The sequence below is a fragment of the Euleptes europaea genome, chromosome 17 (genome assembly GCF_029931775.1).
Source record: "Euleptes europaea isolate rEulEur1 chromosome 17, rEulEur1.hap1, whole genome shotgun sequence".
NCBI lineage: Eukaryota > Metazoa > Chordata > Lepidosauria > Squamata > Sphaerodactylidae > Euleptes > Euleptes europaea.
In genome coordinates, this window is record NC_079328.1 from 42,304,966 (window position 1) to 42,376,159 (window position 71,194).

The following is a 71,194-nucleotide window of genomic DNA, read 5'->3' on the forward strand; positions in this document are numbered from 1 at the left end:
GTCTAGACATTAGGAAGAATTTTCTAGCAGTTAGAGCAGTTCCTCAGTGGAACAGGCTTCCTCGGGAGGTGGTAAGCTCTCCTTCCCTGGAGGTTTTTAAGAAGAGGTTAGATGACCATCTGTCAGCAATGCTGATTCTGTGACCTTAGGCAGATGATGAGAGGGAGGGCATCTTGGCCATCTTCTGGTCACTAGGGGTGTGGAGGGGGGAGGTGGTTGTGAATTTCCTGCATTGTGCAGGGGGTTGGACTTGATGGCCCTGGTGGTCCCTTCCAACTCTATGATTCTATGAACCTACCCAACCTTTATGGTTGGTCATCCTCAGGGGCCCTGCTCCGGGTGCCCCTGTCATCTGAGGCGAGATGGGTGGCAACCCGAGAAAGGGCCTTCTTGGACATGGCCTCAAAACTGTGCAGTTCCATCCCTGAGGAGACTTGTCTGCCCCCCCCCCATTATTGCCTTCCCCCAGTAGTTGAAGACTTTTCCGTTTCCCTTGTCGTTCCCTGATTGACCCTCCTTCCTGTTTGTTACGATTTTTTTTGTTTTACGTATATCTAAAGTTGTCTTTTTCACCTTTGCCTTGAGAGCCCTATTTGTGCAGAAAGGCAGGATGCAAATGAGAGAGCCAGTGTGGTATAGAGAACCCAGTTTGATTCCCCACTCCTACACATGAAGCCAGCTGGATGGCCTTGGGCTAGTCACAGCTCTCGTAGAGCTCTCTCAGCACCACCTACCTCATCCTGTAGTCTCCCTTAAGTGGTAGAGAAAGTCGGCATATAAAAACCAACTCTTCTTCTTCTTGAACATAAGAGAAGCCATGCTGGATCAGACCAAGGTCCACCAAGTCCACCTAACTCATCCTGTCTGTTGTGGGGAGGGGAAGGGAAGGTGATTGTAAGCCGGTTTGAGTCTCCCTTAAGTGGTAGAGAAAGTCGGCATATAAAAACTAACTCCTCCTTCTCCTTCTCCTTCATAAAATAAAAGGGCCCAGAGGGGGGAAAATGCATTGGTGTCCTGTGTGTAGCGCCTCTGCTTTCTTGATGGGATTTGGTCGACTGGCTGTTGAGTGGCCCATATATTTTGTGTGTGGGTTCAAGAGACGTGATCTACGACAATCGGGTGGGTTGCGAATTCTGCCTTGTGGTCAGGGGGTTTCTTTGGATGTCTTTCCTTCTGCTCTCCCCCCCCCTCCAATTTTTTTGGCCCTTTCTGTTAGCAGAAGCACTAAACTGATACCTCGATTCATTCCAGGTTGAACATGGTGCAATATCGGGCTCTGACCTGCCTCCACAGCATCTTGTTGGTGTCGGACGTGGACTGCCTCGGGGGAGCTTCGGTCCTCCAGTCGCTGGCGCAGCACCTGTCCCAGTTGATTTTCTCACAGCCAGGTGTGTGCGAGGCCTCAGTGCGTGCTAAATCCAGTTCGCCAAACCTCTCGATTCTTCCCTTTGTCTTCTGTTGCCGTTGGCCATGTTTCCCTCTGCTGCTCACAGCAGTTCACAAAACCTTAGTCTGTGTAGTCCTTAAGATATATTGAGCAAGGGCTCATGAGCACACTTTGGTATGGGGAATGTGATGGTCAGAACTGCGGTCATAAGAACAGAAAAAAAGGCCATGCTGGATCAGAACCAGACACATCAAGTCCAGCAGTCTTTTCACACAGTGGCCAACCAGGTGCCTCTAGGAAGCCCCCAAACAAGATGACTGCAGCAGCATCCTGCCTGTGTTCCACAGCACCTAATATAACAGACATGCTCCTCTGATCCTGGAGAGAATAGGTCTGCATCGTGACTAGTATCCATTTTAACTAGTAGCCATGAATACCCCTTTCCTCCATGAACATGTCCACTCCCCTCTTCAAGCCTTCCAAGTTGGCAGCCATCACCACATTTTGGGGCAGGGAGTTCCACAATTTAACTATGCGTTGTGTGAAAAAATAGCTTCAGCAGATGATCCCGCATTCTAGTATTATGGGAGAGGGAGAAAAACTACTCCCTGTCCACTCTCTCCAAACCATGCATAATTTTATATAAAACTATATATGTCTCCCCTATATGTCTCCCCTCCCCTCAAAACTATATGTCTCCCCTCAGCAGCCTTCTTTCCAAGCTAAACAGCCCTAAGTGTTTTAACTGCTCCTCATAGGGCAGTTGCTCTAGTCCCCTAATCATTTTGGTTGCTCTTTTCTGCACCTTCTCTGATCTTGAGCCAGCGTGGTGTAGTCGTTAAGATGGTGGTTTGGAGCGGTGGAGTCCTATCTGGAGAACCGGCTTTGATTCCCCACTCCTACACATGAATGGCAGAGGCTAATCTGGTGAACTGTATTTGTTTCCCCACTCCTACACATAAAGCAAGCTGGGTGACCTTGGGCAAGTTACAGCTCTGTTAAAGCTCTCTCAGTCCCACCTACCCCACAGGGTCTGTTGTGGGGAGGGGAAGGGAAGGTGATTGTAAGCCAGTTTGAGTCTCCCTTAAGTGGTAGTGAAAGTCAGCATATAAAAACCAACTCCTCTTCTTCTTGAACATAAGAGAAGCCATTCTGGATCAGACCAAAGTCCACCAAGTCCAGCAGTCTGTTCACACAGTGGCCAACCAGGTGCCCCTAGGAAGGCCACAAACAAGACGACTGCAAAAGGTTGAAACCTATGACTACCCTTCAATGGTTATGCAGGGCAGAATCTTGAACTTACCATATTCGGAAAGGACTTGTCCGTGCTCTTCTGGCTCCATTGACTCATTAGCTCATGTGCTCTTGGAATGCTGTTTCTATGAGGACCTTGGAGCACATTCTCTCCTCTTTTAATACATAAATTCAACGCTGATATAATGCCCTTTTTATTGATAGGGACCCAAGGCTACAATGATAGTGGCAAGATTTATCTCAGTCCTTATATTCCCCAAACATTAGATTCAAAACTATGCTGCTCAAGATCAGTGGATCAAAGAGCTTCTAAGGGATAAAGGAAAGTACGACTCTGGGTAGTGGGGTAGTGGTTTTGGGTGGACTGTGGTCAAAGGAAGAGAGCACATTGATGAATAGGCATTGAAATGTGCACCTTGGAAGTATGCCCTTCCATACACTTATGTATCGTGTACCTTTGGGTGTATATGTGTGTGTGTGTTCCTTTTGAGTTGCAGCTTATGTGTTTCGAGTCTTGTGTGGCTTTTTTTACTTTTTGGGCAGAGTTTTCTAAACAAACGGAATTCCTGGAAGCTGTCACCAGTGCGTTGCGGGCTCTTTTGCAAATGATGGTGTCTCATAACATACCTCAGGTAAGATGGTTCTCCCTATTTTGCTTTAAAATGCTCAGTTTAAAATGCTTTAAAATGTTCAATTAGGCATGCCTGAGCCAGCGTGGTGTAGTGGTTACGAGCGGTGGTTTGGAGCGGCGGACTCTGATCTGGAGAACCGGGTTTGATTCCCCACTCCTCCACATGAAGCCAGCTTGGTGAACTTGGGCTAGTCACAGCTCTCTTAGAGCTCCAAACCTCCGCTCTTAACCACTACACCACACTGGCTCTCTCACGCTGTTTCTCCCCCCCCCTTTCCTTCTGTGAAACAAAGTGGAGCACTTTAAGGAATTTCATTTGTTTCTGGTCTTGTGCGTTCATGTGTTTTTGGTTTTGTGTTTAAACAGTGCACCACTCCAGAACAACTGATGACTTTGTGCGAAGCTGGTATTCAAAGCGACAACATTGGCGTTCGGGTCAACGTCGTCAGCATTCTGGGAATCGCTGGCAGTGTGCTGTCCAAATTGGAAGACACTGTGGAAACACTAAAGGTACACATGAACACATGAAGCTGCCTTATACTGAATCAGACCCGCGGTCCATCAAAGTCAGTATTGTCTACTCTGACCGGCAGCGGCTGTCCAGGGTCTCAGGCAGAGGTCTTTCATATCACCTACTTGCCTAGTCCCTTAACTGGAGATGCCGGGGATTGATCCTGGGACCTTCTGCGTGCCAAGCAGATGCTCTACCACTGAGCCATGGCCCAGTAGAAACGTCAATACTACCAGGTCGGGTATTCTTCTTCCTTGATGCTGTTGCCCGGAAAAAAAAAAATATTTTGGAATATAAAGTTTCAATGTCCAGATTAGATTGATTACATTGAAGAATTTGACTCATGGTCTGTAAGACTGATTTCTTACTACTCCATCGGTTATAGTTTATTATTAAATCTCCAGTCAATAAAGCCAGTTGGTTTTTTGCAAACTGCGGGTATTTCTTTGATTCCCAGGATAAGGTTTCTCTGAGCTGACCTTCAATGGGTTGTTTACACATATCCCTACTAATTCCTTTCCTCCGTTGTCTGCATTTCTGTCCTTGCCTCGCAGTTTCTCATGTCTTCCTTCAGATAGTAATTTTATTGCTGTTTTTAGCCCGTCAACCTTCAAGCCTAATTGGTCAAGCTTTTCATAGGCTAATCATTGTCTCAGTTATAAGGAGGGCTTGCTTAGATAACAGTTCCATAATACATGCCTTTTCTGGCTCTCCTACCATCTCTGATGGCCCATGTTTCTCCGTGGTTGTTGTAACCATAGGTGGAATCTTTGTTGTTACACTTGCTTCCTCATTTAACGTAACCATCTCTTGTCCCAACACCGCATATCTATTTTTATGGGAAAATTACTTATAAGAGTGTTTGTAGAGGCTTCCAAATCTGTTTCTTTAAGAAACTGATCCAGTCTCAGTTGTTTCCCAGCCTTGTAATCAGCCTGCTCAGGTGTAGAACACTGCCGTTTCTTTGTTCCCATCTCAGAAGTTTGTATTCACATTTCTCTCCACTTCCCACAGCTGTAATCCTCTCTCAAGGACAAAAGTGCACTCTTAAATAGTTACTATCTTCAAATATATTTCTTAGAGTCCAATTTAGATAGAGGTACAGAAAAAATACCGATGTTTTCAGAGGCATCTCCGGCCAAGGCTGTTAACTCCGTTGCCATCTTGGAAGGTAATCCCTTTTTGGAATATATTTCCTTATCGTTTCAGATGATCGGGAAATTCCTCCTTGAGGTTGCGACGAAAGACCCTTCCCTGGTGGTAGCGGGCGAAGGCCTGGATGCCCTTTTTGACGTCTTCGCTGATGGAAAAGAAGCCGAGAAGGCGGCAGAGCAAATCGAACTGCGTCCTGCACTTAAGGCGTTCCAGCCAGTTTTCAAATTGCGAGTAAGCGTGTGGCATCATGCTGGGAGGGAGGAAGCAGGGCACTGCCAATCTGGTGTATGACCGCAGTAACACCGCAACAACCGTGTAATTTGACTTCCTGGCAATTGCATCCAGTTATTCCTATTTGGTTTCCATAAAAATTGTCAGGTTTTATTCTTTTCTTTTAGAAGAGTGGTTAGTGGTTAAGCGTGGTGTAGTGGTTTGGCGCGGTGGACTCTGATCTGGAGGACCGGGTTTGATTCCCAGCTCCTCTACATGAGCAGCAAACACTAATCTGGTGAACTGGATTTGTTTCCCCACTCTTACACACAAAGCCAGCTGGGTGACCTTGGGCAAGTTACAGCTCTGTTAGAGTTCTCTCAGCCCCACCTACCTCAGCCTCGCAGGGTGTCTGTTGTGGGGAAGGGAAGGGGATTGTAAGCCACTTTGAGTCTCCCTTAAGTGGTAGAGAAAGTCGGCATGTAAAAACCAACTCTTTTTCGTCTTCTGTTGGGATCGAACTCACGTCGTGAACAGAGCTTTGACTGCAGTACTGTAGCCTATCACTCTGCCCCATGGGGCTCCTACTGATTGGGGTTTTTCGATTGTGTTTGCAGAACATTTCTCTGTTTAAACTTATGATACTCTAAATTACCTGGTTGGGGATGGGGGAGAACCTTGATGCTTGGTGACCTCTGTGTCTGGATTTTTAAAGGACTGCTTCTAACATTTATCAGATAGTTTTCACTGTGTCTTGACAAACTGAAGAACGTCAGTAAAATGAACGTGTATAATTTCCTGTTCAATTGCAGATGCGAAAAGAAGGAAAAGGGCATTACAGCACAGATCAGTTGTGTGTGCTGGACAACGTGAAGCTGAATTTAAGAAGATTTATTGCCTATCTAGAGACGCTGGAGAGGAACAAATAACTTAGAATTCTATTTAGAGAAACCCTGTAAAGCTCTATTTTTATTATTGTTTGTTAAATATTGTAGTCTTAAATTGTAGCAACTTGTATTAACGGAGAGAAGAGGGTGGCGATTTTGCTTTTCGGGGTTGCATTCTCTAGAATTATTTGGGGAAGGAGGTTGAAACAATAATAAATTGAGATTCAGGGTATGCAATTGCCGCGTAATTTGATGAAACGTTAACATCTGCCAGAATGTGCCCTTAGAGTGAGGCTGGAAGAACTTCTGTATGCAGCCATTTGATTTCTTAAAGAGTCAGAATCAAGTTTTCTGGAACTGGTTTGCCTAGAACAAAATTAGTATTGGAGTTCCCTGGATGTCAGCATTATATTTTTAAGTGCCCAGATGCTTAGGATTTTTCCAGTTCTCCTTTTGAAGTCCTGGGGTAGATACAAAGTTCTCAGTCTACTAACTATGGTTAGTATAGTGGGATCATTTCACACACTTATATTCTCCTTCCTACCTTATCAGAGATAATCATGCTTCAGTTGAGGTCCGTCCTGATGTTAACATTAGCCATGGTTAACTCGAACCAGAGTTTGCAAAGACAATCAGAACTGAGTTTGCTGGCTGTGCTTTGCCCTAACCATGGTTGATGTTAATATTGGTTTAGACAGAACACTATACCATGACTAGCTTTGAAAAGGAAAGGCGCACATGACCTTCCTAGTTTCCCAACCGTGGTTAGAATCTATGGATGAAATCCACCGATTTCCAGCCGATGCAGGTCAGTATATCTGTATTAGCTGGAAATTGTTCTGTCTTGGTGCAGCAGTCTGTAAGGAAGAAATCTGAAATGCTTAGTTAAGTCTTACGGGATTCTCCGTTCTGTGACTTCTAGATACAAAAATCCACAGGACTGTATAGCGCAATCCTAAGGGTTGTTGTTGTTAAGGAGTACCTGGGGATGGCACAGCTGAGCCACCTCCAGAAGGGCTAATGTCAGCTCTGCCCCCAAGAGTGCCCCTTTCAACGCCGGCACAAGTACTTGTACCGGGAAAAATGCTGCCGGGAGCCTGTGGCGGCGTCCAAGCCTTGCACTGCCATGCTGCTACCTAGAGATGGCATAAGTTGCCCTGCGCCGGCATCCTTGCCTCTGTAGATGGCGCGAGTGATACTTACGCCGGTCCCTAAGCAGCTCCGCCCCCCCTTATTAGGATTGCTCTGCCCGTCTTTAAGATATCAATATATAGGAGTTTTTCTGTACAGAATGACCAAATAGTCCTTAATGCTTGCCTGTTTACCTTTTGTGATATGAACATTTTCCATATTTGCCTTCAAATTGGCATTTTAGAATAATTCACAAAAGTCAATCATACTTTGCCTACTTCGTTCTCAACTGGGATGGATTTTGGGGGGGGGGTGTAAAAAAAAGACCATTTTTGCCCTGCAGAATGTACAATCTGCCAGTGTCTGAAATGGGGAAGTCATCGAAGTCACATCAAATACGTAACTATTTTTGTACTAAAAAATGAAGGTATAAAGGTTTTTTTAATAGATATTTTTTTAAAATCAAAGTGGACATAATGGGGATTGCGAGGATGTTGGAAAGACCTTGTATAGTGTGAAAGCCACCTTTTAAAAAGTGCTTCTCCACATGGATGCAGGGCAGGGAAGATGGCTTCCTTATAAACAAAGATCCTTTTTACCGTCGTAATGCTTGATTTGGAAACTATTGGAATCATTTTAAAAACATGGCTTAAGGGAAATAAAATGACATGATGTGACATAGGAAAATAAAAGTATTTCGGAATGTTTAATAACTGATTTTTAAAAATCTGGTATTTCAGAGCTCATTTGAAGAGCCAGTGTCCATGTTACACATGTTCTGTGGATCAGTTCATTTTTGTATGCAAGGTTCTTGTCTGTATGTTTTCCCACATGTGATTTGTTAGTGGCTCAGTTATCTATGGATCTCTTAATGGGTACCTTCCCTGTGTGGTAGGTGTTTGATCCACGTATGTGTATATTTTCCTATATTTTCCACCCCTTGTGTTGCATCAGGCGTGTGTTGTATGCGATTTTTGGTCTTCCAGTCTAAAAGTCTGTCAAGATGCATTCTTCTACTCTATTAATACTGAGAGTAACAACACCAAATACTCCCCCCAAAATACGAGAGTCTGCATCTGAACTAATTACACTGCTGACATTTCATGCAGCATTCCAGATTTCGGTGTGTTCTGGTTACCATCTGGCCAGGGATGTAACAGGAGTTCCCATAAATTCATGGGGAAGTAACTGCACCACTTTGGATATGATAATTGCACCCTCTTGGCCATGTTCCTGATTTCACAAGTACATCCTCTTGGCAGTTCTCCATCAGAGGTGCTCTGCATATTTTGCATGGGCGGAAATCATATGGTTCTTGTCAAGATTAACGAGCGGTTGGCCGTTCAGAATTGCTGCCTTTGTTTTCTCATGTCCCTTGGTCCTTTTGTATTAAAATTTTAATTTTTTTGTCATGTGACGGAAAATGTGTAGAAGCTGTGCCCGTTACGAATATCACACAGAAATGTTTAAGAATTCCAGGTAGAACTTGTTCTTCTAAACATCTACCCATCTTTTAATTGTTTTGGAGGTTTATCAAGAGGAAATTTCACGGTATTTGAGTAGGCGTAGAGCTCCCTCCTCTTCATATTGCTTAAGCGAGTGTCACTTTTATGTTGCTAAATAGAAACAATAAATAAGTTAACAATATCTGCTGCTTCTAATTGTTTTCACTGTTATGGTAAGAGGTGCGGCACGGCTTTAAAGAAAACTCGAGCGACGACATGGTAAAAATGTTTTGTCGCAATCTGTTCAAAGCTATTTTGATCCTATGTGCAGAGATGGAAAATCTGTGTGAGGCTTTGGATGAAAAAAAGGAAACATTTGCTTTGTTTATCTGATTGGATTCGAGCAACTTTAATGAAACGTTCTTCCTCCTTCCAGTTAACTTGGTTCTCATATTTATTTCTCGAGAGCCTTTTACATTGTGTTGGCAAAGAGGGTTCCCCCCCCCCCCCACAGCAGTCTAAACCACGGGTCCCCAACCTTTTTGAGCCTGCAGGCACATTTGGAATTCCGACAGGGATGACATGGCAGGCACCGCTGCAAAGTGGCTGCCACAGGTTAGCCCATGTAGAAAATGGAACACTGAACTAGATGGGTGCTGAGGTTATAGTTTGCCTGCGGTGCCAAAAATCTTTGGGCCAACCGTGGCTGGGTCACCTTCCCAAGTAAATTTGGACTTGTGGACCACCATCCTGAAAAGTGGTAAGCTGCATACTGTAGTCAAAAGCTCTGCTCACGACCTGAGTTCGATCCAGACGGAAGTCAGTTTCAGGTAGCCGGCTTAAAGTTGACTTAGCCTTCCATCCTTCCGAGGTTGGTAAAATGAGTACCCGGCTTGCTGGGGGTAAAGCGTAGATGACTGGGGAAGGCACTGGCAAACCACCCCATAAACATAGTCTGCCTAGTAAATGTGGGGATGTGATGTCACCCCATGGGTCAGTAATGACCCAGTGCTCGCACAGGGGACTACCTTTACCTTTATACCGAAAAGGCTGGGAACCACTGCCATATAGCACCCTTCTCAAACCCATGAAACTGACTACAGTTCACCAGCCATATATTGTGTCTACCAGGGGCCAAATAAGCTTTGGTTTCGATGTTTGGCTGGAGCTGTTACACAGTTGTCCCCCCACCCAATTTAGCACAAGGTCCATTGGCCTCAGCAGCTTGAAGGCCCTTATGCTGAAGACTAGATTTATAAAACTTGTACTCTGCCCACTAATGGCTTGGAGAAACAAAGGAATATTACTCAGAGGACTTTATCCTCAACCAATACAAATAATCAAATGGAACACCAATTGGCCATGAGGTTACCTTTTATTGATACCTAAGGTTGCCAGCCTCCAGGTGGTGGCTGGAGATCTCCCGCCATTATGGCTGATCTCCAGCCAATAGAGAGCTGTTCCCCTGGAGAAAATGGCCGCTTTGGCAATTGGACTCTATGGCATTGAAGTCCCCTCCCCAAGCCTCCAGGTATTTCCCAACCCGGCGCTGGCATCCCTATTAATAACTGATAGGGTTACCAACCACCAGGTAGCAGCTGAAGACCTCCAGCTGATAGAGATCAGTTCCCCAGAAAATGGCCACTTTGACTATTGTTAGGGTTGCCAGCCTCCAGGTACTAGCTGGAGATCTCCCGCTATTACAACTGCTCTCCAGCCAATAGAGATCAGATCACCTGGAGAAAATGGCTGCTTCGGCCATTGGCCTCTGTGGCATTGAAGTCCCTCCCCAAACTTCCAGGTATTTCTCAACCCGGAGATGGCAACCCTATTGATAGCTGATACGGTTGCCAACCTCCAGGTTCTAGCTGGAGATCTCCCGCTATTACAACTGATCTCCAGCCAATACAGATCATTTCACCTGCAGAAAATGGCCACTTTGACCATTGGTAGGGTTGCCAACCTCCAGGTACTAGCTGGAGATCTCTTGCTATTACAACTGATCTCCAGCCTATAGAGTTCAGTTCCCCTGGAGAAAATGGCCACTTTGGCAACTGGACTCTATGGCATTGAAGTCCCTCCCCTCGCCAAACACCGCCCTCCTCAGGCTCCGCCCCAAAACCTCCAGGTATCAACCCATAATTACCTTTTTCTTGAGTGACAGGGATCCCAAGGCTACATTGTCAGTTGTTGTTGATTTGTTTCAGTCCTTGTATCCCTCAAACATTAGATTTACGCTGCTCAAGATCAATGAGCTTATAAGGGATAAAGGAAAGGTATTTCCCAACCCCACAATTGATACCTGAGCATCAAATAATAATAAAAAAAAACAACCCTAATGTAACCCAGCACAACCCACGGGTTATACTTAACATCTTTATGTGTGTGTATCCATAAAAGAACTATAGATTAATATTGGTTAATGCAGACAGAATATCGACGATAAATATAGATGATAAAACTCTGTGGATACAATGTTAACAAGAAGGGTTAGAATGACGGATACTAGATTGCGGTAGAATAATGAATTATGAATATAACGAAATGAGGGAAATGGTGTGGGCCCGTCCCGAATGTCAGCCATGGACTATATATCACTACTGTTCCTATACCCTTTTTCCTTTCCTACTTTGTATATTAAAAACCTAATAAAATATTTATACTAAAAAAAATCCATGGGTTATACTTAACATCTTTGTGTGTGTGTTTAACGTGAGGCCTCCACAGTTTGCCTCAGCATAGGAAGCCTAGTACAAATTTAAATATAAATATAGATCTCTCTCTCTCTCTCTTTCTATATATATATATATATATATATATATATATATATATATATATATATATATATATATATATATATATATATATATATATATATTAAATGAAATCGAGCTGAGGCCGGGCCTGGCGTCGCCTGCCTGCCCGTCGGCGGTGCTTGCGGGCCGTGGCGGCGGCACGCGGGGCCTTCCCCGCTCCGCCAGGCCGCCGCTGCTGCCGCCGCCGCTGCTGCCACCACCCCTGCTGCCACCACCCCGGCCTCCCTCCCACGCCTTTATTACGCGCGGCCCGTGCGGCGGCCGCCTCTTCGGCAGGGCCCCGCCTCGCTGGCAGGCAGGCAGGCAGGCGAGGGCGGGGGCTGCCGTGTGGTAGTGGCGGAGGAGGAGGCGGCGCAGCAGCGAGCGGGGAGGGGGAAGCAGCAGCAGCCGCCGCCGTCGTCGTAGGGCCGACGGACCGCCGCCAAATCGAGGGGTGGGGAAGGACCGGAGGAGGAGAAGAAGGGAGGCCGGCGAGGAGAAGGAGCCGCCGCCGCCGCCCGGGCAGCTCAGGAGTCGCCCTTCTCCGCCTCGCCTTCATCCCGCCCTGCTCCTCCCCGCCTTCTCCTTCTGCTCTCCCCGGCCGGCCATTAGCGCTGGGCTCCGGCGGGTGCCTGGGCCGGCCTCTGGGCCGCCTGGGCCGGGCCGGGCGGCGTCGTCGGCGTCGTGTGTCGGGCCGGGCCGGCCTTTGATGGATCCCCGGATCGCCTGGTTCCAGCCAGAGCAGCTCGGCCCCTCCAACCGCCTGTGGATGCAGATCTGGGAGACCACGCAAGGGGTCCGCAACCTCTACTTCCAGCAGCAGCAGCACCAGCAGCAAAGCGCCGCCGCCCCGCCGCCAGCAGCGCCGCCGCCGCCTCCTCCTCCTCCTCCTCCGCCCGCCAACCTGGGCTCGGCCTCCCCGCCCGGCGTGTCCCGTGGTGGTGGCAGCATGTCCCGCGGTGGTGGCAGCAGCATGCCCCGTGGTGGTGGCAGCAGCACCGACCTGCCGCCCGACTTCTTGCCGCTCGAGGGCAGCCACCACCACCACCCGCACCGCCACCACCACCACCACCGCAGGCAGGCCTCGCCGCACCCGCCGCCCGCCGGAGCCTCGGCCTCTTCCGCCCCCGCCGCCGCCGCTCCTCCTCCTTCCCCGGCCGCCGCTCCTCCGGCTCCGTCTCCCGCCGCCGCCGCCAGCAGCAGCAGCAACAAGCGGAAGCGCGACAACAAGGCCAGCACCTTCGGGCTCAATTACAGCCTCTTCCTGGGGCCCGCCGGGGAGGGCCGCGGGCCGGCGCCGGGGGACGGGCCCCTGGGCAGGCCGCAAGCCGGGCCCGAGCAGCCCGCCTACACCGGTACGCCGTGGAAGAAGAGAAATTACAGCCAAGGAGTGGTGGGGTGAGGAGATCTGGGGGGGCCGCGGGGCGGGGGGGGGAGAGGAGACACAGTCTCTGTATCTTATTTTATTATCTCCTTTTTTTGAGGGGGGGGGAGAGGTGAATGACGGTCAAGGAGTGGTGGGGTGAGGGGGGGCTGCGTTAATATTGTGTAATTTTATTTGTAAGTCTTTTTTGGGGGGGGGGGGAGAGATGAATTACGACCTTGGAGTGGTGGGGTGAGGAGATTGGGGGGGGGTTCCTGCATTTTTATTATTTTGTTCATCCTTTTCAGGGGGAGATAAATGACAGCCAAGGAGTGGTGGGATGAGGAGATGGGGGGGGTTCCTGCATTTTTATTATTTTATTCATCCTTTTCGGGGGGAGATAAATGACAGCCAAGGAGTGGTGGGGTGAGGAGATGGGGGGGGGGTTTCCTGCATTTTTATTATTTTATTTGTATGTCCTCTTTTGGGGGGGAGATAAATGTCAGTCAAGGAGTGGTGGGGTGAGGAGGGGCTGCATTAAAGTTTTATTATTTTATGTGTACATCCTTTTTGGGGGGAGATGAATTACAGCCAAGGAGTAGTGGGGTGAGGAGATGGGTTTTTTCCCCCTGCATTTGTATTATTTTATTTGTATGTCCTTTTGGGGGGGAGATAAATAATAGCCAAAGAGTGGTGGAGTGAGGGGGGGCTGCATTAAAGTTTTATTATTTTATTTGTACATCCTTTTTGGGGGGAGATGAATTACAGCCAAGGAGTGGTGGGGTGAGGAGATGGGGGGGTCCTGCATTTATTTTTATTGTAATTTGTGTGTCCCTTTCTGGAGATAAATTGCAGCCAAGGAGTGCTGGGGTGAGCGGGGGGGGGGGGCTCCATTAATTTTTTATTATTTTATTTGTACGACCTTTTTTGGGGGGGGAGATGAATTATAGCCAAGGAGTGGTGGGGTGAGGAGATTGGGGAGTACATTTATTTTATTTTTATTTGTACGTCCTTTATTTGGGAGATAAATTACAGCCAAGGAGTGGTGAGGTGGGGAGGGGCTGCATTGTTAAATTATTTTATTTGCATTTTTTTTAAAAAAAAGAAATGACAGCCAAGGAGTAGTGGGGTGAGGAGCTGTGGGGCTGCATTTATTTTTATTTATTTGTGTGTCCTTTTGGGGGGCGAGAAATTACAGCCAAGGTGAGGGGGCGGCTGCATTTTAAAAACTATTTTTATTTGCACATCCTTTTTTATAAAGAGAAATGACAGTCAAGGAGTGGTGGGATGGGGGGGCTGCATTTTAAAATTATTTTATTTGCACATCCTTTTTTTAACAAGAGAGAAATGACAGCCAAGGAGTAGTGGGGTGAGGAGGGCTGGGTTTTTTAATTTGTTGTTATTTTATTTGCACATCCTTTCTTGAAGAAAAATCACAGCTAGGGAGTGGTGGGGTGAGGAGATTGGGGGGGCTGTTTTTGTAAATTTTATTTCCACATCCTTTTTCACATCCAGATTGGAGGCCTAACCCAAACGCATATATGTGGAGGAGGAAGGGGGTGAGGGGAAGGAAGGGAAGGTATTGAAATACAGGCTGTGGTGGTAGGTGGGGAGCAAAGAGAAAAGGGCGGAATCCCAGAGGAATGACCCCCCCCCATTGCAATGGCCGCAGTGGAAGGGGGTGCTTCGGAGAATTTTTCAGAATAGGGATTGCAAGCAGTTTCTTTCATTTGTATTTTTTTCAATGGTGCCCATAAAAAGTCATTTTTTAATTTTTTAAAAAAGGACTTGTTTGCATGGGGCTCTTTATTGTGACCTAGAGGTCCCATGGCCAGTTTGAGCACTACTTCTTTAGGGGGTGGCTGAATAATGTTGGAAGGCAGCCAAAGTTCAGTTTCTCTTCTTGGCTACCAAAATTACATGGGTAGTGATTTTTCCCCTTTTTTTAAAAAGTCTTGTTTGCATGGGTGTTGTCCCTTTTGGCCTACAGGCCCCATTGCCTAGTTCCAGATATATGGGGCTTTTGGAGCAGCTTCATGGCCGGGCAGTTGCCTGTTGCATGTGTTTGTAGTTGTGTTCTCTCTCTTTCTCTTTTTTATACTTACTTTTTAGATTTCAGGGCACTGCTCCCTTGGTTTTCCAAATACATTTCCAGGGCTGAACTCTGACTCTGTTTGAGTCCTCCTGCTAAGGGTGTTGCTGAGAAACATTCAAAGAGAGTAGTAAGTTGGCCAAAGCTCAGATTTGCTTCTAGGTTTCCAAAATTGCACAGGGGCTGTTAGTGAGTACCTAGACCCTGGCTTGTTTTAGTTGTAAATGTATTGCAGGGTAGACCCATTGAGGCATATGGCATTATAGGGGGGCGGGGGTTAAGTAGATTGCAGCTAAAGACAACAGTGTGTAGTGGGCAGGACTCTCGTGTTGCAAAGAGCTTGTGGGACTGAACATGTTCTTGGGGTTGGCCAGGTTTGTCAGCTGTTGAGGTTTGATTCTGGCTGAGTTAGGGATGTAAAGTTAGCTGTTGGGGGGTGAATATGTTGGCTGAAGGGGGAGGGCAGCATACTCACTGGGAAGAACCTCACATACTTTGGGTTGTTTTGTGATGGTTGAAACATGAAGGTGGCCCGGAGACTTGTGTTTTCATGCTGTGGCATTTCCCCTTATACTTGGCACTAGGGCTGAAGCCCCTTTAAAAAGCTCTGTAGTGATATGTAAGCCGGAAGTGCATAGCATGGAAAAGAAGAGCATGTTCTGTCAGAAAGACAGACTATCTGACATGTTGGGGGCATGCTGCACCCTTTTCTTTTGTTGCCAAACTGTGCATGGAAAGGATTTGTATCCCTATCAAAATCGGGGGGGGGCGGGGGGGGAAAGCATCCTTTGCTGCTGTCTCTGGAAATTGTAGGCCTGCAGGTCTTTATACTGTCATTGCTCATTTCCATATAGAAAAGGGTGGGGAGCTGACCAGGTGCATATCTTCTTCTCTTTTTGTGGAAAAATATGATTAAGCACGCACCTTGCCTGCTTTGTGTCCTCTCAAATACCACAGTGATAGATTTGCGTGCATCGCACAAAGGGAGAGGTTGACAGCCTAGGCTTCTGGCCCTGCAACAGCAGCCACCACCCTGAGCTGTCTGTCGCAGCACGTGTTCCAGCACATGGCAGCCGTATGGGCCCAGAGGCACATTACCCACAGTATGCTTGAGAAACAGCACAGGGAATATTCCATCTGGTGGAGCAAGCAAATCTTACCCAGGAATTGCGTCCTCCTTTGGCCCTTGCAAAGATTAGTTTGTGTGTGTGTGTGCGCGCGCACATGCACTTCTGCGTTCTCTAAAAAGAATCTTTGTCACTCATAATGTTATGCAAGGTCCCAGGTGCCTTTCTGCATACGAATGCGTGTGTGCAGAGCAGAGAGGGCGTGGAAGAGAGTCTGCTGCGCGGTTGATGCACAACTCCTCAGAGGCATGTTACGCTTAATTTAATGAATGTTTGTAAGATGTTTGAAGACGTCTTAAAACATTCCAGCCCACGCCTTGCTTTCCTTGCCCCATCTTCTCGCTCCTCCATCAAACCCTTTTCTGCTCTGTCTGCTTTTATCCTTTCTGTGCTACTTAAAATTCTAAGTACACAGAGAAGTGGTCATGTTAGGTGGGCTCTCTGATAAATAAATTCTTTAACTATAGCAACCTTCTAGAATGCTGATGTTCGTTTTCACACTCAGGGGTGTTGTTTTAACTGTATAGAACTATTTTGTGATCCCCCCCCACTACAGGCTTGACATGTAATAGAGCATTAATGGGCTGTAGTTATATTTTATTTACAGCATTTGCAGGCTGTCTCAAAAAAGACTCAAGACTGATCACAAAGATGTTTAAAAGCAGTAGAGGAAATAAAAGTATATCTTAATATAAATAAAATTTGAAATATTATAGTCATATGGGAGGAGAAATTCTATTTTCTGCCTATCTGATACTTATTTTGTCCTTGAACAAAGGCTTGGCATTAGTGTCATTTTTCTGACTATTGCATGGAACATGTAGAGATCATATGGTCAGCCCTATAAGGTGTGAGACCAGCAGAATTAAAGGACCACCTAATTCTATACGAACCTACCAGACCACTGCAATCATCTTCTGAGGCTGTGCTTTGGGTGCCTCCGCCTTCTGAGCTTAGTGAGGTGGCAACCCAAGGGAAGGTCCTTCTTGGTCGTGGCACCAAGGTTGTGGAACTCCCTCCCCATGGATACTTGTCTCTATCCCTTCTATCACTGTCTTCCACCATCAGGTAAAGCTTTTTTTTTTAATTGGGTATTCTCTCAACAATCCCCCCCTTCCCGCTCTATGTTTTTAGTTGATGTTTCTCTGTTTTTATATATTTGCATTTTAGTTTGGGGCTGAAATTCTCTATTACAAGTCAAGCCTGTAGTGAGGAAAATCTTGTAAATAATTACATAAAATAAAATGTGGCCCTACTAGTGTAAGTAGCTTCGTAGGACATGTCCTCGAGTTCAACGGAGAAGAAAGGGTATAATTAGTTAGCACTTACTAGGATTGTAACTGTCATTCATAGGATGTTCATGCTCACATCCCGCATAAGTTTGGACTACCTCCTGCAGCAAAGTACAGAAATTTGCTTTTCCATTCTGTAGAGCTTGTGTGCCATCTTATTTTGTGTATTGTTGACACGTGAAGTACTGCAGCAGTTTGAACTGTCTAATGGACAAAATTGAAGATTTTTTTTTATTTTCTGGAGAACCTTGTTCCAATTAAATAAACTGCTCTAGCTTAGGTCTGTAATGTGCAATTGGGAGTGACCAGGGGATGGATTCTTCAAGTGAGAGAATAGAATTTGTCCAGAACCATCCTGTGCTCTGAAGGGGAGGGGCTCTGCGGCTAAACACATTCTTTGAACAGAGGAAGGCCCCATGTTCAGTCCCTCACATCTCTAGTCAAAAGAGTCTTGTAGCTTGGTTGGGAAGGACCTTGGAAGGGCTTGTTGCCCATCACAGGTGGGCCTATGATATGACTTCGAGTAAAGCAGTGTTAAACATAGGACAGCTGAATATATATGAGACGTTGTCTTACCTTTTAAAAAATACAGTGACAGAAAGTGCCGTCAAGTCACAGCTGCCATATCACAGTCTTGGTAGGGTTTTCAAGGCAAGAGGAGAAAGAGAGGTGGTTTGCCATTGCCTGACTCTGCATAATGACCCAGGACTGCCTTGGTGGTCCCCCCACCCAAGCACTAACCAGAGCCGGCCCTGCTTTAGCATCCAAGATCTGACGAGATAGGGATAGCCGGGGCCATCTAGTTCAGATATATATAGCTGTAATTTAGTTGTAATTTGTGTGTGTACGAAGTACAGTCAAGTCACACCTGACTTATGGCAACCCTGTGTAATTTACCTGTAATTTAATAGTAGCGTGTCTTTTGTCCTGGTTAGAGAACTTTATTGGAATGTAGCTGTGGTTGAGAGGTACTGCACATGCTCTACGTGCAGAAGGTCCCAGGTTCAGTCCCAGAAGATGCCATTTAAAGTATCTCAGCATTGGGAATGCCTTTCTTCTACCTGAGATTCTGGAGAGCTGCTGCCAGTCAGAACTGAGAATATCCTAGACGGATGGACTGGCATTCTGAAATGTTATCAGGTGTACTGTCCCTTGTTTCTTGGTCACATTCATTGATTTTTGTGTCTGTCTGATTTGAAAACGAGCTTGGGAAATGGTGAAACTCTCGGCGTGTGGATTGTCAGTTAAACTAATCTTAAACGTTCAACCGCTCAACATTTTCAGTCAAAATCGGACTCCAAAGACTCAAAACCTATCAGTTGTTTAAAATCGCTAATTGCTGTTGAAAGTAGGTATCAGAATCTCTCCTTCTGGCATCACTTGTGTTGACTTAAAACATGGCCCCACACATGGGTATCTTGGTTCAGCAGTCACGTATCAATCCCTTCCTTAAAACTGTTCAATAGGGCTAGCACAACTATATGGGTTGGAGCTGGAAACTGACAGTATTGTGAGTTACTCCTGGTTTGGTATGTGCCACCTATTCTCCAGTCTTTGCAAGCTTAACGTTTGGACTTTGCTTTCATCATTTGGCACTTATTTACCAGAAAGCTGCTTCCCCAAAATGAATATTTGTGAGCAAAGCTTCCAATGTTGCTGTTTTAGCAAAGTGCTGATCGGGCGACAATATAATGGCGTGAAAATGGTTAAATGGGGCCTTCAGGGTAACACGGCATCAGAACAGAAAAATAATCTGTTTGTTCACCAGTAGATGAAGTGAATACAAGCATCCCAGTACAGTAGATTGGTTTTACACACAAAAAATGAAAAGGAAGCTCTCAACTAAAACACGGGCAGCCCATTCCTGAGGGGAGGGGCTGCGCTGGTGGCAGTGCAGCGGCACCACCCCCAAAGAAGGATTCAGCCCCCACCCCACCCACTGAGGCCAGAAAGCTGCCCTTACTTGCAAGCCCTGTAGAACTTCTCCATAGTGTTCCATGGGCTACTCCGCTTCAAAAGGTGGCGTAAATACAAGAGAGGGCAAAGGGGGCGTTCCCAGCCTGAAGGGGTGTTAGGAGCTGCCTAAAGGCGGCTCTGCCCCCGGAACACCCCCTGGAACAATGACGCATAAATGTGCACTGTCAGGACATCAGCAGAAGGCCGAACCAGTGTCCCAGGGCCATGCTGCCATGGTTGCACTGGGAGGCGGGCGTCTACGCCCCAACGCCAGTGTCCATGCTGGTCGTGGTGGCGCAGGTGGCCTGGGCACCAGCGCAAGTGGCACACACGCTGGCATGGACCCTTCTGCGCCTCCTAAGACCTTTCATTCTCTTAGGTCAGGAATGGGCTGTAACTGTATCATCTGGTATGGATGCTGGGTTTCTGTGAACAGGGAATGTGGAGGGATTTGGTTTACGTCTGACCCCTTTCATGGACCTGTTTGTATTTAATAGAGTTGCTGTCTCCTTTGTTCACCATCTGGTATAATTTGTGTGTGTGTGTTGAGATTTTTTTTCAATTGGTGTGTAAAAGATAGCAATAAGCCATAGTGACAGGAGAGATGACTGATTTAGTTTCATCTGTCTGAGAAGTTTTCTGCCTAGTCTACTTGACGTATTTTGGAAGCTGTATAATAACAATCACAGTTTGCTGTGTTTCCTTATCAAATTACTCTTTTAAAAAAACACTACTGAAGCTTCTTCTCTAGACACGTGCAATGAATACTTAATGATTTCTACAGTAAATTTGCAGTCCTGTCTGAGATATATGATACGCTAAATTCCTAAACTGGAGCTCATTTAGTAAGCATTTACTCTTGGACATTTAAGAATAATAGAATCATAGATTTGGAAGGGACCACCAGGGTCATCTAGTCCAACCCCCTGCACAATGCAAGAAATTCCAAACTACCCCCCACACCCCCAGTGACCCCTACTCCATGCCCAGAAGATGGCCAAGGTGCCCTTCCTCTCATGATCTGCCTAAGGTTATAGAATCAGCATTGCTGACAGATGGCCATCTAGCCTCCTCTTAAAAACCTCTGAGGAAGTAGAGCTTACCGCCTCCCGAGGAAGACTGTTCCACTGAGGAACCACTCTAACTGTTAGAAAATTCTTCCTAATGTCTAGACGGAAACTCTTTTAATTTAATTTCAACCCGTTTGCTTAAAGTATTTTTCTTCCACTGTCCTCTGTTTTGTAAACTAAATTGCTTGCATGCTCTAGATGTGTAGTTAGTGATTTGCTATTACCCTGACTGATACAAGCTCCCCTAAACCAGTGGGTGTCAAAGTTGTGGGTCAGATTTGAGACCCGAAGGTGGGTTCACAGCTTTCTTGCAGGTGGGTTGTGGGGGAACCGAAGGCAAATTAGGTGAATATGCAGGTTTGGTTTTCTCCTGCAAAAGATGCAAAGTAGCCAAGAAATACAGACTGTCTCTCAGTAATTGCTATATATTTATAAATAAGTGTGAATAATAAAATATAAGCAAGTTCAGTATTAACGTATGTGAGATTCTTGTGTTTTATGTTGGGAAGGAGGGACTGGTGCACAGTTACTTAGCAGGTGGGTGCGAAAAGTTTGAGTATATGTTTGATCTGTTACCTGTGTCCTGGCTGTGAAACATACATAATTCTGGCAGTGCTGTTCTCTTGGCTTTTAGCCTTCATCTGAGCATTATTTGTCTTGAGGAAAATGCCCTGATGCTCTAATGCAGCATTAGGTGTCATAGGTCAGAGGTGCTACCTAGCTGTCAAGGTTGATTGCTATTTTTTTTTTTTATGCAGAGGACGCTCATCTAGCTGTATACATTGGCTAAAGGGATATCAGACCATTGGTCCACCAAACCAAGTGGTTTGTTTTCTGACTTTTCCGTCAAAAATTGGTTCCCAGTATGCCTCACAATAACCAAGACAGCACAAATGACAAAATAAAATTAAAATATTCCTTGGGGGAAGGATTCTTGGCCTCCCATTGATCCATCAGTGTCAATTGGGAGCTATTTGGGAGTGGGGGCTCTCTGTTAGAGCTGAATCCCTTCATGTGGGGGAATGCCTGGATCCTTCTTGCCCCTCCCTCTGTTGGGCCTCATTGATGGCAGTTGGAAGCTGGAACGAGGGGGGGGGGCTCCTGGCTTGTGTCTGGCAGAATGGAAGGGCGCACTGCTGCTTTTTGCCCTCCCCTGTATACGTTCACTGATGGGCTGCAGGTCTCCAGATTTTCTAGGTTTCGTTGTGTTATTTCAGATTATTGTAACTGGAGGTGCCAGGGCTTGAATTTGTAACCGTCTTGGATAGGAGACCACCAGTGGCAACCCACCTCTGCTTCTCACTTGCCTTGTAAGCCCCTTGCTGGGGTCGCCTGTGACTTGACGACGCTTTACACGTGTGCACACACACACACACACACAGCGCAGCAGCCCTAGTAAGCCAGCCTAGACTAATTTCATCAGAGCTTGGAAGCTAAGCAGGGTCAGCCATGGTTTGTACTTGGATAGGAGACCACCAAGGAAGATGGGGGTTGCTGTGCAGAGGAAGACTGACAAACCACCTCTGCTCATCTCTTGCCTTGAAATCCCTATGAGGGGGAACTTCATGGGGTCGCAGTGAGTCAGAAGACTTTTCCTTACACACAGTGCATGAACACATGAAGCTGCCTTTTACTGAATCATATGACCATATTTTCTAATTATTGCTGCCACAAAAAATACTAGGCTGCGCACTGATATTTCTAGGCCCCACGATGACCTGGTGCCTGGGGTTTGCCAAGCTCTGTGTGCAGCCGAAAACTCCCAGTGTTGCAAAGCCACAGCTGAACTGGTGCCTTGTGTGGTCTCTCTTGTGAGAAGGCTCTAGCCACTCTTGTCGCTTATGCCCCATAGTGATGAAGTTGTGCTTCTTGAGGCACCATGTGTCTGACATGAGATAGCTACTGTAGCACTTGAATTTTGAGAGCGCTGTGTGAAATGGGAAGGGGCTGTGGCTCAGTGGTAGAGCATCTGCTTGGCATGCAGAAGGTCCCAGGTTCAGTCCCCGGCATCTCCAGTTAAAGGGACTAGGCAAGTAGGTGATGTGAAAGACCTCTGCCTGAGACTCTGGAGATCCACTGCCGGTCTGAGTAGACAATACTGACTTTGATGGACCAAGGGTCTGATTCAGTATAAGACACCTTTGTGTGTTCAAATAAAATGGTTTTGTGGCATTACAGCACTGTGGCAGAGGAAGCTAGTAGTTCAGGACTATGCCAGTCCTTGTTTAACTGTTTTGCTTTGCTGATAAAGGAATATTTATCATAACCTTGACACTGCTGTGTGTATACATGGGTAAGGAGAGTTAATGTTTGAATCCTGTCCTTTATAGCAACACAGGAGCCTTTGTTTTAAAATTTGCAACTTCAAACGCTTCAGAAGGCTGGATTTTTCCAGTGAATTCACGTCTTTTGAATGATGACTGTTAATACGGGTTGAGTATCCCTTGTCCAGACATCTGATATCCGGACTGATCCAAAAACTGGACTTTTTGAGCCAGCATGTAGGCATTACTCACAGGGCCTCAGCAGTGCCATTGATGGTTCAATGTACACAAAATTATTTAAAAAAAAATTTGAAATTGCATTCAGGCTATGTGTATTAAGTGTATATAAAACATCAATTAATTTCAGGTTTAGACTTGGGTCCCATCCCCAAGGTATCTCGTTATGTACATGCAAAAATTCCAAAATATGGAAAGATCGAGAATATGGACCACTTCTGGTCCCAAGCAGTCTGGATAAGGGATACTCAACCTGTAGTTTCTGTTGAGAATTTTAAATGAACGGATACTGAGTAGGTTCTTTTTAGACTTAAATGTACAGTTCTGCAGGAGCACAGTAGTTTGTTGCGGCATATTTGAAAGGTTTCCAAAAGTACTGTAGCTCTCCCTTTGTTTACTGATCACAGGGTTTCTCGTTGTAGATGGGGTGGTGACAAGAAACAGATTACCAGTGCAGAAGCACCAATAGAGGTTTGTATGCAGCTGGTCAGAGTGCTTTCACTTAGCCATGTGAATTGGCCTGGGGGGAAGCAATGGAGTTATTGGATAGGGATCTTGTAAAAATTGATCTTTTAAAGGTCTGATTAAAGTGATGATAAGCTATGGAAGCTAAAGTGCTCACAGACTAGAGCGCCTCAAGATACGTTTAGTGAAAGAGAGATACCGCAAGCATGGTGGTGCTTTCTCTACCTATTCTGGATCTGTTTTCTTTCTCTCCTTTCTTCTTTTTTTTGGCCTGCCTTCTCCATTCGCATCTCTTGTCTTCTGGATGTAGCAGAATGCAGGTATCAGGTGTGCAGTGGGATTATGGTGTATCTCTTTGGCTGCTGCAGTATGAGGGGTTGTAGCCTTTTAAAAGTTGTAAATCTACTAGTACTGGTGTTCTTGTATGAAACAGTTCTCTGCAAATTAGCGGCTGTATGTCCCTTCTTCCATGTCTTCAGAGGGGGAGATGAGCATGGATGGGCAGGAGCCCCCTATTTTGACAACACAGAGCTGGTAATTGGCATGGCATATCTAATTTTCAAAGTGATTTACAGTTCCTGTTTGCGCAGCTCACTTGTAGGACAACATTGTTCCCATTTAACAGATAGCCAATTGAGCCTGATAGTGGTTGAAGGTAAACTGCATCCTTGACAGCAGCAGGAGTAGGACTAAAGTCACAGGTTTTCCTGGATCCAGGTTATTTTTTTTTCCATACTGGCTAGCACTGTCTACACAATCTTTGCAGTTTTGTCTCATGTTAAACTTGAAATGTGTCTTATTGCCTAGATTCTATTTCTGCGTATCTTTGTAGATGGTAAATGTTTTGGGGCTTACATGTCTGTAATTTGTGCATGGAGTTACAGCCTGAATAGCACATTTATAGTCTTTTGGTATTTATTCTTGTAGATTTTAATGTGTTCTTATATTACCAAAAGGATTTTTAAAAAGTAGCAAGTGTGAGCGAGGTAAATAGGTCCTCAGTAAGATCGGCTGTAATTTGTGCTAAAAGAGAACTATTGTTAAGCAACAGGTACAATGTTATGGAAACTTTGCTTTCCTATATTTAACAGTGCTTGTTGGACAAGGATAGGTGATGCATGGCTTATAACAGCAATTATCTCATGAAGATATGCACTGCTGTCAAATATCAGTTTACACACACAAGTTAAGTTTCTTCCAGAAAAATAGTCTTGGCTAGTTGGCAGGGAGATCTGTGCACATTGCCTCTTCTTCACCTCCAAGGTTTGGCAGGACTCGTAATTTAATTTCTGATGGGATTTCCTCAAACTGAACACCCTTTTCCACATGAAACTGGACGTAGTGAGATTGCAGATTCAGCTGCCTCTTACCAGCCTGAAGGATCTTCTTGTGCCATGTAGCCTTCTAATTCTTAATTTCTCAGAGAGGGATAAAGACATTTCTAAATGACCTTGTCGGTACTTTGAAATGGAAATGGCGAGCAATACAAATCTTTGGTGTGGTATTACAAGGCTTACTGGCCAATTTTAATATCAAAGGAGTGTGCCAAATCATTTGAGAAATTGCTCACCCTCAAGCTAAGACTGCAAAAGCGTTGCTTTGAACAATCTCTCTCTCTAACACCAGTCTAACTTGCTCATAATAATGCATTACACATGTGTCATTTAGAAATGCTCTTAAAATAGACTTAAGGCTTGAGCTCACAACAAATTCCATGGGTTGGAAGGGTGATATTTTTTCTTCACAGGTTTTGTAAACATAAACTCACACTTTAGAAGTGCGTATCAAGATTATTGTCTCTCCTCAAACATGACGTAGTACAATTTCTTTTGATAGACCTCTGGCGGGAAATTAGAAGCAATAGTGTGGTCCCTTTCTGGAAGTTAAAATTGCTCTGTGGGGCTACAAGTGGTATTGCACTGATATCGAGAACATTTGAACTTTCAGGCTCCTTGCTCACATGAAGCTGCCTTATACTGAATCAGACCCTTGGTTAATCAAAGTCAGTATTGTCTACTCACTGGCAGCAGCTCTCCAGGGTCTCAGGCAGAGGTCTTTCACATCACCTACTTGCCTAGTCCCTTTAACTGGCAATGCCGGGATTGAACATGGGACCTTCTGCTTGCCAAGCAGATGCTCTACCACTGAGCCACAGCCCCTCCCCAAAAAGCTTGCAGGTCACACATGAACGCATGAAGCTGCCTTCTACTGAATCAGACCCTTGGTCCATCAAAGTCAGTACTGTCTACTCAGACCGGCAGTGGCTCTCCAAGGTCTCAGGTGGAGGTCTTTCATATCACCCACTTGCCTGGTCCCTTTAACTGGAGATGCCGGAGATTGAACCTGGGACCTTCTGCATTCCAAGCAGATGCTCTACCACTGAGCCACGGCCCCTCCCCTGCTCTGGTTGATCTATCTGGATGGCCTGCAAGAAAGTGGGTCTCTGCCAGTACTAATTCAGACTCACTCCTTAGCTCCTGTACAAGCATGCGAGGGGAAGGATGTCCTCTTGAGACTGCAAGGAGCCAGTTGGTGGAGGGTTTGAAGGTGAGCCTGTCTGTGTGTTTGCGTGAGTTGGTGGAGGCAGTCCTGGAGGCTCAACCATGGTAGCAGGTTAGTGCAAGGACGTCAAACTCATTTGTTACAAGGGCTGGATATAACATAAATGTCACTTGGTCTGGCCGAGCCATACCTTGCCAGCCCAGATCAGGGCTGGGGGTGGCTGCCTCAACTGGCTCGTGGGCTGGATAAGAGCTCTCAAGGGGCCGGATCCTGCCCCCAGGTTGTATGTTTGATACTCTGGGTTAGCGTGTTGGACTAGGATCCAGGAAAACCAGGTCAGAATCCCAGTCTGCCATGGAAGCTTGCTGGGTGACCTTGGGCCAGTCACACCCTCTCAGCCTAACCTGTTTCGTGGGGTTGTCTGTCTGTCTGTGTGTTTGCATGAGTTGTGGCAGCAGTCTTGGAGAGACAGCATTGCATAATGGCTAGCGTGCAGGACTAGGGTCTTGGAGAGCCAGGTTTGAGTCCCCATGCTGCCACAGAAGCTTGCTGGGTGACCTTGTGCCAGTCCCGGCCTGACCTACTTCACAGGGTTGTTACGAGGATAAAACAGAGAAGAGGGCCATGTTGTTAAGCCTCTTTGGATCCCCACTGGTGAGGAAAGTTGGGTAGAAATGAATGAAATAAATAGCAGGGATCCTGGCAGCAGCCGCAGCTTGCTTCAGTTGTGTCCCCTTCAGCAACCGTGGTTGCAGCACTCAATTTACCACTTGCCCCAACAAGCCTGCTTGCAAGAGAAGGGAGGACCCTCCTGGAAAGAGCTGGGCTGCAAAAGCAATGCAAGCCCTTTCCTGCTCTGTGGGTATGTGAAAGCTGGGGTTGCCAACCTCCTGGTGGGGCCTGGAAACCTCCTGGAATTACTGTTGATCTCCAGAGGACAGAGTCAAGTTCCCCTGGAGAAAATGGCTGCTTTGGAAGGTGGACTTCATGACATTCTTCCCTGCTAAGGTCCCTCCCCTCTCTAAACTCCATCACCCCCAAGCTCCGCCCCCAAATCTCTAGGAATTTCCCAACCTAGAGTTGGCTGCCCTAAGGGGCAGTAAGTACTTGGGTTCCCAGTGGTGGTGGTCGAGTCTGGGGCTGTGTTCTCTGAAGGACCAGCCCCTCCAATTTGGTCCTGACAGCCCCCTCAAATATATTAAGGACTGCCGCCTGGAGGTAATTAAATTCCTAGGCACCGGCATCAGATTCTTAGGTGCCTTTGATTCTTCTAGTCCTGCTGGTGTAACTCCAGTGATCGCTGTCAGTGCATGAAATTCTATTCCTCCACCGCTGATGTGACACCGAACCTTGTTTAATCAAATAAATGTTTGACAAGTTAGTTTTGGCTTTTGTAATTATTACAGTTCCACGTGCATAAATCACATTTGCCATGGTACAGAATATATGAGGAGATGGTGCTGTTTGTCCTCAATTCCCCCTCCCCAAGTAAATATCCATGAAGGCCAGCCATAGAGTATGGAAAAATACACAAAAGAGAATATCGGGAGGTGGGGGTGGCGAGTTGATTGTTATTGAGCTGGAGAGACTACTGGCACGATCTAATTAGATACGTGCAAAATCATCCCAAATGCTTGCAGTACGAATATTGTTAGCGGTTTTGTTTACTTTAAAGGTAGAACACCAAAGCGGAGATGGAAAGTAGTGTATTGGAATTGTCCACATGTGGTTTACTGTATTCTCTATGGCTGAAGGTATGTGTGGGTGACATTTAAAAGCCTGACTATGGGAGACAGTTTGACCCAGATCCAGCTAAATTTGTGACAAAGTCCCCTTGAAACCAATGGAAGAAATTACTCAAAACTGTCTAGGACTGGGGATTTACATGTAACCTTTCCATTTCCACTCCACCTTTACTTTGAGAATTGCACTTGAAAGATTAATGACAAAATTCACACCAAACCACTCTGCTTCAACTCTCTCTTCCCCATAAGAAGAATTCCCAGTATGGTTTCTCTTCACACATCTATGAAGTAGCATGGTGTAGTGGTCAAGAGTGGTGGTTTGGAGCGGTGGAGTCTGATCTGGAGAACCGGGTTTGATTCCCCACTCGTCCATATGAGCGGCAGAGGCTAATCTGGTGAACTGGATTTGTTTCCCCGCTCCTACACATGAAGCCAGCTGAGTGACCTTGGGCTAGTCACAGTTCTCTGAGAGCTCTCTCAGCCCCACCTGCCTCACATGGGAAGGTGATTGTAAGTTGGTTTGATTCTTCCTTAAGTGGTAGAGAAAACTGGCAGATAAAAACCAACTCTTTATGATCTGAAGAAGTGAGCAGAAACCCACAAAAGCCCATATTGAAATGAATGTTAGCCTTTAAGGTGTGCTAAGCTTTGGTTTTATTTTGCTGGGCCTGGGAAGGCCTGAGTTTAAATCCCAACTCTGTGATGAAGCTGTCAGTGCAGCCTTTTGTGGAGTTTGGTTTCAGTGGGCTTACTCTGGAGGATCTCCACATAGGATTGCATCACAAGTGACCTTGAGCCAGTTGTCATTTTAATTTACCTCCTGAGGTCTTTAGGACGAAATACTGGTGTCCGTGGAAGAAAGGTGTGTGGGTGGGGGGAGATCTTAATTAATATTGCTTTCAGTGGGGTTTAATTCAAACTAACTTTGCGGCCTATATATTCAGGCTGGACTTAAAAAGTACTCCTTGGAGAGATGACAGGCACGATATAGAAATAGAGCTCCCGGAAATTCTCAAGCTGCAGCTGCAGTGTAAGCTTGCCTTCCTTTTGGCTTCGCAGCCTGGAAAAAAAAAAAGACCAGCAGGTCAGATGCTGGCTCAACCTCTTGGCCCTCAGGAAGTCCTCCAGTGTCTGCCATATGAATGCAAGCTGGTCGTTTTATTGGAGTAATACCGGGCTTGCCTCTTTGGGTTGCCGTGATTGTAAAGAAAGCATTTGGCTCTTTTTAAGGGACTATATAATGATAGATAATAGCTGATTAAAGGCTTTGTAAGTAAACTCCCCTAGCCGCAGTGGAATTCATTTCCATTCAGGGTTATTTGTTCAACCAAATATCCGGCTTTAAAATGCCTTGCAGAGTTCCTTTCTCTACAGCCTGCCTTTTTTTTTTTTTTGCATTTGAATTCAAATGTGATGGTTAACGGGGTATGGTGAGAGTCTAGAGAGAGTCACTTAGCTCTTTAGCACTAGATTTTAAAAATTAATAGCAAAGTAATACTAAAAGTATTTAGAACGCAGATGTTACCGTGATTTTTTTTTAATGACAGGAAGTTATTAGAGATCGGTGGGGGGAAATCACACCTTCATTGCTGAAGAGGGTCAGTCTTGGCCGTTGCATGTCACCTGAATGTGGTTCAGTTAGATTCAAGTCCAGCAGCACCTTAGAGACCAGCGAGGTTCTCAGGGTATAAGCTTTCGAGAGTCAAAGGAGAATGGGGATCTGAATGTTTTTAACTCTGCAAACAAATAGTTATTGCCTGCCACCCAATCCATCCCTAGCAGCCAGAATCATATAGGGTTGCCTAAGCCCTGGCCTGGATGGCCCAGGCTAGCCTGATCTCATCAGCATCGTTTATTTATTTATTACAGCCAAAGGCCAGCATAAAATATAAAATATACATCCTATAATAAAATTATACAGCTCCCGCTTACAACATCTTGTCCATACTAATTAATTGAAGGTTTGCCCATAAGGACTTTGTTCTTCATAAATGCCTTCCGTTTCCAGCAAACATAAGAGCAAAACTTTGCTACGGAATATGAAATATAAGGCACCCTGTCTTCCAGTAAATATTCTACCAAGGATGCCTCAGAGGTGTAAAAGTGTGCAAATCAAGATAGGAGGGGAGGGTGAACTGGCTGCGACATCTGTCACCCCATTGATTGCCAGGGTTGATTCGGCCTGATCTCATCAAATCTCGAAAGCTAAGCAGGGTCAGCCCTGGTCACTATTTGGATGGAACATGACCAAGGAAGTTCAGGGTTGTCACACAGAGGCAGGCAATGGCAAAACCACCTCTGAATGTCTCTTGCCTTGAGAATCCTGTGGGGTCTCCATAAGTTAGCTGTGACTTGACTTAAAAAAAAAAAAGCTTTACCTTGGTTCCATGCCTTCAGGGAGCGGGGTCTCCAAGCTTGCTGAGTAGGTGGGGCTTGGCATGGAAAATGTAGGGGTGATCTAGAGCGGGGATCCTCAGCTAAGCAAACATTCTGGGGTGGAAAAGACAAATAAGCCGACCTGAAATGGCATTTAAGTAGTGTGTGTATTGGGGGTGTGTGTGGAATATTTCATGCGTTGGTCGCATTTTATTCATTTACTGCTTCCACGTGATGCCTTCCTGCCAGAACATTCAAGGAGATTTGTAATTTAAAATAATTCAATTCTGGTGGACTGATACCTAGGGCTGCCAGCTCTGGGTTGGCAAATACCTGGAGATTTTGGGGATGGAGCCTGGAAGGGCAGGGACCTTGGCTTGGTATACAGGTAGAGTATCCCTTATCCGGTCATCCCATATCCGAACTGATCCGAAAACCGGACCCTTGAAGCCAGCATGCAGGCAGATCCGTTCTGCCTGCTTTCAATGTTTCCTCCTAAAAAAATTAAATAGTGTACCCGGCATTGTAGGTGGGCACTGAAAGCCTGCCGTTGTTAGATTCTTGTTGCTCTTGTTTAACATCTGATACAGGTATTCTGGTGAGATAGTTACACCTTTGCTTTCTGATAGTCCAATGTACACGAAATTATTTTAAAAAATCATATGTAGTCTATGTTTATAAAGTGTATACATACATAAATTAAAGGAATTTGGCTCCCATCCCCAAGATATCTCATTATGTATATGCAAAAATTTCAAAATGTTCCAATATACGCAAAGATCTGGACCACTTCTGGTCCCAAGCAGTCCAGATCAGGGATACGCAACCTGTAATACCATAAAGTCCACCCTCCAAAGCAGCCACTTTCTCCAGGAGAACTGATCTCGGTCACCTGGAGATTAGCTGTAATAGTGGGAGATCTCCAGGTGCCACCTAAAGAATGGCAACCCTACTGATACCAAGAGGAAAAAGAGGTAGGAATGGAGTGGAAAGTTCAGTTCTGTTGCCACTTTTGCCTCAAGGCTGTTGAACTGAAATGGTCACTGCATCTGGCAGTTTAGGGAGCCTATTTGCAGTGGGTCCTAACCAAGCAGAAGGAAGGGGGTCTCGTCCTTTTGCTGTTTCCTCTGACTTGTGTGGTCCGTTCCGTCCGTGTCAGTCATCCACCAGTCCGTTCTGCTGGGTTGGCTAGCATAAATGAGCCACCTTGAGTTCCTCTCATATTGAAATAATATTGAACCTCTCATATTTTCTAACAGTTAGAGCGGTTTCTCAGTGGAACAGGCTTCCTCGGGAGGTGGTAAGTTCTCCTTCCCTGGACGTTTTTAAGCAGAGGCTAGATGGCCATCTGTCAGCAGTGCTGATTCTATGACCTTAGGCAGATCATGAGAGGGAGGGCATCTTGGCCATCTTCTGGGCATGGAGTAGGGCTCACTGGGTGTGTGTGGGGGAGGTAGTTGTGAATTTCCTGCAATTGTCCAGGGGGTTGGACTAGATGACCCTGGTGGTCCCAACTCTATGATTCTATGAACATGCTTAAAAGGTTGTGCTTGTGGGCCACGTCCCATATTTCAAGTGTTTGAATATTGGTGAATGGTCTGTTCGGCCTAGATACTAAAAACAACATATTTTACCCCCAAACAGAAATTCTGTTGAAAAAGCACTGTTCAGCCTAGATACTAAATATGACATACTGTATTCTACCAAAAAAATTACATTATGTTGAAAAAGTAAACAGTCATTAAAAAGCCAAAATATCCTGCCAAAGTATGCTAGTCTGGAGCTTGGAATTAATATTTCATTGCACATTTATGATTTATACGAATTCCTGGCTACGGTGGTTTTTTCCTGTGTAATAAGTAGCATTTCCATGTACATGAGTTTTTGGCTGTCCAGATGTTTTGAATGTCCCTCTAGGCCAGTTCAGACAGATTAGTTTTTGAATCTGTCTTTGATAAACATAGAGAGGGTAAGAGAGGAAAAAGAACTGCTTTCCTGGTATTTAGACTGAAAATATACACACACCACTGAAATACCTGTGTTTGAAAGATTATATGCTGTTCAAAACGACAATCGGCTCCCCATATTTCATTCTCCTCTTTTTAAGACATGCTGGTTGCTCATAAGAAACCAGGGCAAACATTATTAAGTTCAATTTTGGTTGCACAAATGTGTTTGAAAACAATCGCCCCCAAAAATCTTGGTTGGTTTGAGGGCCTGTTTGTCCCACTTTCTGACCTGCCTTTCCAGAAACCAGTGTAGCTTTCTTCTCCTCTGCCAAGTTACCTCCAGGAAGCTGACAGATGGTGATCTCGAGGAAGGTTTAGAAGGGCCTCCTCATCTTGGAGTGTATAGCCTGGTCCTGTTTGTGTGTACACGTTATGGGGCGAGAGAGACGGTGTTCATTTCTAGTGGCCTGCTCTGCGAATGTGCATGGACACTATGACTTCCTTAGCATGAGTCTGTAGCATTACCCCAGGGCACATAATTGAAGACTCGGCGCATTTTAAAGCATTGTTAAAACTAAGACTTGTTTCTTCTCTGAGATGATTGTGAAAAAAATGTAGAACTTTTCCAGCACAAATTTTGCATATTGTGAGCTTGTTGGGAGGTGAACTACAGCTTAGCTTTAATAACTTTCTGGGGCCAGTCTTCCCATTTTGAGAAGCTGGCTTTCAGCTTTGCTTGCCCCGAGAGTAAGCTCATTACTCAAGGTCTGCTGTGGAATTAAACGATTTAAAGACTGGAATCCACTTTTCTAAATTAGGAGCAAAATCAGAAGAGCCGGCTTGCATTTTCTGGATTGAATACGTTTAATGTTTAGCAAGTTGAACTTTAATCCCCTTGAAAAAAGTGAAACTGCAAACACTGATCCACAGTGGATAACGCTCTAACACTTTTTGCCTTCTGCTGTTATGAATGGCCACATCTGAAATCATGGTGAGCCTAAAGTAGTCCCAAATGGCTTAAAATTCCTTGAAGAACTCTGCCTCCAGATATTCTTGTGCTGATAGTTATGAAGAGAATTCCGAAAATTCAGATTTGTGGGTATCAGCATCATATTTTTAGAGACTTTCCCCCTTCCAGCCCTGTACGGAACGCCTGACTTGAATTTCGTAGCACTTGGATAGATTTTTGCAGGGAGGTCTTCTTTGACAGATAAATAGTTTAATCTCTGACTTGGGAGGAAAAATGTTTATATGGCTGACTAAGGCTAGTGTTGCGTGTTGATGGGAAGAGGAAAACAAGTTTCCCCATTTGTCTCTGGGGAGATGAGTGACTGAAAGAACATGATAAATATATCATTCCCTGCATTTCCCATGACATGTGGCTTGGCCATTTAGTATTAACTTTTGATGGCAGCTCTGTGTGTGGTCTTGAAGTAGTGGGTCTGAAAGACCGAGAGAAGTGGTGAGAAATTTGCAGCATTTTGGCATCCCTCGTGAACTTGTTGTAGTCCTGAGAATTTCTGCAGATGTCATACCTAGGCAAAAAATGCTTTTTTGGGGGGTGGGGTCAGGAAATGTCCTGGACTCTAAGATTAATACATTGGTCAACTGAGAAATCACACGTGGTTGCTGTTGTGTGTGCGTTAAGTGCCGTCAAGTTGCTTCCGACTCATGGCGACCCTATGAATAAGTGTCTTCCAAAACATCCTCTCTTTAACAGCATTGCTCAGATGTATGGACTCTATAAAGATTGCAGATTGAGGGCTGTGGCTTCCTTTATAGAGTCCATACATCTCTTGTTGGGTCTTCCTCTTTTCCTGCTGCCTTCAACTTTTCCTAGCATTATTGTCTTTTCCAGTGACTTTTGTCTTCTCATGACCAAAGTACAATAGCCTCAGTTTGGTCATTTTAGCTTCTAGGGTCAGTTCAGGCTTGATTTGGTCGCTGTTACAAATTGAGTATCCTTTATCCAGACTGCTTGGGACAAGAAGTGGTCCGTATTTCGGATCTTTCCATATTGTGGAATATTTTTGGAATTTTTGCATATACATAATGAGATATCTTGGGGATGGGACCCCAAATTCATTTATGTTTTATATATGTTTTATGTATGCATTATATGCATGGCCTGAATGTAATTTTAAACAATAGTTTTAATAATTTTGTGTACATTGATTCATTAATGGCACTGCACAGGGCCTGTGAGTCATGCCTGCATGCTGGTTCAAAAGGTCCAGTTTTCGGATCAGTCCAGATATCGGATGTCCGGATAAGGGATACTCTACCTGTATCAGCTGGCTGCCTGTTAATGGTTAAGTTTTCCATAAAGCCAAGAATGGCACTGTTTAGTAGGAGTGTGCTGTTATTGTTTCATTATGATGTCATTTGTTAGCTGTTAGAAGTGAGGGAGGGGCTGCTTCCCCTTACCCCTACGGTGATGGGGGCAAACTTAGTTGCACAGCAGAGCCATCTTTACTCTCCATAGGGAGCATGAGCAGTGATGTGTATCAAAGGGTCATTTCCAAAACCATTTTTGATTCATAGAATCATAGAGTTGGAAGGGACCACCAAGGTCATCTAGTCCAACCCCCTGCACAATCCAGGAAATTCACAACTACCTCCCCGAAACACCCCCAGTGACCCCTACTCCATGCCCAGAAGATGGTCAAGATGCCCTCCCTCTCATCAACTGCTTAAGGTCCTAGAATCAGCATTGCTGACAGATGGCCATCTAACCTCTTCTTAAAAACCTCCAGGGGAGGAGCGCTTACCACCTCCCGAGGAAGCCTGTTCCACTAAGGAACCGCTATAACTGTTAGAAAATTCTTCCTGATGTCTAGACGGAAACTCTTTTGATTTAATTTCAACCCGTTGGTTCTGGTCCGACCTTCTGGGGCAACAGAAAACAACTTGGCACCCTCCTCTATATGACAGCCCTTCAAGTACTTGAAGATGGTTATCATATCCCCTCTCAGTCTTCTCCTCTTCAGGCTAAACATACCCAGCTCCTTCAATTTTTCCTCACAGGACTTGGTCCTGTGTCATTGTTTCACAATCTGTTACGGTAAATGTTAAACCAGTTATTTTATTTACTTTCTTGCTGAGACTCAACAGGCAGACTACAGGATAAAGCAGTACAATCAGGTAGCATAAGGCAACCGTAGAACAATGCAATAAGACTAGGAATCGGAGAGAAACACAAACAACACATTGACAGGGGTGTCAAACATAAGGCCTGGGGGCCTGTTCAGGCCCCTTGAGAGCTCTTATCCGGCCAGCCGAGACAGCCATCCCCCCTTCTCGATCTGGTCTGGCGAGACGTGGCCCGGCCCGACCAAGTGACATTGCCTTGTAACAATTGAGTTCGACGCCCCTGGTCTAAGGCGAAGTATACTGTAAACCAGTGGCTCCCATCCTTTTCGAGTATGAGGGCCTCATCATCAAAATGTTTCATGGACCCCCCCCCCCCCATATGATAGTAATTGTACTATTAGTATCCGTTGATTGAGAAAATACATAATGAGGAAAATATCAGAAGGACAATGCTCCACGCATGTGCGGATTCCCAGACCCCTTGCAATAACCCTGCGCCCCCTCAGGGGTCCCAGACCCCCAGGTTGGAAAAAATTGGCTAAGATACTTGTGCGAAGGCAGCATCGGGTCCAGCAGATTGCAGGGCGTGTGTGTGCGTGCTGTTTCTCTTGTATTACCTTGGTTTGCAGTTTTGCTTGGGCTCGGGCTGGAGCGATTTGATCCATGCAACCGGAGAGGCCTGGGGCACTCGTCCTTAAAAGAACGGAAGTGGACTGTAGGGCTGCGTTCCCTGAGTACAATTCCCTCCTTACTTCCGCAAGGCAGTACTTCAGCGGGTTTCGGCTCCACCTGCCACCATCGCTTACGGGTTGGCTATCCTAAGTTCACCTTGAGAATGTTATTAAAGCCGAGGAGCGTATCTGGACTTGGAAGCCGCCGTGCAAATACTGAACGCAAACAGAGGGAAGGCGGGTTCACATAGGAAACTGAGAGGATGGTCTGTGCAGCCCCATAGCCAGTCTCCCCATCCATGACACCCTCGCGCTCCTCTCCTGCAATCCCCTTGTTCCTTTGGCTGTCATCGTTTCAGTCTTATCTCTGTTCAGCTTCAACTTGTTAACTCTTATGCCCACACTTAAGAGCCTCTAGGCACCAAATCAGTTATTTAATTTATTTTTAAAAAGTAATTATGCCTTCCCTTTCCACCCCTGGTCTTCTGCCTATGTGACTGACTTGCGAAAATGATACGAGAACGAAAGGACTAAAATCAGCAGCATCAAACATACAATAGATCCACTTTAAAAACCTCAGTGAATCTGTAGTTGCATATTGCTAAAAGCTTAGGAGAATAAAATGGCATCTACCTATGCCCAACAGTAATAAAGTGGGTGCCAAGGGAATCTGTTTGGGGAAGGCTTTCCAGAAATGGGGGAGGGGGCTGTTACAGAAAAGGATCTGCCCCCTGAGTAGCTGCCGGCCTACCCTCCAAACGTCGAGTAACAATGTCAGAATAGGGGCAGGTTTGTCCAGAAGAAGCCGCTCTTCAGCTACCTGGATCACAGGCCATTTAGCCCTTTTATTGTGCTATCGGGACACATGGTGTGCATTCTCAGCTTTTTATAAATGATTATACATTTTTTCATATAAAAGCCTTTACACAGTGCTTGTGTTTCTTAGCTGCTGGGTGTAGACTGCTGACTTTTTTGGAACAACCGAGTTTTTGTTTGCTACAATGGGGTGACTTTAGAAGTTCCGATGTTTGTTTTAAATTAGAATATGGCTTTGATTTAGTATTTACAATGTTGATTTTTGGTTCTCTGCCATACTCCAAGTTCATTCAAAGCGGGCAGTTAGTATCACAGGCGCTCGGGGTTTAAAAGATAGCAAGCCACACGGTGGTCAGCCCCCGTTTAATACTGGGCCATGCCAGCCTCCTTTTTGGGTATTGCCATTCCAATGCAACTGCCAAAGTATTTCTATTGCCTTACAATACCAAAACTCAGAAGAGCTTTTACTTCGGCAGGAATGAATGCCCTTCCTTCGGCAGTTTTGGAGGGCAGATATAAAAAAAAGTGCCATACTCATAGAATATGTAGATGCTCACATGATAAAGTTGAAACTATTGAACATATGATCATGGGGTGTCCTATATTTAATGAGCTGAGGGCCAGTTTAATTAATCCTTTATTCTTTCCAACGAGGCATCTTGCAGTATGAGGGTGCAGGTGACATGGTTGCTATCAGATACAAATGATTCTGATACTCTGTCTGTGGCAAAATTTATAGGGGCAATAATTAAATACCGAAAGAATAACACTAAGTAAGGCATTTTTTATTCCTTTATTTTCTGCTCAAAGCTATAGGTGTATGAGCAGAGATAGATAGATCGATAGATCGATCGAAGCAACAGTACGGAATTGCTAATTTATACGTGAGGATGTACTCTGTCATGTCTAGTTTGGCAGTAAGGTTAGGATGACTCTTGCTGGAGCCTACGGCTTCCTTCTACCAGGTTCATCACAGGGAGACCTAGTGGAAGAGAGTCATTGGTGGTAAGATCCAAACAGATCCTTGCTACAAAATACGGTGAACAGGATGGCGCGTGTTGTAATAGTAAGGACATGCAGATTCGCTTGGTATGCCTGGCAGGAAACTGCCAGCAGTGGATTGCCTATATTTAGGGTCTGGGTCCTGTGGCCATAGCATCATAAGGTCAAATGGATTTTTTGTTTTGGTAACATTAGCGTGTTTTTTAAACGATTCTTGAGACTTTTATAGAGCCAGCGTGGTGTAGCAGTTAAGAGCAGTGGTTTGGAGCGGTGGACTCTAATCTGGAGAGCTGGGTTTGATTCCCCACTCCTCCACATGAGCGGCAGACCGGGTTGGTTTCCTCACTCGTACACACGAAGCCAGCTGGGTGACCTTGGGCTAGTCACAGCTCTCTCAGCCCCACCTACCTCACAGGGTGTCTTTTTTGGGGAAGGGAAGGTGATTGTAAGCCGGGTTGATTCTCCCTTAAGAGGTAGAGAAAGTCGGCATATAAAAACCTATTATTCTTCTGTAGATGACTTTCATGTTTTTTACCCTCAATCTCAGGATGATTCTTAACACATATAGGCTAAACCAACAGTCTGACTTATTCAGGCTGGGTCAGTGTACCAGGGTAGAATGAGATATCCTGGAGATTCTGTTTAAGCCATCATCAGCTTCACTATTGAAGGAAGGCAAAATATAAATGCGACGCATAGGAGTTTGCAGATATTTCTGCCCTTATTGGCTTTGAAAAATAAAATCAGGGCCTTTCCCATGGTGGCTCCGGTTCTGTGGAATGGGCTCCCTGAAAAGGTGAGGGAGGACCTCCTCTTTGAAGATCTTCAGGAGATGCGGCAAGGCCTGCGTATTTGCCCGGGCTTTTGAGGGAGCTTGAGTTAGCAGGCATCTTGTAAGGGAGGAGGGATTTGGGATTTGCTGTTTTATTTTTGGTTTTTAAGCTGAAAATGTTTTTAAACTATTATTGTAACTATTATCGTATTATTGAACCACAAGGAAAGGCAGGATGTAAATATTTAAATAAATAAACAAAGCTTTATGCCTCCTTTTCAGTGCAATCTTGTGCAGAGTTACTGCAGGCCAAGTCAATTAAAGTTAGTGGGTTTAGACTGGACTAACTCGGCATACAATGTCACTGCTAGGCTGGCAACGCTATGCATGCTCGCTCCAGGAGTAATCCAGGACTGACTTCCGAGTAATCATATGTAGGGTCAGCCTGTTAACGTCTACACGTGTAGAGTCTTAGGCTGTGTCAGTACTGTTGCATAATTCGTTCAACGCCTCTCTTCCAGTCTTCATGAAGAGATTATCGACTTCTACAAGTACATGTCTCCCAGATCCGAAGAAGAGAGGATGCGGATGGAAGTGGTGAATAGGATAGAAAACGTTATAAAGGAACTCTGGCCCAATGCGGAGGTAAGGCTTGACAACCCTTTCTGCTATACTTGGCTTCTGTTTAAAATGCACCTTTTTTTCTGTGCTGCTGCTGTGTTTGTTTTCTTCTTTCACCATTGCTTCCTGCCAAGAATTGTGGATAAGCGTTCAGCATTGGCTCAAATCATAACTGAAGAGGTCTCTTTGTACTGTATAAACCCTTGAATTTGCAAACAGAAAACCTCTGAAGTCTGCAATAAAACTATGTAAATAAGATGCGTTTTCGTAACTTGAGTGGGTTCATTTTTTTTAGAGTGGGCTACGTGACTCCTTTTGGGGGTGGGGTTGTCCTGAATCATTCCACATGCACATTTTATACCTCCGCAAACTCCGAAAGGAAGGAGTGGGAGTCACACTATTGGGAGGAGGGCAACTGAGGCAAAGATATTAGCAGCTTGTTGTGAAGACCTTTCCTGTACTAGTGATGAATGAAAGCCCCCTCCCCCTCCCCAAGACAAAGGAGCCACAAATCTTCGGTTCAAAGCCCTATTCAGTACTACCGTCAACCTCCTTCCCTCATTTGCTGTGTTCCCTTTTAACATCTCCTTCCACTTCGCTGTTTGTGGGTCATTTTTACTTTCCTCTCTGAGCCTCTAAAAAAAAAAGTATGTGTGCATGTGTAGTTGAGTAGATTGCTGGAAAACCCCTTAAAGACCCACACACACACACACACACACACACAACGTACACACAGAATACAATGTTAAAGCAAATGTTTTGCTGAATTTTGGCTGTGGTGAGCTTTGGAATTTTTCTGCCACCCAGTGGCTGCAGTGGGCTTCAAAAGGGCACTGTGTAGGCCATTGCAAACAAAGGCCGCGACTGACTAGCCGTTCCTTTCAGAGTGACTACTGTCGCTGCAGATCCTGCAACCTGTTTGGGAAAAACCCCTCTGTAAGTCACTTAACTCGTCAAGGAACATCTGCGCAACTCCACTGCGTGTCCGCCACCCGCCACCCCTTGCCCTGGTCACCCTCCAATTCAGCATCTTCCCAATTAACTTGTGTCCCTTGAATCTGCTGCATGTATTTAATGAGCCGGGGGCCAGTTTAATTACTCTTTTATTTAAAAATATGGAAATGTCCCACGAGTACGAGGGGGCACAGGTGACGTGGCTATTATCAGATGCAAAGGATTCTATGGCCAAATTTTATAGGGGCAATAATTAAATACCAAAAGAATAACACTAAGGAATTTTTATTTTTATTTTCTGCTCAAGGCTATAGCTGTATGAACAGAGAGAGAGAGAGAGAATCTGCTGCATACTTTTAGACAGACAGATTGAATCTGCTGCATACAGACAGACATACAGGTTGAATCTGCTGCATACTTCTAGATTTGTCAGTGAAAACACTCCTGCCTTTTCCCCTTCCAGAAAGAGATTTCCAAATGGTTCCCCATGCCCACCCCCACTGTAGCACTGATTAAAGATTCTCATTGAGCATCAAGGTGGTTGTGGTGGAGAGTTACAGTTTTTTCAAACAGTAAATATTTGTACTTCTGGTGTGCTCGGAACAGGATTTAAAAAACTACGATGGCATTAAGCTAGTGTTTTAGAAAATATGGTTTTATTTATAGAAGCCAGCGATTGTGTCATTGGCTCTACGGCTCTAGGGAATGTTCTTAGACGGAAACATTCCTTGTAAGTGAGAGCCTTCTTGGCTTAAATCATGCTCCACCGTAAGAGCGGCTAAGAGAAGCTTTAATTAACCCTGGAGTAGGGATGAATGTGGCTGACATTAAGAGGCGGCAGGTTATAGTTGTTTGAAAGTGAACGGTTTGTTGTTGAAAGGAAAGTCTTTTTGTTAAAAGGAACAAACGCCACATTGTGAAAATGTAAGAATATGACCTGGAGTTTGTCTTTAACATGAAGGCCATCCTGTTGCTTGTGCAGGAGACCTGGTGTGTAAAGGGGGGTGTTGCAGGTAACTTTGGGAGCACTTTGCCGCAACCCCTCATCCCCCCTCCACTACCACAGTTCCCCCCCCCAAGGTCAAGGATTTTCAAATAAGTGTCACCATCAGACTTTACTGGGGTTTGCGATACAGTGTTCTTGTGTTTTAATTCTAGTTTCAGGACCAATGTGATTATATCGTTTTTTCCGTAGCCTGTTTTAGTGATTAAGGATTTTGCTGGGAAGGTCACCCAGGGCTTTAGTTGAGAGCTAGTTTAGATCTCCCAGGTACAGCAATCTATTATTTGGACCACTTACTCACAATTTATTCCAATAAGAGTGTGTGAGACCTTCAGTATTTATTAAAACTTGCTTGGGGGAGGGGGGGAAAATGGAATTTGACCTCTTCAGATTGATGGGTGGGGGCCGTAACCTAGTGGTAGGGTTAGCATGCACTTTGCATGCAGAAGGTTCCAGATTCAGTCCTGGTCATCTGAAACGTATCTGAGGCAGCAGTCACTGGAAAAGATTTGAAGAACAGAATAGGAGGTTCAGGGCAGGATCGGCCACCAGTCTGACAACGTAAGATGGCGTCACAGGTTTATATGTATTCAGGGTAGAGAGACTTTGCCTGTGTAACGCAGGGGAGCTGGAAACCATCGAGCACGTATTTTTTTAGATGTCCCCTCTATAAGTCACCCCTCTCCAGTATTACTGACTCTTTGATTAGGGAAATGGGTGCTTTTGATGAGGGTGAATGGACCAAAATGTTTCTGCTGGGCAATAGCTCACCAGTGGCGCCCAGGTCACAAAATGCTGTGCAGTAGCAATGAAGCTACATCTCCTTAATGTACTCCCTCGGTCTGTGGAAATGTAAAATTGGACGATTCTTAATTTTGTTGTCCTTGGTTGTAATCATATGCTTTGTATGGTCAGTTTGTTTTACCTGTTTTATCTGGCATACTAGCTGCAAATAAAATTTATTTATTTAGTTTATATGTATGTTTAATCTTGTGCTCAAAAACAAATTCTATCGAGAGAATTAGAATTTATCTCAGTAAATACAGATCTATAGATAGTCCGGGACTCTCAGATGGCTCTTTTAAATTATAGTGTTGCTGGGCTGAGAAGATATTGAAAGTCACTTCCGATTGTGGAAGCCCCCAGTTGATTGAATGGCATGCAGTTATTTATTTACTTACTTTACGTGCCTCTTTCCTCCCCAGCGGAGACCCAGAGAGGCTTCCAATCCCCCCCCAATTCGTTCCTCACAGCAACTCTGTGAGATGAGTCAGACTGGGTGTGCATGAATGGCCCCAAGGTCACCCAGCGAGCCTCCATGGCAGAGCGGGGATTCGAACCTGGGTCTCCCAGTCTGACACTCTAACCACTACACCACACTGGCTCTGCTGCTGTGATTGTTTCTGCTAGAGCTACTTCCGTACGTAGTAAATGAATGTGTCTAGAGCTGTTTCCGCATAGATCCCAGAATACTGCTGGCATTCACGCGAACCCTGTTTCTTTAAAAACAGCCGCTAAAACGTGGGAATTAATAGTAGCTGGAGGTGAAATTCAGATTTTGCTTGGGAGTAGATGACTGAAGGTGCATTACTCATCCGACGTGGGAAGGATGGATAAAGATATAATGGTCCCTCTTTTCCCAGTGTAATTGTGAGCGTGCGTCATGAAAGGCTTTTTGCTTATTGAAAGCCAGTCTTGAGATACAATGGAGCAGAGACAAGTAGCTTATTTTTCCTGACATCACCCCAAACTGTTTTGTTAAGGCTTTACTTTTCTCAATAATAAGTATCAGTTAGAAATATAAAAAAGGGGTCTAATTTTTTACTTTTGCGCAACTTGCAAGTAACTTTTTGATACTGTTGGCCAAAATAACAGGAAAATTAGGTTCAGGGTGAGCACTGTGGAGCAGTTAGGGCGCATCCAGAGGTTTGATCCACTCATGCTTTAGATCCTGGCAAATGCTTTCCCAAAGTGTACCAGTTGAGGGCAGTGGTCGTCAATGTTACTAATCCTGCCATATAGCTTTGATGACGGATTTTAACTTCCTGCTTGTTTTACAGGTGCAAATATTTGGAAGTTTTAAGACTGGCTTATATTTACCCACTAGGTAAGTAGTGGTTCATTGTCTTTCATTGTATTTTGAGCTGAAAAGCATCTCTTTTTTCCGCCTCTGTGTGCATGCGTGTGTGTGTTTGCCGGTTAAGTGCCATCAAATTGCTTCCGACTCCTGACGACCCTATGAATTAATGACCTCCAGAACGTCCTGTCGCTAACAGCCTCGCTCAGGACTTGCAAACTGAGGGCCGGGGTTTCCTTTTTAGAATCAATCTATCTCATGTTGGGTCTTCCTCTTTTCCTGCTCCCTTCGACTTTTCCTAGCATCATTGCCTTTTCCAGCGACTCTTGTCTTCTCATAATGTGACCAAAGGATGATAGCCTCAGGTTAGTCATTTTAGCTTCGAGGGAGAGTTCAGGCTTGATTGGATCTGGAACCCGCTGGTTTGTCTTTTTTTTTCTACTTGGATTTAACTGCAGAGAAAATTTGGGTGGTGCAGCAGCCAGCCCTGACCTAAGTGGCCCCGGGTAGCCTGATTTCATCCAATCTAGGATGAAGAAGAAGAGTTGGTTTTTATATGCTGACTTTCTCTACCATTTAAGGGAGACTCAAACCGGCTTACAGTCACCTTCCCTTCCCCTCCCCACAATACACACCCTGTGAGGTAGGTGGGGCTGAGAGAGTTCTAAGAGAGCTGACTTGCCCAAGGTCACCCAGGTGACTTCATATGTAGGAGTGGGGAAACAAATCCAGTTCACCAGATTAGCCCCTGCCGCTCATGTGGAGTGGGGAATCAAACCCGGTTCTCCAGATCAGACTCCACCGCTCCAACTAGGATGCTAATGCTAAGCAGGCTCAGCCCTGGTTAGTACTTGGATGGGAGAACACCAGGGAAGTCCAGGGTTGTGATGCGAGGCAGTGGCAAACCCACCTCCAAATGTCTCTTGCCTTGAAATCCCTACGGGGTCACACCAGTCGGCTGCACGACGACTGCACATTCCACCCACACACGGCCGGTTGTAGGAAGGTTGTAGATTTCTCCTGCTTTACATCTGAACTGGCAGAGTTGTGCTGAGATGTTGAAATGCCCTGCACATTTTCACGCAGTAAACCCTGACCGCACTGTGTCACATGAGGACATTAATCCCTTGTGTGCCGTTCTGGTTCATATGGTATGTCTCCTGCTCTCTTCTCGTGTGCAGATTTCTTCATCTTGTATTGATTTGGGACGTTTTCCTCTGGGCTGGTGGATTGGAGCGCCAGGCTATGTTCTACCAAGAATATACTTATTTTCACCTTAGGAAGCAGTTCAGACTTGAGAGAAGCTTCTAGGTCACACAGCAGGAGAGTGAAATTTACAAGTTTCCCAGCGTGGAAAATAGGTCTCGGATCTCCGCTCTAGGTTCTGTGCAAAAGAAAATCTGGTTGTCTTGTTTATGTTGTAAATACTTCCTGAAAAGTCTTCCTGAAGAGTCTTTAACCTGACGTTTGCCTTCTTTTGTTTCCAGTGATATTGATTTAGTTGTGTTTGGAAAATGGGAGAATTTGCCTCTCTGGACCCTTGAAGAGGCTCTCAGAAAGCACAACGTAGCTGATGAAAATTCAGTAAAGGTTTTAGACAAAGCAACTGTAAGTCATTATTCATCTTCGTGGCTTCTGTATTCTAGGGAGGGGGGGAAGATACTCCATTGTAGCCTTTGTACTGTGCAGCTGACCTTGGTCTGATGATCACTGCTCATTAAAATTAGCAAATGATTAAATGATTATCAGTCGCTGTTGCTTCTTCCATTCTCGTTTTTGTGAAGATTCCCCCTCCCCCTTGTATCAGTCGTGTTAGTAAAAGAGTCGATGTATGATTGAGCTTGGAGCCAGGGGGGCCACTGCCCTGCAGGAAAATGTGGCAAGGTAGAAATGACGCCGCCCTGACCAGGATAGCCCCAGGATAGCTTGATCTCATCAGATCTCAGAAGCTAAGCAAGATTGGCCCTGGCTAGTATTTGGATAGGAGACCTCCAGGGAATACCGGGGGGCATGATGTAGAAGCAGGCAATGGCAAACCACCTCTGAACATCTCTTGCCTTGAAAACCCTACGGGAAGTCTCCGAACTACTTCCCCCCCCCAACACCCCCAGTGACCCCTACTCCATGCCCAGAAGATGGCCAAGATGCCCTCCCTCTCATGATCTGCCTAAGGTCATAGAACGATCATTGCATCATAAAGTTGATAGACCTGAACCATACAGACCATGCGCGTTTCGGCCTACAGGCCTTCCTCAGTGGTCAAATAAAAACTCATATAATGCACACACAAGTATTAAACGTATGACCACATATAGATAGATAACTTTATACCAGCCCAGGCATGTGTATAGGTTGTAATAATCAATTTTGAATCAGAGATCCCTCTAGGTAGAATACCTATAAGTTGTTCTACCCTGGGCTGTATTGGTCTCTCATACAGAGTGTGCCTGCAAGTATCAACCTCGTAAAGCAGGTGTGCAATGTCCAGGTGTTTTTTGCACACGGCTGCTGCTGAGCATGCCCCCTTGTCATAGAATCATAGAGTTGGAAGGGACCACCAGGGTCATCTAGTCCAACCCCCTGTGCAATGCAGGAAATTCACAGCTACCTCCCCCCCACGCCCCCAGTGACCCCCCCCCCGCTCCATGCCCAGAAGACGGTCAAGGTGCCCTCCCTCTCATGATCTGCCTAAGGTCATAGAATCAGAATTGCTGACAGATGGCCATCTAGCCTTTGAGAAGTAAGTCAGGAAACCTCCCCCTCTTGCTTCCCCATCTTCCACTGTCCATGGGCAGGCTTTGCGTGAAGTGTAGTTTGATTCTGTTGGGTTCTATCTCCCCCTGCTGTCTGCTCAGAACTAAAAGCAATGACTTTGTATTTGGGAATATGGTTTTTTTATTCTTATTGTATAAATGATCTCATGTGTGCAGCAGAAGGCTCAGGTTTTGTATGCGTTCTCATTTTTATTTTTCTGGGTGTGCAGTTCCACCGTAGACTAAATATATAGCTCAACGAGCCCCCGCCCCACTCCCCACTGATAAATATATTTTGCTCTTTCCTCAGGTACCTATTATTAAACTGACTGATTCCTTTACCGAAGTAAAAGTCGACATCAGCTTTAACGTGCGGAACGGTGTAAAAGCTGCTCATCTCATCGCCGATTTTATCAAGGTCAGGCAGTGATTTTCAAGCCACGGGTAGAGAATACCTCACATTTTAGTTAGGGGTATGCTTTAGGCGGTGAGGGTTTCAAGGCCGTTTGCATGGCCTGGCACATTCCATTTCTAATACTGATAACTGCAGATTTTTATCCCCCACACACACCCAACTTTTAAAATAAATTAATCTGACCGTTGTAGAGAAGTGCTAACCTTGATGTCCAAGCTTATTTTAAAAATTGGAAGCAAAACGAGATCTAAATAATTCGTACAGATAACGTATTTGATAGATCCTGGGACTTTTCTCTATTGGTAGCCTAAGGGGTAGAAATGTACCTTTCTAAAAGAAAAAGAAAACTGAAAGGCACTGTGTGATCATATTAATACCAAGTCACTTGCCAAGTTAAATATTTGTTCCTTGGCAGTGCTGCTGCTTTTATGTCGTAAATCATAATTTAATAATGTTATTTCTAAAGCGCTTACAGTAAGAAGGGCATAAAACAAGGCACAGGCCCTGCCTACCCTCAGGCTTGAGGGGGGGAAAGAGGAGGAACGGTGATAAATCCTTCTGCTTGGCATGCAAATAGTGTTGCTTCAATCACTGGCATCTCCGGTTAAAAGAATAAGGTAGTGGGTGATGTGAAAGACCTCTGCCAGAGACCCTGGAGAGCTGTTGCCAGTCTGAGCAAACAATACTGGCCTCGACGGGGCCAATGGTTTGATTCAGTATTAGTTCCCGCTTCGATCCATAAGTAGGATTGGAAGGAACAGATAGTTAAGTCCTTGCTACTTTGGAATATCTCTGTTGTCTGTTCTCCCCTTAAGGGATGTCAGTAGGAAATTGGGAAAATAATGACAGAGAACACACATTTTTCATTGGTTTTAAGCAGCGTAATGCAAGGCTGATATGTGGAGCTCTTAGGTTTCTTGTGTCAACTGTGGTGTTTTAATTTTTTAAGCACACCGAATACATTGTGTTTTCCTTGTCTGGGCACAAGAAGTGACCAGTTTCCAATGCACATCCATTGGGTGCTGTGGCTCGGATTCTGAGAGCACCTTGGCTTTACCCATGTCCTTTGCCAGTCATATTTACAATGCAATCTTGTGCATGCTTACTTTGGGGGGCAGGGGTCCCATGGTGTTCATTGGGGCTCACTTCCCGTTAAGTGTGCCGATAAGCTTACACGCCTGTGAAAGTCAGCTTGGAAATGGTCCTGAGCAGATCCCCACCCCTCCCCTGAAAGGGTGGGGTGGGTACATAGCAAAGATGGAGTCTGGGAGGGGGACCCCTTTCCTGGGAAGTTAGTCAAGCTGTGTCTGACCAGAGTCGCCAGGGCTGTTCACAGAGAAATAGCTTTTGCCTGCAAGATGAAGCCTTAGTAGTCGATGCTAGAGAAGGTGCATGTTGGGAAGACCCAAGAGAATCTTCTTTCCAGGGGGTTCAGATCTTGGCTCTAACCGCCTGATGTGGAGCATTGCAAGTTTTTTGGCATTATTTCCGCCAGAGGGTGCCAGAGGGCAGTTTTCCCCCCTGCATCTAACAAGCTTGTTCTGAAAGCCTTACTTAATCTTCTGGAGTACATTCTTCAGATTTGAGATCTGTTTTCTGAAATAACACAAGCAAGGTCTTGTCTTCAGTATCCTGTATCGACTGGTTCCACCTTAGTACTGAATAGTATATTTCCTGGTGCCATACCTGTAGCTTCAGGTAACTTGCTAGGAGGGGGTCTCTTACTACTGCTGTGAGCCCCCTGATCCCAGCTAGCTCGGAAAGGCTAGGGTATAAACCAATTAAATAAATAAATAAATCTTTGTGGTTCTGCCTATGAATATGCACAGGCCAGAGCGACTCTACTCCAGACAGGCACATTTAGTAAGCACAGGTAGGAATTTTTGCTCTGTGGTTTCTTTACATTGCCTGGCTTCAAGATGACTTCTGAAGGCATGACTTCTGAATGCCTTGGTGCATTTCAGCACAGAATTGGCAGACTCCACAGAATTGGCAGGGAAAGGCAAAGCTGGATTGAAAAAAATAAGCAATCAATCAATCAGCCAACAGTCATAGACCAGCATGGCTCTTCACAATTTACCATTAAAACCCTTAGTATTACACTCTGCCCACAGGTTAATACAAATAGTAAAATAAGCGTTAAAATATTGCTGACTTATTGAGGGCCCTGTGCGGCTCCTGTAGTGCTGAGCTTGGGTGTGTTCATGCGGAAAGGCATCTCGAGGAAAGAAAGGCGCTGGATTGCACAGGGCTCTTGCACTGCAGTCGTGTTGGGGCAGAGCCTCGTGCTGTCCTTATTTTTCTGCGCTTTAAACTAGTCACGATCAGTGTAGAGATCAGAGTGGCCCGTACATAGCTTGCAGATGTTCGTTGCGGCAGCTCAGCGTGCATGGTGTTTAAACAAACACCACCCTTGGGAAGCGCCCCTGAAAGACGAGATGGAGACTAGCTGTGTTGGACTGCGGTAGAAGAACTAGGTTTGAGTTCAGGAGCATCCTAGAGATTAACTTGATTTGCGGGGTATAAGCTTTCGAGAGTCGATCCTCTTGTATCTGATGAAGGGAGCTTTGACTCTCAAATGCCCATTTTGTACAGATTGAATAGACTCCCTAGCCACATTGTTTTAACACGTCCACAAAATAACATTGCACGAAATAAATACATCACTCCCTGGATAAAACAGCTAAAGACACTTTTTGAGAAGCGGATACTGTGTTATCTGCTGTCAAATAGATTGGCCAGTTGCATGAGAGATGTGGCGACTTTTCTCTTTATAGCGTCAAGAAAAAAATTAAATTTCATTTCCCCTTTTAAAGCGTGAAGTGGTTGATGGATAGCCAGTGGCTGTTAAATCTAGGGAAAAGGAAGAAATGCTTATACTCCAAAAATCTGGGTGTACTCTAAGCTACTCCTGGACTTGAATCTAGCTTTGAAATATATCAGGTTGTTTTTACAGATAACCTTGATTCCTGCTTCGTTCCATTATCTCTCCCTGTCTTTCGAGTGTCACTGGTCTGCAGCAGATTTGGTGGTCTTAGTCGATTTCTGTAATGGATCGCAGCTGTCAGATTTAAGAATGTTGTTTTTTTTGTCCAAGTTGCTGTAATCACCACAGATCTGACTCCCCTTTCCCCCCTTCTCTTCCTCCTACAGAAATATCCTGTATTGCCATATCTAGTTTTAGTATTGAAACAGTTTTTGCTGCAGAGGGATCTCAATGAAGTATTCACCGGCGGAATTGGTTCTTATAGTCTTTTTTTAATGGCCGTCAGCTTCCTCCAGGTAAGTTGGACCAGCAGAGTTATTTCCTGATGGTACCTGGATATACGGTTCCAGCGTGGTGGTGTGGTTAAGAGTGGTGGTTTGGAGCGGTGGAGTCTGATCTGGGGAACCGGGCTTGATTCCCCTCCCCTCCACACGAGCGGCGGAGGCTAATCTAGTGAACTAGGTTGGTTTTCCCACTCCTACACATGAAGCCAGCTGGGTGACCTTGGGCTAGTCACACTCTCTCACCCCAACCTACCTCACAGGGTGTGTGTTATGGGGAGGGGAAGGGAAGGTGATTGTAAGCCGGTTTGATTCTTCCTTAAGTGGTAGAGAAAGTCAGCATGTAAAAATCAACAAAATATGTTGTGTTTTCCTTGTCCAGGCACAAGCAGTGACCAGTTTCCAATGCACATCTCCATTCTTTTCACATTGAAAGTAGTTCTTTGCTCAGTGGGCCTTAAGTGGGACAAACCGGTTTTGTGTGTCGTTCACCGTGTGTTAAACTGTAAAATTGCTTTTTTATCCTATGAGCTTTGTTTCTAAACCAATAGTGAAGAAACCAGGAGATTGCTGTGAGAAATCATTAAATAATTTTTCCCCCTCCCCCTAGCTGCATCCTAGGGAAGATGCCTGCACGCCCAATGCCAACTATGGTGTCCTTTTAATAGAGTTTTTTGAATTATACGGACGTCATTTCAACTACCTGAAAACGGGCATCCGAATAACGGATGGCGGTTCGTACGTGGCCAAGGATGACGTACAGAAGAATATGCTGGATGGGTATAGACCATCAATGCTCTATATCGAAGACCCGCTTCAACCAGGTATTGGGGCTGGCGTTGACTTCACTATGGTGCAACAGGACAATGCTGCTGCTGTCGTCTTGCTTGTGGGCTTCCTAGAGGCACCTGTTTGGCCGCAGTGTGAAGACTGCTGGACTTGATGGGCCTTGGTCTGATCCAGCATGGCCTTTCTTATATCCTTATGACCTTGATTGACCTATGGTCTGATCCAGTATAAAGCAGCTTCATGTGTGTGCAGTTGGGGTGGTGATCAGAGCAGATGTCCTTCCGTTTCTATCTGACCTTATCATTGTGGTGTGTTTGTTTTTCTCTAAGGCAATGATGTCGGGAGGAGCTCCTACGGTGCCATGCAAGTGAAGCAGGCCTTTGATTATGCCTATGTCGTTCTGAGTCACGCAGTGTCGCCAATAGCTAAATATTACCCCAACAATGAAAGCGAAAGGTATGAGTTTATCCTTTCGAGTCAAGCCCATTAACACCACGTATGGCTTCCCCCCCACTCACCTACACATCCCTTAAAAGCCTTTTCTTTTTTTCTCTAAAATACAGTATATTAGGAAGAATAATCCGAGTAACGCAAGAAGTGGCGACATACAGAGACTGGATATCGAAGCAGTGGGGGTTGCAGAATAGCTCTGAGTCTTCATGCAACGGTAAGCGTTCCTGATGAACCAGGGCTGGGGGATTGGATCCAAAGTTCTTCTGCATGCAGTTGGAACCAATCCTTTGGATCCACTCCAGTATTTATGCTTTGATATTCAGGTCTGTGCTTAGAATTCAGGTCTGTGCAGCACATGTCAAAGGTTGCATTTTTTAAAGGACATGCCGGGTTGGGGGATGTTTGCTTTCCACGTAACTGCTTTTTTCTTGAGCAGAAGGGGTAGGGGGAGCATTCCAGAGAATCCTCGGTTGTTCAGCTTGTGCCAATCACAGTTAGAATTGTTCATTTGTGCGACGAAACACTTACGGGGAACTTCATCTCTGATAACTAGAACAATGTGGTCGTTACACTACGAAACCCTAAAGGCTGAAAAATTGAGTCTGGCTCCAGAATTTGGGGGCTGGCTCCTCAAGCTGAAGGGATTTCGTCAAGGCCTGGCTTAAGACATCGAAAGCCCCTCGCAAGCAGGAGCGATTTGTGAACTGCCGCTTATTCTGTCCTCCGGCTGCCTTTGTTCCAGGGAATGGGGTGACGTTGATAGTTGACAACCAGCAGTTGGACGAGTGCAACAACAACCTTCCCGAGGAGTGCGAGTCATTAGGGAAACCCAGGAGTAAAACCTCCGAGACGCCGAGCAAGCATTCGTCCAACTCTTCCTCCGGGCCGCTGTCATCATCCTCGTCTACGCTTTCCAGCTCCAGCGATGTGGTACGTATTAAGAACTTCCCAGTAGTAAATGTGGTGGCTGGGACCCACACTGGTGCCGTCTGGTGCCCAAGATCTCTTTGGACCAGGGGTGTCAAACTCAATAGTTACGAGGGCCAGATATGACATTAACGTCAGTCTATGGTTATGCAGGGCAGAATTTTGAATATACCATACCCAGACAGGACCTGTCTTTGCTCTTCTGCTCTATTGATTCGTTAGCCCATGCCCTTTTGGAATGCCGCTTTTATGAGGAACTTCGATCATGTTATATCTCTCCCCTTTTAACATATAAATCTAATGCCTCTGTGTCTGACATAATGCATTTTTTATTAAGTGACAGGGATCCCAAGGCTACATTGTCAGTGGCAAGATTTATTTCAGTCCTTATATCCCTTGAACAGATTTAAACTATGCTGCTCAAGATCAATGGTTCAAGGAGCTTCTAAGGGATACAGGGAAGGAAAGTAGTAAATGTGGTGGCTGGGACCCTCGCAAAATGCTGTCTTGTGCCCAAGATCTCTTCGGACCAGGGGTGTCGAACTCAGTTGTTACAAGGGCAGGATTTGACATTAACGTCACTCGTTCCTTGCCAGCCCAGATCGACAGCGGGGTGGGGGGGCTGCCTCGCGTGGCTCGCGGGCTGGACAAGAGCTCTCAAGGGTCCGGCCTGTGGGCCTTATGTTTGACACCCCTGGTTTGGACCTTTCCCCGGTACCCTGAGGCCAGCAGTTACAGTGAGTCGCAAAGGCCATCGGGGGATGTAGCCTGCATGGGGCTCCCAGAAGAGGAAGCCTGTCCAGCAAATGTCTGCTTAGGGGAAAGGAAGCAAAGATTCGTTCAGCTTCTGCCCCAGAGATCCTAGAAGGGTACCAGTGTTATCAAAACGGCGTTTAGAACTGCTGCATTTGCTCAACTGCTTACTTCAGAGCAGCGCTTCTCGATGCGGTGGCCTGCAAGTCCAGATTTATTTGATACAGTGGCCTGTTTCAAAAAAACAACAGCAACCCACCATGAACAAGACCTGGGACTCCCTTTCATAGGCTTCGCAGCCCACTTTAGGGCCAGGACCCAGAGGCTGGGAAACACTGCTTTAGAGTGATCCTGTTGGTCCGGGCTCCAAAACAGGTGGAAGTGGCAGTGATTTAACATTAAACCAAACCCACACCAGCCTCCCGTTATGGTAGAAAACTAATTGGGATTGAAATTTTAGCTTACAAGCATTCTCAGAGTCACAGGAGAAGGGAAGCCCGCATGGGGCCTGTATCCCTTAAATTTTTTTTATAGAATCATAGAGTTGGAAGGGGCCAGACAGGCCATCCAGTCCAACCCCCTGCTTGATGCAGGATCAGCCTAGAGCATCCCTGACAAGTGTTTGTCCAGCCTCTGCTTAAAGACTGCCGGTGAGGGGGAGCTCACCACCTCTCTAGGTAGCTGGTTCCACTGTCGAACAGCTCTTACTGTTAAAAAAAAATCCTAAATGTCCAGCCGGTACCTTTCTGCCTGCAATTTAAACCCATCATTGCGAGTCCTATCCTCTGCTGCCAACAGGAACAGCTCCCTTCCCTCCTCAAAGCAAACGTTTCTCTTGTTTTTCTGGCATGGTATGAGCTTTCGTGAGCTACACCTCACCACAGCTCATACCCTGCCAGAAATGTTATTAGTTTTTAAGGTGCTACTGGACTCTTGCTCTTTTCTACTGCTGTTGCCAGACTAACACGGCTTCTCTTGTTTGGATGTGTCTTTGGGGGGCCAGCTCAAATCACTGGCCCTTCTTCCTCTCCTCATTAGCCACTGCTCATAATTTAAGAGGGTCAGCAGCAAAACAAAAGCAGAATTCATGTAGCAGCTTACAGACTGAACCAAGGTTCATTTCGGCTTACGCCAGACTTGCACTTGTGTAAGTGGCATCCAGCGTGTTCCAAAGGTTGCCTCTTGTCTTCGGCAGGAGTCTGACGGGATGCCGTGCAAAACCTCTAAGCAGCTGGGCTGCCGTCCAACAGCAGCCAGCCGAACGGTTGCTCAGGACGTGTCTCTGGGGCCCACGCAGGCAAGTGGGAAAATGCCAAGCAGCCAAACAGCAAACATATCTGGCGTTACGAACAAGTCTCAGGTCAGTAAAACATCCCCCCCTCCGCCCTTCTCTGAAAGGCTGAACAAAATCTCCATGCCTTCTTAAAACGATACTTTTCTGAGGGGTTGGGTGCAGAGTTTTTTGGGCTCCAGCCTAAAAGACGCAATGACCTGTGGCATGTAGCCCCTTTCGATTTTTTGTTGCTGGCGGAGACGTTTATTCATTTAGATGTGTATGCCCCATTTTTGCTTCCCAGTGGGGAATGCTGAGAGGATTGTGTGTGTAAAGTGCTGTTAAGTTGCAGCCGACTTATGGCGACCCCTTTTTGGGTTTTCATGGCAAGAGACTAACAGAGGTGGTTTGCCAGTGCCTTCCTCTGCACAGCAACCCTGGTATTCCTTGGTGGTCTCCCATCCAAATACTAACCAGGGCTGACCCTGCTTAGCTTCTCAGATATATGGGATCAGGCTAGCCTGGGCCATCCAGGTCAGGGCGCTGAGAGGATTACAACTTGTTTTTTTTCTTCCTCCACTATTTTATCCTCGCAACAGCAACCCTGTGAGGTAGGCTAGGCTTAAGAGCGATTAACTGGCCAAAGATCATCCAGCAAGCTTTCATATTAGTGGGGATTCAAACCTTGGACATTCAGATGCTAGTCCAGCACTTGAGACATGACACCATTCTAACTCACTTAGTAAAATTTGAACTCAAGAAGAATAAAAGGGCCCCATAGATGATACCAATCTACCCTAATCCAGAATAGTGAAGTCTGTTGTAAGAACGAGAAGTATGAAAAGAGTCAATAATTCTGGTTAAAATAGACACCCTGACATTTCATTTGCTAAATATTTCTTCTCCCTCCCCCCCCCGTTAACACAAGTATAAGATTAGATGAGACCCCAAGATGATGATGATAATAACTAGGTAGGCCAGTGTCATGTGGGTATCTGTGTTGGTCTGCACTGGAAGAGCAAGATTTGAGTCCAACAGCTCCTTAAAAAAGCAACCAGATTTCCAAGATATACGCTTTCGAGAGTCAAAGCTCCCTTTGTCAGCTACCTGACAAATATCTGATGAAGAAAGCTTCGACACCTGAAAGCTTATACCCTGGAAATCTTGTTGGTCTTTAAGGCACTGCTGGACTCCAATCTTACTCCTCTAGGTAGGCCAGGTTGCCCCAAATAACACCCCTGGATTGAAAGAGGCATGAAGAACCCCGAAGCATGGAGATATCCAAAATCTTGCAGCCTCCTGTTCCCAGCCTCGCTTGCCATTTTTGGTCGTGAGAACACAGCCTGAATAGAAGCATAGAGTTGGAAGGGACCGTCAGGGTCATCTAGTCCAACCCCCTGCACAATGCAGGAAATTCACAACTATCTGTCACACACCCCAGTGACCCCTACTCCATGCCCAGAAGATGACCAAGATGCCCTCCCTCTCATCATCTGCTTGAGGTCATAGAATCAGCATTGCTGACAGATGGCCATCTAACCTCTTCTTAAAAACCTCCAGGGAAGGAGAGCTCACCACCTCCCGAGGAAGCCTGTTCCACTGAGGAACCACTCTAACTGTTAGAAAATTACTCCTAATGTCTAGACGGAAACTCTTTTGATTTAATTTCAACCCGTTGGTTCTGGTCCGACCTTTGGGGCAACAGAAAACAACTCGGCACCCTCCTCTATACGACAGCCCTTCAAGTACTTGAAGATGGTTATCGTATCCCCTCTCAGTCTTCTCTCCTGCCTAAACATACCCAGCTCCTTCAGCCTTTCCTCATAGCTAACGGCGTGCTCACAACCGCTCCCATTCTTCTTTTGCAGCACGGATCCGCGCGGTTGTTCCGCGCCTCTTCCAACAAAGGTTTCCAAGGTCCAGCCAATTCAAGCCACGGCGTCTCGGTGATGAACAAGCCGCACCCGGGTAGCAAATCCCACCAGTATTACGGGAAGAAGAGGAAACACAAGAGGGACCCTGTCTTATCGGACCTTTGTAGATAGTTTTCCTATTTTTGGATGCTTGACTGTTCTTCTGTGTGCAATGGCCCTCGTGCTACAAGGATAAGTTGGACAGCGACTCCCCCAGGTCTTGTCCAGACCTCTCCCAAGACTGTTGGAGGGGGGTGGGGGGGAGAAAGAAACCCAACAACATTGATTAGCAGTGTGTTTTAAGTTTTTCCAGCTTGCCACGGAACAGATCATGAAGACTGATAACAGCAACAAAAAAAATGGGGGGCCGGGGGATGAAGAGGAGGGAAAGGCCGCTGCCGATAAGTCATATGCCACAACAGGGTTGTTTCGGATATAAAAGCTTGAATGTAAAATAAATATCTCCTGGCGGCTTTTATGATGACCTTACAGGGGCGTAGGACTCCGTGTGTTCAGAGAGGGATTCGTCGTGAACTCAGAATGGGAGAAATGATTAAAAAGCAAGAGGAAGGGGTGGGGTGGGGAAACCCTGTATTTTGAGGGAAGCCAAGGCCTCCAAAGAGAGGGAGAGTAAAATCCGCGCATGATAATTTTAAAATTATTTTTGCATATATTTACCATTTTATTGTGTATCTGTAGATGACCATATAGGACAGGAAAATTGACATTTGTAATAGTGGCATTTGTTAAATACTTTTTACATGACATTACTGTTTAAATGGTAGAAACAAATTGTTGGCCCCCTCCCTCCCAGGATTTATTTGAAGAGAAGAAAATATTTAAAGGGGTCGCCTGGACATCAACCGTAGTGATTTATGTGGCTCAGAATGTTCCCTCCCCCCCTTCTCCTTGAGCGTTTGAAGTAGCAGCACATTGATGGATCCGCACAAGTTCCTTCTCGGGAGGGGCGGGTAGGGAAGAAGCAGGGCGGGGGGAGCAAAGATTTGTTTTTATAAAAGGGGTATACCTGATGTCGACTCTGATCTCAAATTCCTTGCTGAGAAGAAGAATGAACTTTCACCTTGTGTTTGAAGCGGCATCCTCGCTGGCAGTGGGATATTCCGGATACCATCCGAAGCAAACATCTCTCTCTTTTCTCTAAGGAAACAAAGCTACTTTTGGGGGGAGGGAGTGCGGGTGGAGGAGGCAAGTGCGGCTTTGCCCTGTTTCGTTGCATTCGAAAGAACAAGCGTTGGTTGGTAATGTCTGCATTTCAGGAACTCTGCTAAATCTTTTGCCTGATTTTTTTTTTTTGTGCCTTCTTAATCTTTGTTTCTGCTTCCTCCTCCCTTTCCCCCCGTTGTTCTCTTCATTTAAAAAAAAAAGATCCTTGCGGGGGGGAATCTAAAAAGAAAAAAAAAGTAGTTGATTTTTTTTTAACTTGAGTGTTCTCTCATTCCCCTTTGCGGTCTTTTTTAACCTACCCTTTAAGGATTAAAACGCATCTTCAATAATGGAAATAAATTTGTATTGCTGGCTTGAAGAGCTGACATTTTTCTCATTTCCCTGTTTGTTTCACGGAACTGTCAGTCTTCCTCCTCCCTGCAGACATGACCCCCCCCCCGCACCAAGAATCCATAAACTGGTGGACGTTTTCCTTAGTTCAGCCATGCCATGGAAGACACTAAAAGCTCGTGCGATGAATGCAATGGGGGATGTGCAGAGTTGCATTGGTGTTTTGTTTTTTTGCAAAAAAAAAAAAAAAGGAAAAATAGATTTGGAGCACTTTAATTATTAGAATGTAAAGTGACATTTACTGTAACATTTTTTTTCCTTAAAGAGGAAAGTTTGTGTGTGTGTGTGTGTGTGTGTGTGTGTGTGTGTGTGTTTGAGTATGGAAGGCTGAATTTTGGGTGTATCCTGTCTGGAGAATGATGACGATGATGATCCTTCGATCGAGGAATAATACCTTTTAGATGTTTCTTTTATCTACTGCAGACCAACCTTACCTTTAATAAGCACTAATCAGTGCAAAAGCTTTTTTAAATAAAATAATGCAACACGACCAAAACTGTCATGACTGAAAACTTATATATCTATATAAAAACAATACTCGACCTGGTAAAAAGCCTTTTTATTTAAAAAAAAAAAAAAAGAAATAGAGGGAGGGAAGTAACATATTTCCACCATAGGTAATGCTGAAAAACATTAAGCTTAAAAGAAAAAAAAAGGGAAATGTTGACTCGATGACATGTTAAATTTTCAATCCACATTTTATTGAGATCATTTTTTTTATTTTAAACAACCATATTTTGGTTTCTAGCATTTAATACAAGCATGTCACATCAGATAACATAAAATATTGGGGTTAATTTTGCGGGGGGGGGAAGTAAATGTGTAGACCTACCTTTATTGCTTTTGGGGAACAAATTCTAAATTACTTTAATCCCAGTATTCACTGCCATTAGCAAAAAAAAAAAAAAGCTGTTATGGAGGGGTAACGTGTGAATCCATATTACATTTTAACCACACTGACGTCTTCTTTTTTTTAGAATCTCCCTCTTTGTTGGCAACAGATGTTCTGTCCGAACGCAGGGACTGGTGTTCCACTAAGCATGTTGATTCTTTTAATGTGGTAGTAGCGGGAAGATAATCTTGATTCCATTGGGAATCTTAGGTTTGCCTCAATTTATGGTTTTCATAAATTTTAATGGAAAAATAGCTTTTCCAAGACTGTGCTCAAGTTTCATTTTGGTAAACAGTATCTTTCTAATGAGAAGAAGGGGGGGGGAAGCATGAAGGAATAAATTGAGGTATTTACACTGCCTCAAACTGACCAGCATTGTATTAATAAAAACACTGTATATCTTGCAAATCTTTATTTAAACCGAACAGTTGAATTGTTCGTTTTTTTTTTCAATCTGAAGTAAAACAAAACTTTCAAGACCTTTTAAGTTTTGCCTGCTCATTTTATCTTGTACATTTCATCTCTGTATTTGACTTAAGTCTAATTCCTTTTTTGAGTTTCAATACACTTTTGTGAAAATTTTGTGGAAATATATATATATATATAAATAAATGTTTCAACACAATGATTTTTTTTATCACTTGACATCTATTTTCTTTTAAAATGCATGTGGTTTCCGCATCCCCTTTTCTTTACTTCCCATCCTCAGATCATCCGACATCATATAATCATGACAATGGGGTGAAAAAACATGGCTGCATGAATCTCAGGGCTCACCTGTAGGTCCCCAATAGCCAACTTAAGTGTATTCAATGCGTCCTTGCAACCTTTGAGCGCAATGAACTTTGGCTTGGTGAGGCTCATAGGATCATAGAGTTGGAAGGGGCCATACAGGCTCTCTAGCCAACTCCCTGCTTAATGTAGGATCAGCCTAGATCATCCCCTGACAAGTGCTTGTCCAGCCTCTGCTTAAAGACTGCCAGTAAAGGGGAGCGCTTGACCATACCAAGGTGAGAGGCAGCTAGGAATACAGGTGTGAACATGGGAGGTATTGTGGATCCAAAATAAGATAGCCTTGTGGGTGGCATCCGTTCTATGATGAAATGAGGCAGGTTCTTTCCTGAGAGCTAGAGGTTTCCTGCCCCATTCCTTGAAAATTCAATTAAACATCCTCTTGGCTGAACAAAGTTGCAGAGTAAGTGGATACCAGAAAGGATGGGTTTCTATTAAAGGATTCCCCCTCCCATGAGCCAGCGTGGTGTAATGGTTAAGAGTGGTGGGGTCTGATCTGGAGAACTGGGTTTGGTTCCCCACTCCTCCACATGAGCGGCAGAAGCTAATCTGGTGAACTGGATTGGTTTCCCCACTCCTCCACATGAAGCCAGCTGGGTGACTGGGCTAGTCACAGTTCTCTTAGAGCTCTTTCAGCCTCATCTACTTCACAGGGTGTCTGTTGTGGGAGGGGAAAGGAAGGTGATTGTAAGACGGTTTGATTCTGCCTTAAGTGGTAGAGAAAGTTGGCATATAAAAACTAACTCTTCTTCCCCATTTTTAATGTGGTATAAATTAGGTGGTCTTGTAGGCAGCAGCTGTTGTATGATGAAATGGGGGGGCAGGTTCACACACACGTGCATATGCGCCTTATGGTCTGTTTTAAATTGTCGATTAATGTATTGGTTAATGTATTGTAGTAAGCCACCCTGAGCCCAGCCTGTGCCAGGAAAGGAAGGGATAGAAATCAAAGAGAAAAACAGGTGTTTTCAGCAAGGTGCAACAGAGATTAGTCTTGGCCAGCAGTCCTTGATATAGCACACTAATTTCCCTGTTCTCGTTTGTGAGACGTTGGAGGCTATGAATGAACCTCCAGAGATGTGTTCTTAACACACTTAATTTCAAAAGCCAGTGTGGTGTAGTGTCTAGAGCAGGGGTGTCAAACCTAAGACCCGTGGGCCAGATCCGGCCCCTTGAGAGCTCTTGTCCAGCCCGCAAGCCAGCCAAGGGAGCCACCTTCCCCTCTTGAGCTGGGGTGGCCAGGCATGGCCCGGCCTGACCAAATGACATTTATTTAATATCTGACCCTCATAACAATTGAGTTCGACACCCCTGGTTTAGAGAGAACATGTGAAGCTATCTTATACTGAATCAGACCTTTTGGTCAACCAGGGTCAGTCTTGCCTACGCTGACTGGCAGCAGCTCTCCAGGGTCCTTGGTTGGAGGTCTTTCAAATCACCTACTCCTAGATCCCTTTAACTTGCAACCGTGGAGATTGAACCTGGGACTTTCTACATACCAAACAGATAACCTGCCAGTGAGCCACGGCCCCTCCCTAGATCAAACAGCTAAGACTTAGTTTGATCTGGAAAACCCAAGTTTCGTAGCTCATTCCATAGCACATTCTCATCCTAACCTACCTCACAGGGTTGTGAGGATAAAATGGAGGAGAGGAGAATGATGTAAGATGCTCCGGGTCCTTATTGGGAGAAAAGGCAAGGTAGAAATGATAAATAATTTAGATCCTTTAGATAAATGTCATAACTGATGGGAATTTGTTTTTGAATGACAGCATCTTTTTATTCTTGCACCCTGCTGGTCTTGTCCTCCAGGCATGGCCTCGGTTATTCAGGGATCAGGAGGAAAAGGCACTCGGCAATGATAATCAGTGGCATTTCCCCACCTGGAAGGTTTAAGAGAATGCAGCTCCAAGTTTGGTGAACCATGGGGTAGGACACCCAGCAGGTCACCCGTGATTACTCACTACGAGGAGGACGGAAGGTGTGACCAGAAGCATGTGCAAGGAAAATGCAAACGCGTTCTATAATGGTAATTGCACAAGTGAGGAATGCGTACAAACTATTCTCTATAGGCCCACCAATTCCAAAAATTGGAAGTTACCCTTGGGAAAGTTTTTCCATTGGCGGAAAAACTTTGCAGCCCTAGTTTGGTATGGAATGAATGGATATTGCATGAAATAAATATATCACTCCCTGGATAAAACAGCTAATGACACTATCTGGGAAGCGGATGCTGCGTTATCTGCTATCAAGTAGATCGATGAATTGCATGAGAGATATGGCAACTTTTCTCTTTATAGTGTCACGAAAACATTAATCTTAATTTTCCTCTTTTTAAAGTGTGAAATGGCAGACGAATACCCAATGGATGTTAAATCTAGGGAAAGGAATGAGTGGATAGCATTTTTTGTGTATAGTCAAAGGCTGTTACCATCAGTTACAAAGAACAGATAATAAATAACATCATTAAAGTCATCAGATCTGAACGTGCTTATCATGTTAAAAGATTTAACCCCTCAGATAAAACGTTGGCTTGTATTTTCTTGGCTGTCGAGGCCTCTGTAGGAAATGAGCAAGCAGGTAGATGAGAGAAGGAAAAATAGCTTCTCTGCTTCCAAGGACTCTGGGTCTCTATTTCCTCCCCCTGCTGTTGTGGTGGTCAGCATGTTAGTGGTAAACAGGCCCCGTCTCTTTTGAAATAAACCCGTTTATGATTTCAGCAGTACTGTAGGTTATTTCCCACCCCGTCTCCTGTAGCTGTCCAATCTCCTACCTCAATCCAACCCAATTCAAATTTGTTTTACAAAAAAAAAAAAAAAAACTTTTTTTTGTTCCTTCCAGTATTTCCCACCTCCTCCTCCCCCACGTTCCTCAAAAGGATACAACCAAAGGTGTGCCCGCGTGCGTTTTTCTCTCTTCCTTACTGAACGAGTGATACTTTGCACTTAAACGTCCCCTTCTGTTTCACTGCTCTAAATAAGCTTTATGTGTAATGCCTTGTTGCTACCCAGCCCTATCTTTATTAGGGTCATTGCGCTGGAAAACTGCAGCAGAGCTGGGTAAAAAACCAATCGCAAAGATAAGAGCCCTCATTCTAGACTCCTCCACCCACCCCAGTTTAAGCATATCACATTGAGAGGTGCAGGCCACTTGCCCTCTGAGGACCCTATGGCTGGGATCCCCAACATGATGTCTGTGGGCTGCCAGCTCTCAGTTTGGAAAACACCTTTTGGTTAGGGTTGCCAATCTCCAGGCAGAAGGTGGAGATTTCCCAGAATTACAACTCCTTTTCAGACAGTAGAGATCAATTCCCCTGGAAAAAAAGGCTACTTCGGAAGATGGACTTTATAGCAGGAGAAGGAAGAGGAGGAGGAGTTGGTTTTTATATGCCGACTTTCTCTACCACTTAAGGAAGAATCAAACCGGCTTACGATCACCTTCCTCTCCCCACAACGGACACCTACTGTGAGGTAGGTGGGACTGAGAGCTCTAAGAGAACTGTGACTAGCCCAAGATCACCTAGCTGGCTTCATGTGTAGGAGCGGGGAAAACCAACCCGGTTCACCAGATTAGAGTCTGCCGCTCATGTGGAGGGGTGGGGAATCAAACCCAGTTCTCCAGATCAGAGTTCACTGCTCCAAACCGCCGCTCTTACCCACTACACCACGCTACCCTACTAAGCTCCCTCACCTCCCCAAACCCCACACGGGCTGTGGAAGGGCCTGTATGTGTCAGCAAACCGAAAAAGGGGGGGGGGAGATGCAAGGGGACTGGTGACAGCTTTATGGTCACGTATGGTCCCTACGCGTTTCACTGTTTAAGCTTCACCAGGGGGATCTGACAGCAGCAAAAAGAGAGCTACTCTGTCAGGGGCAGCAGCTGTGAAGGGACCTAGGTCAAGAAATACCTGCAAGGGCAATAACAGCTCTCGGAGATCCTGTAGCTGAAGATGGGGAGTGGCCGGGGCTCAGTGGTAGAGCATCTGCTTGGCATGCAGAAGGTCCCAGGTTCCAACCCCCGGCATCTCTAATTGATAGGGTTGCCAACTGCCAGGTAGTAGCAGGAGATCTCCTGCTAATTCAACTGATCTCCAGCCGATAGAGATTAGTTCACCTGGAGAAAAATGGCCGCTTTGGCAATTGAACTCTATGGCATTGAAGTCCCTCCCCAAACCCCGTCCTCCTCAGGCTCTGCCCCAAAAATCTCCCACCGATAGCGAAGAGGGACCAGGCAACCCTACTAATTGAAGGGACTGGGCAAGTAGATGATGTGAAAGACCTCTGCCTGAGACCCTGGAGAGCCGCTGCTGGTCAGAGTAGACATTACTGACTTTGATGGACCAAGGGTCTATCAGTATAAGGCAGCTTCATGTGTTCATGGGAGAGGTTGGACCTGGGACCCCCTTTGCAAAACACATGCTCTGCTTTGGATTGCCAGCTTACTTCTATGGCAGGTGATCTTCTGCCACTGCTAGGGTTGCCACCTCCAGGCACTAGCTGGAGATCTCCTGCTATTACAACCAATCTCCAGCCAATAGAGATCAGTACACCTGGAGAAAATGGCCACTTTGGCAATGGACTCTATAGCATTGAAGTCCCTCCCCAAACCCCGCCCTCCTCAGGCTCCGCCCCCAAAACCTCCCACAGGTTGCAACCCTAGGTATATCACAGCGGAACTGATCTTGGTCGTCTGGAGATCAATTGTAATAGCAGGCGATCTCCAGATGCCACCTGGATATTGGCAATTCTAGCTGAGGATTATCCTAAAGCTTTTCCTGTAGAACTCCAGATCCCCAAATTCCTTGTGAAGAGGGAATCTGCTAAACCAGTTTACGCCTGCAGGGGAGGAGATCCCTAGAAAGCACCATAGGGGAGTGTTCTTTATACGCCTGTGCGCGCTGATAAAATTCAGGAGGAATTTTTATTCGTACCATTGGTGTCGGCAACCAAAACGATTAGCGCTTACTATCCAAGTTGCATTCTTGTTTGAGATGGAGCCAAGGGAGGAAGGCCCCAGAAAACCTCTTCTGCCCTCCTTGGAAGAAATGGTCATCTTTAATAACAAAAAAACCCATTATGATGTTAGTAAGATCAGCTATCCTTTTATGGACATGAAAATGAACATCGGCTACAGCCACTGGACAGCTCCAATAATATGGGAAAGGGCAGCATATAAAGGAGTCTTTTGTTAAATATATCTCCATTTATCAAGAAGAGCACCCCCCCTCCCTCCAGGCTGAGGTCCAAGTGAACAGTAGCCAGACATTTCGAACTGGGTGTATTTTCAGAAGAAATGAAGCCGAGACTATAGAAATCTGTAGTGCTTAAGAGCGGTGGTTTGGCTAATCTGGTGAACTGGATTTGTTTCCTTGCCCCTGCACACAAAGCCAGCTGGAGGACCTTGGGCTAGTCACAGCTCTCTCAGCCCCACCTACCTCACAGGGTGTCTGTTGTGGGGAAGGGAAGGTGATTGTAAGACGGTTTGATTCTTCCTTAAGTGATAGAGAAAGTCGGCATATAAAAAACAACTCCTCTTCTTCTTGCTCTTGCTCTTGCTCTTCTTCTGCATGAAATGTAGCAGAATGGTTACAGTACTGGAATAGGGTCTAGGAGACCTTCAAATCCATATTCTGCCATGAACCCTGTTGGGTTTTGGGGCAGTCACACACACAGAGGCAACCTCGCCTACCTCGCAGGGTTGTTCTGAAGGTAAAATGAGAGAGGTTAGAACCGTGTATGGTAGGTACCCTTTGCTTCTGGAGGAAGGGAGAATACAAAAACACCTGGTAGAATAATAATACCGGTTTGATGACACTTTTTAAACCTTCTGGAAACTAGAGTTGTCAACTCCAGGTTGGGAAATTCCTGGAGATTTTGGGAGCAAAGCCTGGGGAGGACAGAGATTGGGAGGAGAGAGACCATGGAGGGGTATAATGCCATTAAGTCTGCCCTACAAAGCAGCCATTTTCTCCAAGGGAACTGATCGTTGTTGTCTGGTGATTAATTGTAACTCTGGAAGATCTCTAGGCCCAAAAACCTCCTGCCAGTGGCGAAGAGGGATCTGGTCACCTTATGAATCTACCTCTTCTACTGAAGACCAACATGGCTACCCTCCCAAAACTGCCAGGACAATAACATTAATGTTGTGTTTGAAGGTGAAAGGGAGAAAAGTAGCGTTGCCACCGGCAGGAGGTTTTTGGGGTGGAGCCTGAGGAGGGCAGGAATTGGGAGGGGAGGGACTTCAATGCCATAGAGTCCAATTGCCAAAGCAGCCATTTTCTCCAGGTGCACTGATCTCTATCAGCTGGAGATCAGTTGTAATAGTAGGAGATCTCCAGCTGATACCTGGAGGTTGGCAACCCTAACTGCTGTATACATAGGGTCGCCAGCTCCAGTTTAGGAAATACCTGGAGATTTGGGGGGGTGGAGCCTGAGGAGGGCGGGGTTTGGGGAGGGGAGGGACTTCAATGCCATAGAGCCCAATTGCCATAGTGGCCATTTTCTCCAGGTGAACTGATCTCTATCGACTGGAGATCAGTTGTAACAGCGGGAGATCTCCAGCTAGCACCTGGAGGTTGGCAACCCTAAAGAAAAGGCATGTTTCCAGAGGAGTAGCCACATTAGACTAGGCAGGGGGAAAAAACCAAACAGGAACTTTGCGGCACTAAACGTGATTTTAATTCTAGCATAAACTTTTGTGGATTAGTGCCCAGATGATGAGATAAATGTAAATGGTAAAATATAGGCAATGTGTTGTTGGATGGGTCTAGTATCTCTAGAAGGTGCTATTTGTTGGAAATGAAGAGAGGAGTTTCCAGGCCCCTCTTGGCCTGATGCCAGATTCTTTGTCCTGGGATATAGTTAGTGTAGCAGGTACAGGGTCAAAACAAAAAGAAGCATTGTGACAACTTCAAAAGACAGGTTTATTGAGACATGGGCTTTCATGTGCTAGATGCACGAAGTGTATCCTCTCTTGGCAAATTGCAAACAGACTGGTGGAACGGCAACAAAATGCAAGAAGTAAATTCTGCAACATCTCTCTGCAAATCTCAGATTGCAGCCAAGATAAGGATAATAACCATTCACAACAGGAGTCCTATCACAAGATTTCCTATGTACAAATTTTGGAACTGGCTCATGTAGCTTTTTTAAAAAGTGCTCTGTTGAAATGAGGAAGTGAAGCTTTTCTTGGTGTGCTCATGTTCTGGTGTTCTCACCCTTTAATGGGAGCAAGATTAAGCAAATGTGAAAGGCACAAGAGCACACCGAGCTAGTTTTTCTGGTCAGCTGGCAACCCTAAGGAAGAGAGTCCATCCATCTTCCTCTTCTGAGCAAACACTTCATAGCCAATTGCAATTGGGGGTTGCTAAAAAAAAATCTGCCTTAGTTCCAGGGCCACTGACCTGCAGAAATTCAATGGTGGAAAGGTGCCGTCAAGTTGCAGCTGACCTATGGCAACCCCTCAGCATGGCTAAGAGCGGTGGTTTGGAGCGGTGGACTCTGCTCTGGAGAACCGGGTTTGATTCCCCACTCCTCCACATGAGCGGCGGAGGCTAATCTGGTGAACCGGGTTGGTTCCCCCACTCCTCCACATGAAGCCAGCTGGGTGACCTTGGGCTAGTCACAGCTCTCCTAGAGCTCTCTTAGCCCCACCTGCCTCACAGGGTGTTGTGGGATGGGAAGGTGATTGTAAGCCGGTTTGATTCTTCCTTAAGTGGTAGAGAAAGTCAGCATATAAAAACCAACTTCATAATCCTTCTTTTTCTTCAAGGGGTTTTCAAGGCTAGAGACGTTCAGAGGGGTTTTTGCCATTGCCTGCCTGCCAGGTGACCACACGGACTTCCTTGGCAATCTCCCATCCAAGTACTAACCAGGGCCGACTCTGCTCAGCTTTGGAGATCTGACTGAATCGGGCTAGCCTTGACCGTCCAGGTCAGGGTGTGCAGAAATTTACCATAATTCAAAAAAAGCGATGGGAAGAGATTCCCTTGTTCTAGCTGGCTGTTAAAGGCAGAGGCTGGTAAAATAAGTTGAAACACAGGCAAGACGCTGCTGCTGCAGCCGTCTTGCTTGTGGGCTTCCTAGAGGCACCTGGTTGGCCACTGTGTGAACAGACTGCTGGACTTGATGGACCTGGGTCTGATCCAGCAGGGCTTTTCTTATGTTCTTAAGGCTTGAAGAGGGGAGTGGACATGTTCATGGAGGAGATGGGTATACATGGTTTCTAGTAAAAATGGATGCAAGTCATGATGCATACCTATTCTCTCCAGTATCAGAGGACCATGTCTATTATATTAGGTACCATTGAACACAGGCAGGATACTGCTGCTGAAGTTGTCTTGTTTGTGGGCTTCCTAGAGGCACCTGGTTGTCCGCTGTGTGAAGAGACAGATGGGTTTGATTGGGCCTTGGTCTGATCCATCATGGCCTTTCTTATGTCCTTATGAGCATGCCTATACCTTAGGCAGATCATGAGAGGGAGAGCATCTTGGCCATCTTCTGGGCATGGAGTAGGTGTCACTGGGGGCGTGGAGGGAGCTGAACACATACACATGAAGCTGCCTTCTACTGAATCAGACCCTTTGTCTATCAGTATTGTCTACTCAGACTGGCAGCGGCTCTCCAGGGTCTCAGGCAGAGAGAGGTCTTTCCCATCACCTACTTGCCTAGTCCCTTGAACTGGAGATGCCAGGGATTGAACCTGGGACCTTCTGCATGCCAAGCAGACGCTCTACAAACTGAGCCACATTTAGTTGCGAATTCCCTGCATTGTGCAGGGGGTTGGACTAGATGACCCTGGTGGTCCCTTCCAACTCGATGATTGTATATCAGACGCCATGGAACACAGGCAGGATGGTGCTGCTGCTGTCGTCTTGTTTGGGGGCCGCTGGGTGACCAGATTGCCAGACTTGATGGGCCCTGGTCTTTTTTTTTTTTTATTACTTTTTATTGTAATACAATCCATCTTATTCGGTATTTCATAAAGCTTATCTTACCATTGTTAGTAAATAACAATATATAGCTTAATGTATACCTTCATTGTTAAATACATCTAATAGTTTGGACTTCCCCCCCCAGCTTCCCAACCGGAGGTCCGTGGATCCCCAGGGGTCCGTGAGAACTAAATTAAGGTCTGCGAAACAAAGTTATAAACCCATAATAAATTAATATTTTCAATTAAAAGTTCTCTATTATAAAAATATATATTCAAATATTATTCTAAGTTTAATGTTTAACTAACAGTTATGATTAAAGTTTATTTTCAAATTCTCTGAATTTTTATTTTGAACCTTGGGGTCCCTGCACCGAACAAAAAAGTCCTAGTGGTCCCTGGAAAGGTTGGGAACTACTGCAAGTCTAACCTATTCATAATCTAGTCACTCCTTTATATTGCAAATTAGCTATTCTTACTAGACTAGTATATAATTATTTATAATTTTCTATTTATTCCTAATATCTATTATATACCCATTGTCATATATAACCTAATCACCAATATTGTCAATTAAAATTAATTTTTTAAAAATGCTAATAGGTTAGTTAAATTGGATTTGGACATTCCTACTTTTAGATTTAGTCAATGGATATTGTCGAAGGCTTTCACGGTCAGAGTTCATTGGTTCTTGTAGGTTATCCGGGCTGCGTGACCGTGGTCTTGGTATTTTCACACCAAGGAAAGAAAATACCAAGACCACGGTTAAACAGCCCGGATAACCTTCAAGAACCAATTAGTCAATGGAGCTTCACCAGAAAGTGAATAGGAGAACTGGGAGTGGGGGGACTCCCTGTTATTTGGTCATAGACTAGAATTGCACTCATCATTGTTGGATGATGCATCTATTCTACTGAATTGGTGTGTCCTTAACAATGGCTTGGCAGACAGCAAAGAGCAGGTGATAACATTTCTCCCCATGCATTGAAAAGCTTCCCTAGTTTTCAAACTTCTGTTCAAAGTATTGTCGAAGGCTTTCACGGTCAGAGTTCATTGGTTCTTGTGGGTTATCCGGGCCGTGTAACTGTGGTCTTGGTATTTTCTTTCCTGACGTTTCGCCAGCAGCTGTGGCCGGCATCTTCAGAGGAGTAACACGGAAGGACAGTGTCTCTCAGTGTCAAGTGTGTAGGAAGAGTAATATATAGTCAGAAAGGGGTTGGGTTTTGAGCTGAATCAATGTCCTGCAAAAAGTAACCAAGGTAATGTGCTAACCGTTGTCCTATAAGTATCAAGATAATGTGCTAATGAGGGTGTGGTATGTTAATATGGAACCAGTGTATCCTGAAGTGATCTGTTAATGTGTGAAATCCAAAGCTAATCTGCATGGCTATTGTGGACTGTAGTCTTTGTTAGTCTGGAGGTTTTCAAGACAGCATACACTGGTTCCATATTAACATACCACACCCTCATTAGCACATTATCTTGATACTTACAGGACAATGGTTAGCACATTACCTTGGTTACTTTTTGCAGGACACTGATTCAGCTCAAAACCCAACCCCTTTCTGACTATATATTACTCTTCCTACACACTTGACACTGAGAGAAACGGTCCTTCCGTGTTACTCCTCTGAAGATGCCGGCCACAGCTGCTGTTGAAAGGTTACACACTTCCATACTAACCTTTCTCACTGAATAGCTCACTTCTCTCCTGTTAGCTCACCTTGCATTCATGGCCCATGACCAATGCTGATTTCTCCACACCCATCTCTCCCCTGGACATCACAGACTCTTCTGCATATCACACCTAATCCCATCAAGCCTGCTATTCACATTGACATACTGTTCCTCTACTTAAAGACTGATGGATTCACATTCTAGCTGTATCTGAAGAAGTGAGCTGTGGCTCACGAAAGCTCCTACCCTGCCAGAAAATATTTTTGTTCGTCTTTAAGGTGCTACTGGACTCTGGCCCTTTTTGACTACTGCAAACTCCCACCCCTTTCCCCGCGCGCATAAGGAGCCACCTGGGGAGGGGCCGTGGCTCAGTGGTAGAGCCTCTGCTTGGCATGCAGAAGGTCCCAGGTTCAATCCCCAGCATCTCCAGTTAAAGCACTGGTTCCCAACCAGGGGTCCATGGACCCCCAGGGGTCCGTGAGAACTAAATTAAGGTCCGTGAAACAAAGTTATAAACCCATAATAAATTAGTATTTTCAATTAAAAGTTTTCTGTTATAAAAATATATATTCAAATATTATTCTAAGTTTAATGTTTAACTAACAGTTATGATTAAAGTTTATTTTCAAATTCTCGGAATTTTTATTTTGAACCTTGGGGTCCCTGCACCGAACAAAAAAGTCCTAGTGGTCCCTGGTCAAAAAAAGGTTGGGAACCAATGAGTTAAAGGGACCAGGCAGGTAGGTGATGTGGAAGACCCCTGGAGAATCATGGAGAGGGGCCATGGCTCAGTGGTGGAGCCTCTGCTCGGCATGCAGAAGGTCCCAGGTTCAACCCCCGGCATCTCCAGTTAAAGGGACCAGGCAGGTAGGTGATGTGGAAGACCCCTGGAGAATCATGGAGAGGGGCTATGGCTCAGTGGTGGAGCCTCTGCTTGGCATGCAGAAGGTCCCAGGTTCAACCCCCGGCATCTCCAGTTAAAGGGACCAGGCAGGTAGGTGATGTGGAAGACCCCTGGAGAATCATGGAGAGGGGCTATGGCTCAGTGGTGGAGCCTCTGCTCGGCATGCAGAAGGTCCCAGGTTCAACCCCCGGCATCTCCAGTTACAGGGACCAGGCAGGTAGGTGATGTGGAAGACCCCTGGAGAATCATGGAGAGGGGCTATGGCTCAGTGGTGGAGCCTCTGCTTGGCACGCAGAAGGTCCCAGGTTAGTTTGACTCCGTTCCGTGTTGAACGTGCATAATAAGGATCGGGAAAGGGTAGGTTGATGGGCGCTGGTCTGACCCAGCAGGGCCTTCCTGACGTTCCTGGGTCCAGCTCCGCCCGCCTCGCCCCCCTTGCCGTCGAGGCGGGGTCTGCCGCGGCCGCTCCCCCGGGGCAGTGGGCGGCGCGGCCGCTAGAGGGCGCGGCGAGGAGGCGAGGCGGCGAGGCGAGGCGTGCGCTCCGCCGGCGCGCCTTTGCGCTTGGGCTCAGCCCGGCTGCCGCACGCCCGTCCCGGCCGTCGGAGGGAGGTGAGTCCCGGCTTGGCCGGCTCCGGACGCCCCTGGCCCCGGGGCAGGGACCAAGGAAGGGGCGGGCGGGGGGGAGGGAGGGAGGGGGCCTCCCTGCCCGGCTGCCCCGACGGGGCCGGGCTGGGACCAGGGGAACGCATGGAGCTGCCTTCTACTGCATCAGACCCTTGGTCCTCCCAAGGAAGTGTTGTCTGCTCGGACCGGCAGCGGCTCTCCAGGGTCTCGGGCAGGGGTCTTTCGCATCACCTGGTCCCTTTAACTGGAGATGCCGGGGGTTGAACCTGGGACCTTCTGCATGCCGAGCAGAGGCGCTACCACTGAGCCAGAGCCCCTCTCCATGATTCTCCAGGGCTCTTCCACATCACCTGCCTGCCTGGTCCCTTTAACTGGAGATGCCGGGGGTTGAACCTGGGACCTT

The 71,194-nt window shown here is 45.7% G+C and overlaps 2 protein-coding genes across 2 annotated transcripts in view; both read left to right on the forward strand.

The window, feature by feature from the left end:
* HEATR3 (HEAT repeat containing 3) overlaps positions 1–6,148 on the forward strand; it is a 19,474-nt gene extending 13,326 nt beyond the window's left edge. The window contains exons 11-15 of the mRNA XM_056862689.1: positions 1,252–1,388; positions 3,185–3,273; positions 3,639–3,782; positions 4,993–5,169; positions 5,961–6,148. Of these exons, the coding sequence (XP_056718667.1) occupies positions 1,252–1,388; positions 3,185–3,273; positions 3,639–3,782; positions 4,993–5,169; positions 5,961–6,077 (664 nt within the window). The 3' untranslated portion in view covers positions 6,078–6,148. The remainder of the gene's footprint in view (positions 1–1,251; positions 1,389–3,184; positions 3,274–3,638; positions 3,783–4,992; positions 5,170–5,960) is intronic.
* Positions 6,149–12,090: 5,942 nt separating this feature from the next.
* Positions 12,091–55,568, forward strand: TENT4B (terminal nucleotidyltransferase 4B). Its single transcript, XM_056862515.1, has 13 exons — positions 12,091–12,261; positions 12,400–12,804; positions 38,720–38,843; positions 42,837–42,883; positions 44,341–44,461; positions 45,917–46,024; positions 49,175–49,303; positions 49,899–50,112; positions 50,407–50,533; positions 50,641–50,744; positions 51,273–51,460; positions 53,406–53,570; positions 55,352–55,568. The coding sequence occupies exons 1-13, from the start codon at positions 12,116–12,118 to the stop codon at positions 55,526–55,528; spliced, it is 2,055 nt and encodes a 684-aa protein (XP_056718493.1). The 5' UTR covers positions 12,091–12,115; the 3' UTR covers positions 55,529–55,568.
* Positions 55,569–71,194: the final 15,626 nt, after the last annotated feature.

What these genes read in the sequence shown, in the direction of transcription:
- TENT4B (XM_056862515.1), top strand. Translation starts at nt 12,116, where the DNA reads ATGGATCCCCGGATCGCCTGGTTCCAGCCAGAGCAGCTCGGCCCCTCC. An exon ending in TGGCCGTCAGCTTCCTCCAG is followed by an intron (nt 49,304 to 49,898) that starts GTAAGTTGGACC and finishes CCCTCCCCCTAG; the next exon opens with CTGCATCCTAGGGAAGATGC. An exon ending in CGAAGACCCGCTTCAACCAG is followed by an intron (nt 50,113 to 50,406) that starts GTATTGGGGCTG and finishes TTTTTCTCTAAG; the next exon opens with GCAATGATGTCGGGAGGAGC.